The sequence below is a fragment of the Gymnoscopelus braueri genome, assembly GCF_963280865.1.
Source record: "Gymnoscopelus braueri genome assembly, chromosome: 6".
Classification (NCBI taxonomy): Eukaryota; Metazoa; Chordata; class Actinopteri; order Myctophiformes; family Myctophidae; genus Gymnoscopelus; species Gymnoscopelus braueri.
In genome coordinates, this window is record NC_137607.1 from 24,434,056 (window position 1) to 24,506,144 (window position 72,089).

Sequence of the window (72,089 nt, forward strand, 5' to 3'; positions counted from 1 at the left end):
GGTACCACCCACCCATAAAACAAACATGGGCAAATTCTCCTTCTATAGCACAGCCACCAAGGAATGGAATAGTCTAACCCCATCCCTCAAAAAATGCAGTTAGCTGGGCTCATTCAAAACAGCCCTAAAAACCCATCTTTCTGGAGGCCGAAAGAGGAGCTAGTACCAGTTTCCCTGTAGACAGACGACCCCCCCCCCCCTCCTTTTTTTTGTATATAATTTTTATTTTTCCATGCTTCCCCCCCCCCCTTTTTGTACATATATTTTTTAAATGCTTTTTTTTTGTACATAGTGGTATTTTTTCTGTATTATCTGTATTTTCATGTTGATTTTTGAACTGTTTGGTTGCTACTATATATGTCTATGAAATTAACTCAAGGACCCCAACGGAAACAAGTCCGCAAGGACTTTTTTGGCCGGACCTTTTAGACAAAAGCATTATAAATGTAACTGTGTTGTTTTACATTCTTTTGCCTAATACAAATCAAATCAAATTCAATCAATCAATAAATCAATCAATCAATCAATCAAAAAAACACTGTTGAATAGCATTATAACTGCTCATGCTGGTAGCTTCTAACGTCATAAACAACAGTTCTGCGTGCGAGCCCATGCGGTCTGTGTTGCCAGGTTTAGCGACACCTACGGCAGTGGCACGTAGGTGTCGAACTCTAGAGGTTCATTTTGATACCAATACTTTTGTACTTGTACTCAAGTAAATTTTTAATTCCGGACTTTTATTTGTAACAAGAGTACTTTTACTTTTACATTTGAGTACTTTTTCCACCGATGCTGCTTACATGTACTTTTGATAGTCCTGCAAATCTAACACATGTTAGCATCAAAAAGATAGTTAGATCCACACTTACCCGGGACAAACCAAGTTTATGAACTGCAGCAGCGGATCTTGCACTCACAGAAGGTTGTCCAGGCGACTGTATAGAAGGTACAGAACCTTCCACAAGTCTCACCCGGTCCAAAGTCCTGAATCCCATTCTGTGGGAGATGAGATCCCCTTGAATGTAATCCTCCTCTTTGAAATGGGCTCCACATATTACGGAGTGTCGGAGTTTCACCGACGACGCAGTAAAATCACCCCTTTTGACCCGGACAAATCTCACCCACGATCTAAAGGCTGGCGTGCCTTTCTTTGGAAAGGCGTGCGTTTTATGTCCAGAAAGGGTGGAATTGGTACACCCACCACACGCACAAATATTCACCATTCTTGCAACTAAAGTCAGGCTAGAGAAAATCTACAAGCTCGCTACCCACAACGTGTTGCCTTGTTTAGAAGTCAACAAGTGCAACTGCAACCCGGATGTATTAGTAACAAGAGGGCTCTTTGCTTTCGCCACTACCTGCGTGTGATTCTCAGCGCCCCCTGAGGCCCTGATACCGGGTGTGACGTCACCATTACGCTGACACACGCACGCTATGAAACGTAGACTACAATATGCGCATGTCGTAGTTGGGCGGACAAAATGTTCGATAAAAACGCTAAAACTGGGTCAATTTCGCTAAAATGTTTTCCTCTTCATGAAAGTCACCTTTGTCCTAGTCCACATTGTGTATTGAACAAAAATACAACCTGCAAGTTGGCCTTTAAATCGCCTTTTTAGTCAGCCTGTGCCATGTTTTCCCAATGCAACCTTAACAGGAGCGGCACCGCGCATGCGGACAGGGGTTGACTGGCCACAGGCTGACTAAATAAGCGATTTAAACTCTTGTTTCAAACGGTCGGTTACATTTTCTTGACCGCTAAAATGTAAAACATCTGACAGCAGGGGTTAATACCTCTATATTTTGGATACAATGTACGGAAAATGCTAAGAATAAATAATATTGGTCACCGTACGCAGTGGAACCTCATCTCGGAGCTAGCAGTAGACCCGTTTCGTCGGTACACATTGTGGGTTGCACCACATTGATCACATCACTTCCTCGTTCCTCCCCACGTGAAACACCAGTGCATGCGTGTGTGAAGCTAGAAGTAATACATGATCGCACATTCTGCTTGCTTTGATTCATCCTGGTTGTACGTTTAGATCGTATGATCGTCCATAACAACATGATGGAGGCCGTGGGAGAGGATGATCCTTTAGACATGGAGTCAGAGGAGGAGGAGGAGGAGGATGAAGAAAGTGAACTATCAGATAATGAGGTGAGTGGTGCTAATGTTGACTAGTGTTAGCAACGTTAGCCTGCTGGCTGCGTGAGAGGACTTTTGGAGTAAAACCATCAATCAAGTGGTGGAAAAAAGTACTCGCATGTTTTATTTAAGTAAAAGTATCAATACTGCAATGTAGAAATACTAGAAAGTATAAGTCGGGAATTCGAAATGGTCTTGAGTGAAAGTACAAAAGCATTGCATCAAAATGTACCTAAAGTGGAAACTAAAGTGCTCATTATGCAGAAAGTCCCATTTCATATTTCTAAATGTATTATAAATCTTTTGAAAATAGCAGATCTACAATGTGAGCTTGTAGATCCACTATTTTCAAATGGCCGAAACGTGTGTATATATAGGGCTGAAGTGGGTAATGTATGTTTTGTAATAATAATCAAAATCTATAAAGTAACTTAAAGTTTTCAAATAATTGTAGTGGAGTAAAAGTATAATATTTGCTCTATCATAGCCATGGTTCACATGACGCTTGTATACAAGCGTCATGGTGCCGAGTCCCCCTGGTCTAAAGATGTGTTCGATTTTTTCACATTGCCATCTCTCACATAAACATAAACGTTCAGATTTCAAATATAAAGTGCTTACCACGAGCCACGGATGTTACAAGGCGATGCGGACCGCGATGAGTACCCGTATCTCCCGTATTGTTCAATAAAAAGCATTTTAATCCCAATCGCCGGCCATTTTCTCCAAATTGTCTCCGATACTTTCAACCATGCGACACTAATGGTTGGGAGGTGTATTGCACTCTGATACATTACCAAAAAAAAAAGAAAATGGCCGGCGATGGGATTAAAATGCTTTTTATTGAACAATACGGGAGATACGGGTACTCATCGCGGTCCGCATCGCCTTGTAACATTCGTGGCTCGGTGGTAAGCACTTTATATTTGAAATCTGAACGTTTATGTTTATGTGAGAGATGGCAATGTGAAAAAATCGAACACAACTTTAGACCAGGGGGACTCGGCACCATGACTGTCATGGTATGACAGTCATGTTTCAGGGCTACCTCTATCAGTGATATGTTGTGGAGTAGAAGTAAAAGTACTGAAAATTGGAAATACTCAAGTAAAAATACCTCAACATTGTACTTAAGTACAGTACTTGAGTAAATGTACTGTAGTTACTTACACCACTGGTCTAATGGTCTTTGGTAAATACCAACCCCGACAATCCTCCTCTGCAGTTAAAATAAAAAATATATAAAGTATAGCTAACACTTACTTTTTTACTTTTCTTCACTTTAGCTTCAAGATGCGTTCTCAAAAGGATTACTTCAACCTGGACTTAATTATGTGGCATATGAGCCTAAAAAGTTTGCCAACAATGTGGTAAGTATAATCCATGACGAAAACAAAACATTTTATCAACCATTAATGTTTAGTTTACATGCATGCCCATGCTGGTACTCTTTGTACCTGAAAGGTTATGCTCCATAGACATCAACACCGTTAGTCAATCTTAGATACCATTTAACCCAGACCTGAGGCTGATTCTAAAAATGTCTTCTAAATCCTAACAGTTTTCTGAAAAACATATGTTTTTATGTCACTGGTTCTCAAACTTTTTCATGTCAACATGTGTATGTATTTGGCCACGGACCCCATCTCAAAATATTTTGTTCCAGGGACCCCCAGAAGCAATGATTTGAGTTAAAAATGTTTGCTTTAAAAATATATATATTTTCAAAGATTTTCACACATTTTCACGATTTAAAAAAAAAACAACAGATCTACAAGCTCATAGCGCGGCACAAAGTGACGTGCTATGAGCTTGTATATCTGCCATTTTTGAATAGCCAAAGTATAAAATAATGGTTAAAATCTGATATGACACAGCTGCTTTCCAGGTTTGAATGGGTTAATGATGCACTATTTGTTGAAATGCAGGAGGGTTTGAAACAGTGCCTTGCAGACTTAAAAAGTAAAAGTAAAAGCCTCCCATGGGTGGAGAGGCTGGACCTGACGAACGAACCTGCTGAAGACATCATTGCCAAGGCAGAGGGGAAGCTCCCCAATGCTGCAAATGCTGCAAGCGGGGCAGAAGCGGTTAATGCAGAGGATGATTTTCAGAGGGAGATGTTCTTGTGAGTAACCGTAAGCTGGTGTATAATGTGATTAAATTCTGTTTCAATCAGACACGGGTGAATCCTGCAACTTGTCATCTATAAGATGTGAATTTATGTCATTGGCATTATAAGGATACTTATTTGACTATTGCCCTCAAATATCCCATTTAATTAACCACAATAACCACGTAAATCCTATATACTTATTTGGCCGGAGTCCCCCAGGGGTCTATACTAGGCCCCCTCCTTTTCCCCCCTCTACACTAAATATCTACGCCAAAAATAGCTGATCTACAAGTTCACATTGTGAGCTTGTAGATCAGCTATTTTCATATGATGTTTTCGAGGGACTCTGAGATTCATGTCTTTGATATTCCATAGCTACCGCCAGGCCCAGGCTTCCGTTCTACAGGCATTGCCCCTTCTAAATAAGCTGAACATTGCCACCAAGAGGCCAGAGGATTACTTTGCAGAGATGGCAAAGTCAGACCAGCACATGCAGAAGGTAGGCACATCACGCTTGCCTCTGTATTTTTCAAATCACTAGTCATGGTTAAACTGAATTTATTAGTTTGTCTGTAGGATGATTTTGTGTTGCAATTTATTTTTTTGTATATACATTTGTAATACATAACTCTTCATTACTGTTCTAGGATCTATAATCCATTCTACACATAGAGGACACATGCCACTGAATATAATGTATTTTGTTCGTCTGTCCAGATCAGGAAAAAGCTGATCGCAAAACAGGCAATATTGGAGAAGTCTGAGAAGGCCAAGAAGCTACGAGAGCAAAGAAAGTACGGCAAGAAGGTTAGTCCCTTGTTTGTTTCTGTCTTTTTTTTTTACTGTATACACTGTACAGAAATGTCGATAGTGAATACAGGGTGATATATAGATCATTAGCCAAATTCTAACTGGCAGAACAGCCAGTACAGGACACCATCTACAGTAGGTATCCTCTTTAATACCTTGGGTTTTACCACAGGGACCAAGTTGCTCCATGACTGCAGACTAGTACCTGGGGTTCAAGCCCCCCTTGGTGGCGCGACGGCGCGTTAACCCATTAAAACTGGGAAAGCATCGGTCATTTTAGATTTTTGTGTTGGCTATTCAAAAATAGCAGATATACAAGCTCACAGCGCGTTGCGAGCTTGCACATCTGCTATTTTCTCACATTTTTTACAAATCTTGAAAGTGTGAGAAGTGAGAACTATATTGATTTTAGAAGGCATTTGTAGAATCGGATCACAGGGACGCCTGAGGCCATGTCTTTTTGGAGATGGTCCGGAATTGTAAACATGTTGCACAAAATCATTATATTGACACAAATAGTCGAAGATATAAAAAACAATTTGAATAAAATCCCCAAAATTTAAGTGAAATATAAATTATAAAAATAGCCGATCTACAGCTGAGCTTGTAGATTGGCTATTATCACTATTGATCTTATGAGAAGTTTAGTGTGTATGTGTGCACGTGTGGAGGGTCTCAGATTTTGTCAGATGTAAGAAGGGGGCTCACAAGAAAAATGGTTTTGAACCACTGAACTAGAATAAAAAACCAAGCCAGGGCTTGCATCTGTAAGCAGTTGCCACCCTTATAGATAAAAAAAGAAAGTACTTGCCTCCCTGGAGATGTGCCATGTGATTTCTCTTCTTACGGTATGCATAACCAGATTAATCAAGGGTGTATATATATAGTAGGATTTCCTTGAGCTTGCAGGTGCAGAATTCAGTGGGAGGAAGAGTGACGTCTGAGTAGCCCGGACTACTCTTCCCCAATTCCTCTGGCTATTTTTTAAAGATTATTTTTGTTTTTTTGTGGCTTTTATGCCTTTATTGATAGGACAGGAACTGGTGAGTGACATGTAGCAAAGTCTGTCGGGATTGGGATTCGAACCCGCGACGCGCTGTCAGGCTACTTTGGAGCCTAGGTGCCTGGTCCAGGCCTTCCTCTGGCTATTAAATAGGAATTCATGCAAGACAGTTGTACAGTAAAGTTGTCTTTGTTGCATGTGAGTAAATGGTATGATGTTTACTTTACAATAGGTACAAGTGGAAGTGATCCAGAGGAGACAGAAGGAGAAGAAGGCAATGATGAATTCTGTAAAGAAGTACCAGAAAGGTGGGTTGTTGCACTTTACTTATGTCTTCACTATGTCCAATAATCAGCATAGGCAGCTGTAATAGTGCCACAAACGTCCAAAGTCCAGGCATCTGATTTTTAGATGGAGAGCATCAGATTTTTGTCATGTTATGAGTGCAGATCTGGAATTGCATTATTATTAACCATTATTTTGTCCTTGTTTGGCACATGCAACAACTTATGAATGGCCGACTCATTCAGTATGTCGAAAGTTCTTGCATGTGCATTGTCTCATACTATGTTGACTTAACGACTTGAACCCTTGCGTCACTATTCTGGGGCTAACATTTGGTGAAAATAGCAGATCTACAAGCTCACGTTTGTAGCTATTTTGACAAAGATATTTTATGTAGAGCAAAAATAGGAGGGCCTAATATAGAGCCCTTGGGAATCCGGTCAACTAAGTGTAGGGGTTAACTGAAAAAGACAGATAGTACAACGGCTGTTTTCTAGAAATACCTTACAGCATTGTTTACTTTATACCATTTGTTAATGGTAATTGGAATATGGAAATGTACATTTATGATTTTGTTACTCCTAGGAATGACTGATAAACTAGATTTCTTGGATGGAGATGGGAAGGCAGATGGGAAAACAGGATCCAAACAGGACCCCAAGAAAGGGGGGGTGAACAAGAAGGGGTATGTTATTGCACTGTAGCTGTGCACCATCCTCAACATTAAACTGTGTATTTTTCACCGTATTATCTATGCTTAATTAAAATAATAAACCCAAGCTAAATCAACAGACCCAACCCTAAAAACAACTCTAAGAGAAAATTCAAGGATCAGAAGTTTGGCTTCGGTGGCAAGAAGAGTGGGAAGAAGTGGAACACCAAGGAAAGCTATAATGATGTGTCTACGTTCCGTGCCAAGGTGGCTCATGGGAAGGGAGCGCCGAAAGGCGGTAACAAGTACGGCAACAAGAATGTAAGTTTCAAACACGAATGGACACTGCATTGTATCATCTGATGAACAATGAAAACATTTCAAGTTAACTGTCATACATTGACTTGAGAAAAAAAGGAAACTGACATAGCTTGACTAAAAAAAATAAGACATATTTTTTTCTGTTTTGATGACTTGTGTATTTTCTATTTCCAGAAGCGACCGGGCAAGTCTGTGCGCACTAAGGCGAAGAATCGCAAATAAAACTGGATTTAATGCTGCCAGTTATTGAGGACTGGTCAATAGGCTGGATATGGATCTTGCTCTATGGCCAAATAATGCATACCTGCACACCCCTTCATTAAAACTCAGTAGACATTGGAGGGATTGGGACGTTACAGTATGTCTTCTATTTGGGTCTTTGTGGAGTGATCAGGATGACTTAATATGCCCCTAAATGTGGTCTTGTCATGGAGCTCTTTCTCCATGGCTGTGCAGGTACATTGCCAGGGAAATTCATCCATGGACTAAGAGTATAAAACCTATTATTTAGGATATTAAATCTTTCTTTTCTTTTTTTTTTAATTCAAAATATGAATCTTGAGTCCATATATATTGTTTATTGTTGAAATAGCTCTATGACGAGGTTGGTTTTAAAATCACTTTGTGATTTCATTATGGAGCAAACACATTTGTGTAAACTTAGTTTGTCTGATTCTTTCGAATGTGATTTTCTCCTAAGTCAGCTCCTTGACCAATTCTTTCTAGTGTGATTTGTAAAATTTAACAGCTGCCAATTTAGCCCTTTCATGATTAATTTGTTATGGTCAAGTGTCAGTCTTATAAACATAAGAAAATGTCTCCTCTCAAATATTTAAAAGTTGAAGGTAACTTTTGTTGATACTACATACTGTATCTTGTTTTGATAAATAAATATGAAAATATATGTTGTGTCTATTCAGATCAACATCCAAAGTTTAATTGCTGTAATTTTCTGTAGGTCTACATCAAAGAAGGAATATAGCACTCTTATTACAATACATGAAATTACATTGGAAAGGAAATATGCCTAAATTAGAACGGACTGATTAAGCTGTTTTGTGAGGTATCACACTTTCATCATTCCTTTTCATATGCTCTGTCAAAAATACTCAATGGTTCTACAACTTTTGTTATTAGTGGGTTCAGCTGAGGTTCTGGGTCTGTTCTTTGAGGCGCCAGGCTGCGTCCATGTATTTGGTGACCTCTGAGTTGTGTCTGGGGAAGTTCAGTCTCCTGTCACTGCGATCTGTCACAATCTGCATGGGGGGAAATGGACAATCAACATCGGAGAATGATAATGGTACAGATATTGTATCGCTTGTTTACAAGAGACACCAGGTCACTATTGTGATTTCACTCAAAGTAATTTCTGTATGTTGTTCAACGTTGCTTTAGCAATATTTATATCCACATGGATGAAGTACTGAAACAAGGCCAAGACCTTTAATCTAGTGGCATCATCATTCATAGCCCTAGAATGGTTGATAATACATTGTTGCCTAGTCCAATAACTGGGGGGGATAACTGGGCACTAGGGACGTGGGCACTAGGACGAGTGGGCAGCAGGAAGGCTGGGCACCTGAATTAGGATTCTTGTCCACAAGTGTTTTTTAACTTCACATAGCATGCTGCTTTGTTGTTGGTAAGTGATATTTAACCCAGTACAATAAAGTAAAGTACAATATTAGTTTATTTGCCAAAATAGTACTGAGGTCAAAAGTACATAACAGAGTTTCAAAGTGCAAAAAATAAGTAAGAGTATTTGCCAAAATAGTAGTACTTTAAAAAATAGAACAAATTGGGAAATGATACCAAAAGATGGACAAATGATCAATTTTAGGATGATAGAGAAAACAGACCTGGTCCAGAGCATTCTCTTAGAGAGAACTCACTAACGCTCTGGACCAGGACTAGAGAAAACATAGATAGTACACTATAAAATGATAGAAAACAAATTGAGAGATTGTAGCCAACTGTTAAAAAATATATAAAAATGAGTGGCCTACTGTTAAGAAATAGAGAAAAACAAATAAACTGAACAAAAAAAAGACTTAACTGAATGCTAGGATAGAGAAACCATAGCTAAACAGTAGGCTACACAATAAATAGAAGAAAAAAAAACAGACATAAAAAAAATCCAGGTGCCCACTCGTCCTAGTGCCTAGTTATCCCGGTGACTCTCCAGATGCCCCGATATCCGCGCATACCTGTCAATTTGTCTAGCCGTGTGTGCCCCAGTATGTGTTCGAAGTTTGTGTTTTAGTCAGTGGTGGAAAAAGTACATTTTTTATTTTAGTAAAAGTACGTCCATGACTGTCATATAATATGACAGTCATGTGTCAGGGGTCAGGGCCCAGGCTAGCCATGGTTCACATGACAGTCATGTTTCAAGGCTAGTATCAGGGCTAGTCTTGATTGATTGATTGATTGAAAATGTTATTAGGCAAAAGAATGTAAAACAACACAGTTACATTTATAATGCTTTTGTCTAAAAGGTCCGGCCAAAAAAGTCCTTGCGGACTTGTTTCCGTTGGGGTCCTTGAATTAATGTCTTGGCCTATTCCAAAGACAGTCTCATACTGAATCCGTTGATATTCGTTTTCAATAACTTAACGTCCTGCTGCCTCCTGCATGATGTGCTATTTAGAAACAGCTGGTGGGACGCAGGACCGTTGAGTGATTTCCAACGAGCGCTTCCTAAGTAAACACAAATAATCACCTGCACACATAATGTATTGACTAAGTTGCTCGTCATAACAACGGTGGATTTTTATGAAACAAAAACTTGACAGATAGAAAGAGGATAATCCAAGCTTTCTATACAGCTGCATGCATGTTGGTGAGTTTAACGTCGTTTAATACAATCAGACGACTAGCCTTGGAAGACTATCATAGATGTATTTTATCGAGTCTGACTTTTACTTTCATATCTACGATAGTCTTGGCTAGCACCCCCCAGTGCGTCCTGCAGACCTGCACTTTCACCAGTAAAGCCCGTTCTTCTCCGTACATGTACAAATAATATATATAAGGTGCTTACCCGGTTGCACCAAATGTTATAACTAGCGTTGTGCAGTCTTTGTGCAATGTATTAGTCCACATTTTTCAATAAACATGTGTTTTAATCCCGTTTGTGGCCGAACGCCATTTCCCCCTTCGTTTACTTCCTGTTTACATTGAGTGTAATTCCGGCTTTCACAGGATGCGCCCCGTTACTACCGCCCATTGAGGGATACAGGGAACTTCCGACATAATCCGACACAGACGGAATTAAAACACACATCTATTGAAAAATATGGACTAATACATTGCACAAAGACTCCGAAGGGTGAGTTAACATTTGGTGCAACCGGGTAAGCACCTTATATGTATTTTTTGTACATGTACGGAGTAATACGGGCTTTACTGGTGAAAATGCAGGACGCACTGGGGGGTGCAGGCCAAAATGTCAAAATACATCTGTGATAGTCTTGATCCAAGGCTACAATCAGACAGGACTTTTCTGTTTGGATGAATGGGCTGCCAGATAGCATTAGCATCCGCACAGGACTTTACATGCTGTGGAATTTGTTTTATTTAGGCCTATGTATTGTCTTTAACGATGATGTGGTTGAACATTAGCTTCAAATTGCCATGCACTCACTGCATTTAAGTAAAACAAAGAGATGTATAAGAAGAATAAAGTAGAGAGATTTTATTTGATGTCCATCCATTGGAGATGTTGGCAGTAGGCTATGTAGGCTATTTATGTTGTTTTTTATTTTATGTTGTTTTTTATCATGCTGTACAGCACTTTGGTCAACCTGGTTGTTTTCAAACGTGCTTTATTTTTTATTTTTACTTGACTTGTATATCATTTTGATGCTGCCTATTCTAATTTCATACTTCTTGTGCTTTCATGGCAGAGGTATGATGAGGAGAGAAGAGGCACAGAGAAAGGCTGCAGAATTGCAAATGTAAAGGTAAGATCAGGAGGTTAATTTTCACCCAACTGTTTGATTCATAGTAGCTGTAGTATACAACCCTCGTAGACGTATTTATGATTCTGACGTCTTCAGAATCATAAATATGTCTACGAGGGTTGTATACTACAGCTAATTCATAGTGATGGTTTCATGCGACAGAGAGAAGGGCAGGACATTGTTTCAGTTGCCAATTGTTTCTGGTGGAGAAAAAAAACAGGCCCCCTACTTAAATCTTGATCTGGGCTACAGCAGGCTAGTACAGCCAAATGCATATTAACGCCTGTGTGTGTGTGTGTGTGTGTGTGTGTGTGTGTGTGTGTGTGTGTGTGTGTGTGTGTGTCCAAAATGTATGCTTTGATGAGAAAGTGTTGTGGTGTGTCGCTTGGATATGTATTTTTGTTGCTTTTCATCGCTGAAGCATAAATCCAAGTTTGTGTTCTGTTCCCCTTCAACAGCTCATATAGCTACTCCAAATCCAGTTATAATGTAGCTGATTTGCAAACACACACAACTAGACCTGTTAAAACTTTATCACATTGAAAATGTGTTATTAGCACTCAGACCCTGTTAGTCCTTGTATGCAGATATTGTTCACTGAATTAATGTTTTGTTATGCTACCGGCTTTCTTACCAGTGGTGTAGATATCCATCCTATCTCCTGACTCGCTGTCTGTGGGTGGGTGTATTTCTTAGTAGGCTCCAGGTAAGCTCTATGGATGGCTTCAATGAAGGCAGCTGGAAAACAGAGGGGGACATTTTTATAATCAGTATACTCAAGTGGCTTTCCCAGAGCACGAGAGCAGGAATGTTATTTGGGTTACTGATAACATTTAGTAGGATTTTACATTTGTAACGAAACCTTGACTATTACATTTAAAAATGTCATCATCAACAGAATGTGATGATAGAATCTTTCATTATCTAACTTTCCCTGACCTGGAGGAAAATATAGCATGAATGATAACTTACGGTCCTCCTCGGTGAGTTCTTGTGTTTTTCTTGACATGGGCTTGTCTGTAATGGCATGTACTGAGACACAGACATACACTCAGAGTGAGAATCTCCATGAAAACAATGTTCATTCCTGATATAGATGTAGTAGAAAATTAGATGGCATAGCTCCCACACAGAAATGATTGTACAAAATGATTAGGCTATTATTGAAGTAATCTGAATAATTATTTGACATTTCTGGAGGGAAGAAAGGAACAGAGTACAATCACTTACATTTCTTGTATGGATTGATGCTAAACTGTGTGTAGAGCTTCTGACATCTTTGCTCTTTCCGGATAGTTTCGGCACGAATTGCATCTTGGTGGACAATATCCAACGCAGCTTTTCCTGCTTTTCCTGCCATTCTAGTATAGGCCTACTTTAAAAAAAACGTAAGACAACCTGTAGCGAGGTATTATGATAAAAGCAAAGTGGCAATTTTGAAGGCAACTCTTCCTCACTGACCTGTTACTTAGCAACAGTAAACATTGCCAAGCCTTGCAATTATATGAGTCATCCACAAGATGGCGGAGTACCCTCACCTTTGGTCATGCAGTTCTGATTGCAGATTGTTTAACAAAGGCAAGACCACTGGCACTCATTGTACTGCAAAGCGGATTGATTGAATACTTTATTAGCAGTTTGCAAAAAAAAGCACAGGAAAGTACAGTTTAATACAATGCAATAGAATTTAGTAATACACGCTTAAATAAGGTTTGATCTGTTTTAAGTTATTATGATTTTGTATCATAAGTTAATTGATCGGATTCAGCATGATGGCAACAGCTTGGAATGTTTTTTTAATTTTATAAACCTAATAAAAATGTATACCAGCGCATGCAATTTACATTCAGAGTCCAAAGTTGCCTGCAGCTGAATGGCCTTTGCCAGCAAAGACTGCAAATTATAAAATATCTATAACCTTTAACCTCAGTATTTGCTAACTCTGCAAATTACATAGCCGGATACTTTCTTCAAAACTGTACATAATTAACGTCTCTCCGGCCAAGGGCATAGCCTACTGAACCATATGAGAATACTTGGAACAGTGTTCTTGGGCAGTGGGCCAGAACCCAAGAATTATTCATGCTTCTTTCTGGCAGTTTGTCCTCATAAGTGTACTAAGAGCCCTATATTTTAAATAATAATGACCCAGCAAGGGCTCACTGACATTGCTTTATTTTTCTTAGTGCCAGTTGTTTTTAATTCTATTAAATGATTTTCGTATATATTATGCCAATGTTTAACCAGACGGGTCAGTTAAGAGAACTTAATCTCAGCATGACTTATTTGTTGAACCCATTTGTTCATATACCGGACCAGTACACTGTAACACCATTTGTTTCCCTGTGCCTAAATTGTTGATAATATTTGCCAGGAACAAACAAACTCATCAGAATCCACTGGAAAAAAGCTGACAAAAATGTGCCCCAACTGCATAAAAGTGCTGATCCTCAGAACATAGTGTTGATTTTTATTGTTGGTAGCATTATGTTTGTTCAAGCTGTTTTTCTCTCCCCACTTAGCATAAGTGTCGTTTCTATTGCCTGAGTTTATGTAGCAAAACAAAAATGTCTCACCCTCTTTTTGTCACTGTTTGCAAACTTATTATGTGTGTGCGTTAAGTAAAGCCTACATACGTTGTACGATGGTGTGTTTCTTGCTGAAAATGATTGGCTTTCATGTGAATAATGGTTTTCAAGTATAAATTAGCTTGATTTACGTAAGTTAATGGCTATGAACATTTGACAGTAATGGGAGAGACATAGTGAGTGGTGACAGACAGCCCAGGGTGTGGATGGAAACAGTTTGTTCATGTTGTTCCACAACTTCCACGGTGTGCTTGAATAGCCCTGCTATCTGTGGCGTCGAGAACCTCTGACCTGTGCTTTGTCTGCCTCTCAGCCACTCAGACAGACACAGATAGCACTCATAGACTCAGGCATGTGCCAAAGTGTGAGCCCACTGCGCACTCACACACAGACGCGTTGGACATAGACACAACAGTATGCACACACACACACACACACACACACACACTCTACATACAGTGCTTTCACATCTTGTAAATAGCAGGTTCGGCTGGGTGACTCCTGTGGGAGTGGTGCTGATATATTTTCAAGGCTGCGATGACAATCTTGACCGGCCTGCTGACTCCCAGCCATTTGTCTCCTCACATCAGATTCTCTTATTCCATTTGCCTTTCATGGGGTCCCCTGCGGGCCCTCCTTCTACATGCTCTCCCATCTGGTCTTTCTGGAAGTAATCATCTTGTTTCCACTTTTCTCTCTGAATTGTGTGTGTGTGTGTGTGTGTGTGTGTGTGTGTGTGTGTGTGTGAGTGTCCGAAGTAGACGGCTTAATAAAGGTTGAGATGTTTGGCTCTTAAGCTGCTGCCTCATAACATGATTCAAGCTTTATTGGCCCAGTTTGAAAGATTTAATGGAAACAAATGATAACATAAAGATAAATGTACTGGGGCTGTTCTCTTCTGCTAGAGGGTGACTGACACGCGTGTGTGTGTGTGAGAAAGGAAGTGGACTGTGTGTGCAGGATGGATGCAGGGCTTGTCTCACTGCTCTCTGGCTCATGTCACAGTGTCTAACCATGTTATCATCAGGAGGAAAGCCGTTATGTTCCTCTGGCTGTAAATCATCACAGGGCAGTTTGTGGGTTTGTACGAATGAAGCTGGCTTATCCACATGTCACAGAAAGTGTTGTAAGCAGTGGCCAATTTGATCAAGCACAACGCAGGGGGAATAACCTTTGCTTTCTTTGCTTTCTCCTACAAATATATAACTAACTAGGAAAGGGGATTATTCTTATCCTATATTAAAATTGTCTAGAGGGTCAACCGACGGCGGGCGGGTGATGGGTGGACGGACGTCACAAGCGTAACATGCAGACCTGCGAGGCGCACCGTCGCTCCGATCCGCACCAAACTTGGCACAAACACTGTTCAGGGGTCTGCCATCAGAATAGCCACACTAGGGGCCCCATGTGGCCCCCGGCCCCTGGGAGCCACAGGCGCACCGTCGCTCTGATCCGCAGCAAACTTGCCACAAACACTGTTCAGGGGTCTGCCATCACAATAGCCACGCACATGTTGGGCAAATGAGGCACCCCCAGGGGCCACGTTAGCTAGACTAGGTTTGAAGGCCGTGTAACGGCCTGAAAATAATATACTCTAACTCTGAAAATTACAAGATTCACCCATAAAGGGTTAATTTTCACTTTCAGTGTTCAATTAACAATCAGGATTCTTCTGTGTATTTAACTGCAAAAATATGGGATACTTGCACGATCACAAGGGAGTCTTTATCATAGTTTGAATGTGTTGCCTTTGTAAGCGTTATTATCAATAGGTCAAAGGTCTAATTATGTGACACCAGAAGATGACTTTAAGCAAGATGTCCTTTTATTGTTCAATAAATCTTTGCACAGCAACAGCTTTTTGTGGAAATTAGAAAGGATTTGATATGAATATAAAATGTGCACATCTTCTCCTTTGTGTTAAATGGAGTGGGACTTAAACACCCACGCTGACATTCAAGTTGCTGCTGCACGGTTTATCAAAGTTTGCTGCTTGTGTGGAGAATTCCAACTCGTCATTCCTCTTAAAGTCACTCTTTTCTTCTCATTGGAGTGTGCAGGCCAACTGCATGTCACAGCAATGGCCACCTTTTAATTAACGAGTTCCCTTCAAAGCCTGCTAATTAAAGCGCCATGTTATGAATAATTCAGCAATTTTCTTACCCATTGCTCCACATTAAACAAACAAGAGGTGCACATTTTTTCCGCATGTTCACCTAATTCACTAACGTATGTATAATGGGTAATGAATGCTATTTAAATAGAAGGAGGCGTAACACACATTGTCATATAAACCTTAAAAGCCTTCAATGCTTTGCTTAAAATGTTAAGTGAAGGATAGATGGAGTCGTATGGCATTCGGTTATGCAAGTCATGAATGTTTATACTACTTACTATATTTAGAGTAAAGCTGAGCCTATCTACGGCTTGTCACTATCTTCCAACTCATCAAATCTAACCAAATTACCTAATTAAATAATGTTATATTATATTGATGTGGTATTGAGTGAGTGTAAAACTATATTTCAATTATTACTTGAAATATTAGTTCAGTCTATAAAGCTCAGTCTAAAGTACTCGGAGGATATTGTCATCTCAAGACATCTCACCGTGAGAAAGTGGTTTAGTGGTTTGGCATTGGAGCCCCCCGTGTCTGTTCTGTCTGAGATTAGCAGTCAACCAGAACACCAATCTGGAGGCAGATAGTACATGAGTCTGCCCTCTCAGCCCTTTGTCTCCACACATGCTGTGATAATACTTTATCTCACAACCCCCGCCCCCCCCAAAAAAAACTTAGAGGGGACTGTGAGTGTTCACCAATCTGATTAGGATTTTTCATTCTTCTCACTGTACAGCCCAATGTTTAGAGAAGCAAGACACATTAAGACAGATATACACAAATAAGCATGTGCATGGGTCACTCACTCACTCACTCTCCTCTGCATGGTGGTATACTTTTTTAGATATTCACATAGCACTGAAGACACCAGGTGTTAGTACACACACACACACACACACACACACACACACACACACACACACACACACACACACACACACACACACACACACACACACACACACACACACACACACACACACACACACTGTGTACATCAACTTACACTGTCCCCCCCACACACCTTAGTTTGTTTTGATGGTGCCATACATGTCTGGGAGCCAATGGAGACGTCCCAGTCATGGGAAAGCTGTTTTCCCATCAGATGGTTGCATCGTGTCACCATCGCTCTTCTACCTAATCTCCCTGTTTTGTCTCAGTGAAGGAGACTTTCTTACTGTGTGTAGAGCACTGTGCAGATTATAGGACAGACATAGCTGTAGACGGTTATGCCACCATGTGAAGCACTAAAACATTATCTAAACAGAAAACTCTACATTGTGTCCAGGGTTGGCATAGCATTTGAGCTGTCATGCATGCACAAAAACCAGCGAAGGACTCTCCTACACTGGGCATGATAGAAGAAACAGGTGCATCAACAAATTGAAAGCTTTGTTCAGGCTGGAGGCAGATTTGTTTCTCAAATCTGATGTTTTGGACTGACTGTTCACACTATTATTTGCAAGTGGTCAAATCAGATTTGTCGAACTATCTGCGGTGGTTGCTGTGTAATGACTAGTTGTATCATACGACGCCGACGGTGTCACTTGCCGAAAATAGCCTACAAGCTCATAGGTTGGCTTTTCTTATTTTTTTTTACATCATCGTACAATGAAGTATAAATCAGGCTTCAGTGTTTGAGTGACCAGATTTGAATCGGATTTCAAACCACCTAGGTATGTGGTTCAAATCTTATTAGAAAAAGTATGTGTCCTTGTGTTTGGGATGTGGCCTGCCAGTCTGAACAGAGCCTATAGGTAGGTATTGTCTAGTTTTGAGCTAGAAGACTATTGGATGGACCGCTGACTGTGAGAGCCCAAAGTGTAATTGATTTCAAATGGATTGTTCACTTGATGGCTGTGTGACACAATGTCGCCATCTATCGTTACTGTTAACCCATTAAGACCTGAGGCGATTCTTAATTTTTTTTCTAAATCCTAACAGTTTAAAAAAAAAAAATAAAAAAAAAAATAGCAGATATACAAGCTCATAGCGCGGCACTCAGTGCCGCGCTATGAGCTTGTATATCTGCTATTTTTGAATAGCCTAAAGAAATCTAAAAGTGACACAGATGCGTTCCAGTTCCAGGTATTAATCGGTGCTGTGTCCATGAAAGTTCTCCTATTACAGTTAAGATTTATTCTTCTCTTTCTATTTTCACGAGAAAAGGAAATGCATGTTGACAACACTGGGAGCGAAACATGATTTTAGCACAATTTGAAGCTAATGAGAAAGAACGAAAATGCGAATAATGAAGAGAGCAATGATGATGAGTGAAGAAAACTGATCTTTAAAAGCTAAAGACTACTGCCTCCATGAAGTCAGTGGTTGGCGTTCTCTGAATTCTGGGCACCAGCCCAGATCACCCTATTAGCCCACATCCATATTTCCCTATATCTCTGAAAGGATCTTGACACCGAGCTGCCATGGAGTTTGGATAATCTCGTCAAACCAGGATGCAGCCGTCATGCACCGGTCCAGTGAAAACTCTTGTTTCCTAATGCTGTATGCAGGGATAGCATTTTTCTTTAGGTCTCTTAATCTAACTTGTCCTCCGCTAGCCTGCCGTCATTTGCATTTGTAGCCTAGAGTGAGCCTGTCTCGCTCAAGAGCTTTTCTCCGCTTCATGCTGCTAGCATGAGCAAATTATTAGCTCAACTTCAGCCAAGTAAAGCTGGCGAGACAGGACACCCCCAGGTGTGCGTGCGTGCATGCGTGCGTGCATGCTTGCGTGTGTGCATAATATTGTGCAAAGCATAATGTGTGTGAAACTGTATGTGTAAGCATGTGTGTGTGTCTGCATATTGATGATAAACACTTCAAACATTTGCAGAATAAATAATGTTGGCGCTCTCTTCGTGTGTGTGTGTGTGTGTGCGTGTGTGTGTGTGTGTGTGTGTGTGTATACTTAACAGTTTGCAAAGAGCGCAGGGAAGTACAGTTCAATAAAAGGTCTGTTAAGAGGATTTTAAACCCAAGAAAGCACTATGGCTTGTTTCCATTGGGGTCCTTTGTACTCAATTCATCGAAACATTTAATGACAGACAAATATACACTACTATGCAAAAACATCATATAAACCGGTAGAAATCGAAAATAAAAACATGTACAGTAAACAGTTTGGGGAGGGGGCACTTAAGCAGTAGCGTGAAGGTTATGCAGATAGAGAGGTTGAATAGAAGAAGAAAGGAGGGGGACAAGTCATGGAGCTTAACATTTTGCTTAACATTTTGAGCCCTGTTTAAGTCTCATATCAGTGAGTGAAAATTAGTTTGCGGATGTATGCATAATATCTGTCCTTTAATGTGTTTGGAAAACCCTACCTGAGTTAATTCAGAGAGAAAACTGTATTTGTCTGTGGAAAATTAACAATTATTTATCATTTTTTACAATGCCCTTTTGGTTTGTGTAAAACCGCAGCATCCAGCCGCTCATTAAAGGCTGGGTGCAGCATGATCCAATGATTCTTTCTTATGATTGTGCATAATCTTTTTGTGTGTCAGTTTTTCCCAACACTGTGAAATGAAACACAATAAATCTTTAAAACATTTCCCCCCTCCTCTTTAAAAATGATGCAAAAAAAGAATGACTGTCTGGGAGATTCATTTAGGAAACACTGCTAAATGTAGCCTGAAAACTGACATTAATCTGGAGTCCTTGTCCACTTGTGTATACAATCTTTATTTTTTAATACAGTTTCATGCAATAATAATGTACAATTATGCCAGGGGTTGGAATTGACACCAGGGACAACATTTATGGGAATAACAAGGTACTTGTATGCATCATGAAAAACTACTGCCTGTCTTTACCGTTTGTAAAATGACCAGTTTAAACAGCCTGCTTGCCTATAATGACCTTAGGCAATACAGCTGGGTAAATTTAGCAGAAATTGATATCCAGTTGACCAGAACCGCTGATCCAACCGATTTGCCCATGTATGGGTATGCCAATATATGAGCATATACTGATGACATCAGGGATCTCCATATGCTTAAAAGGGACAAGGACTGACAGATACAGAGATCTCCATATATGGGTACAAAAGGGACACAGACAGACCGGTTCAACAGGTACTCTTGACAAAGCGACACAATGACTCAGACATATCAGTCGGAGGTGGTATGACGTAGGTTGTGAGCTTGTAGATCTGCTATTTACTGAGCACGACACTGGCGCGCAACTAAGCATAAATCATGCTTAACCGGGTGGGGCAAGCATTCACAACTTGCAAGTTTCACTCATCTACACATAAGTGTCTTGCTTCCTCTTGATAAAATAGAGGAGAATCTTATTAATCATTTACTCGTCCCATATTTTCCCACCAGGTGCAGGGATTCAAACTCGCAACCTTGCGGTCACAAGTACAACTCTGTTTAGGTTGCTGCTATTCTCCCCCAGTGAGCTTCATAAGTCACTGGTTAGCATCATTAACCCTTGCTGACTGTGGGTTAATGCCACTAACACAAGTGTCCATGGCTCATGTCTCCTGAATGGGAGATCATTGGTTGAGAGAGACAGGGTTATCGCTCATGTCAAATTCCTGGCCAAAGTGGCCACTTTGTTTGGAAAAGGGATCTGGCTTTTTCATGGCTTGACATTCAGTCATTCCTCCCTCAGATGAGTGGAGGTCATGACAGTGGAACAAGACGGAGAAGATAGCTTTAGTATCATTTTATAAACATTTGTAACTTCAAATTGAAGCATTTTCTGTTTAGTTTTACTTGGCACTTCGTTCTAAGTGAGTTACATGGAAGTTTTATATTAGACATTAATAATTAATTACACAATTTAACCAGATTTGAATCTGAAAATTTGACTTTCATGCTTCTATTCCTGAAAATGTCTGTCTGGAGATAAGAGGTTTTCATCTGACAGCAGTGTGATATGTGACACAGAAAGTGAAGAGGGCCACTTCATCAATCCTGCCATGGACTCGGTGAAAGACGCTTGACCAGCCATGACAAGCAGACATGATATATCTCTGTCTGTGTGTCAACCCATCATTTAGGAAATTTAAAACGAGTACTGCAGAGTTTGGCAAGTGTTTGTTAAGCCCTTGGGTCAGTTGATCTTCAATTAATGCTTGTCAGTGCATATATTAGTCTACTGACATACGTACACTCATATAATTCATAACCATTACATATAATAACTAGAATAATTTGCTCCTCAGACTTGGCCTAGTGGGAATGTACGTACAAGTTTTCACGGCAATCGGACGCTGCGTTCATGATTTGAGACATTTTGTTCAAAACGAGCCAGTTTTAGCCAATCGGGATGGAATATGATTTGATCACATGAAACATGAAATTAACTACAAATTGCATTGAATCTATATTCTGGAATTTACTTGAAAAGTCATCCATATCAGAATATAATGAATGTTGTGCTTCTGTGGCAAACTAATGTTGCCTTGCAGCATACAGTATACTGTATTTCAAGTAAACAGAGTTTTATATAATATAGGAATCGGAGGAGATATGGAAAGTGTGCAGGAAGGAGAGGACGAATAGAAGAGTAGACAATAAGAAGCACAGTACCGTGGAGTCCAGTGTGTACACAGTAAAAATACGGGTTCATTTGATTACATTTGTACACTCTCTGAGTTAAATATACAATGATGATTAGTATTGATGTTGCTACAGTCAGTGTAGATTCAACAGCACTCCATCCACTCTATATTTATGACTTGTGTATAAAATGTCCCATAATTGTTTGGAGAAAGAGGATCTTGCATTGTTAAACAGTTCTACTTGGCAGAGTTGTGGGCCTTAAATTGCCGGGTCTCTTAAAATGATGTCTTCCCATTGAGTAATCAGTTCACTAATCTTCTGCACTTCCTCAGGTTATCTGGAAGACAGAAGTCCTCTCTCTCTCTCTCTTTCTCTGTCTGTCTCTCCCGTTGACGAGCCAGCTATATGTCAAATCTGTCAACAGCTACCACTTTACCCCAAAGCGACAAAAGAGGGATCAGGTTTCCACCGTGGTGCTGTGTTGACTAGCAGTCAGTAGATGCCTGTGACCTGAAGGGGGTGAGGGAGTGGAGAGTGGAGAGTGGGGAACAGTCATTTTAAATTATGTTTTACTTTTGGTACAACATGTTTGTCAACTTGATATTAAGGCTAACAACAAAACACTGATACTCAAAAATAGTACATTCTTTTTCTTCTTTAAAAAAAAAGTACATTGCCACTTTAGAAAATAAATTGGCATATACTTAATAGAAAAAGCTTGTGAAATTCTTGCCTATCATGCAGTTATATTTGTCATTTGGTGTATGGCCAACCAGGCTCTGTCATAAAGGGATATAGTGTCATGGCCATTTCATGCATGATTCTTCTTATTTTCTTTGTTCTCCATCTGTCTAACTCTTAGAATTAGCCACTACCTCCACATAGTTTTCCCATAATACAGAGCTTCTTGACAATCATCCTGCTTTCTAGCAGAAACCTTTGAGGGTTTCATTTAGGCTTGTCGCAATTCTTTAAAATAATCACAATTACCTTGCATAATTGCCTATTTTTGTTTCTATGTTGAAACATTTTCATACATTTTCAAACATCTTTATATAGCGAAAATGGCAGATCTACAAGCTCACAACATGTGAGCTTGTAGATCTTGTAGATCTCTGTAAAATGATTAAATATGACCTATTATTTATTTTGATTATTGGCATCAGTCAGTCAGTCATTTCTGTGTCACATCTGCCTTGTGTAAAGCCTAAAATGCAAACGAATGCAATTTCTATTCATATGTTCCAATGTTCAATGCCAAAAACACAATTAAATCATTAATCACAGTTATTTGTTTGACAATTAATCATCAAATATTATTGTGAAAATGGCAAAAGCAAATAAGAGAAGAAAATAGTTTGTGGATTTCAATCAGACTGTTTATTGATAAAAGTGTCTGGTTGTTAAGTGAAGGATGGGAACCACATGACGTCTTTGATTTTGTTGTGTCTGGGGTAGATCAAATAGAGATCGATGTTCTTATTAAGTCCAAAAAGACAGACAGACAGAGAGAGAAGTCATTAAAACTTCAGCATTCTGAGCCCTTTGACTTTCAGGCCAAGGGTATATAGCCTAATGGTCGTAAGGAATCTGTAGAATCATTCAAACTTGGAGTTATCACACAGTAAATAGAAGGATTTATCAAAGGTTTTATTCTTTGAGGACATTGCTATTTTTAAACAACCACAAATGTATTGATTTGTGAATATAATTAGGTTTTGGGTCCAACACAACGGCAGGTAAAGTAATTAATTAAAAATGGAGAAATCCCCTTGTGTGGGAGTCAAAAGTTGAATACCTTGAATACCATGGCCATACCATAAAATGAAATTACTCTTTTCAACAAGCTTTGGGAGGTGAAGTAATTCAGACGTAACGGAAAATAAACCGATTGGAATGCTCAGCAAGGGTAACAAAGTAACCTGATTGTCGTGCTGAGCTTTTAGTCCAATTCTGTTCCCAGTTTTAAGAAGCCAATCAATACACGTAAACGGATTACATTTTTAACGTGGCCTTGCCAAACCTTAGTCTGAGTGTGGTCATGTCTTCCGTCTCTTTAGAGGAAGAGAAGATTCATTGAAAGAAAGTCTTGCTTGCCTTGCGCTCGCCATGTGGGTCAAACATCCCTCTCCTCCTGTCATCTTCACACGCCCTGGCGGCCAGATTGATGTGATCTCTCATAGTGACACTCGCAGGCACTGTGCACCTCAAGATGTCAGAACAGCCAAGGAAACGCAAACAACACTCACATCTACGTTCTAATCATCCCCTAAAGACAAAGTTTGAAAGTGTTGTCTGACACAGAAGTAATTAGGCTCATGTTTGTTGTTCATGCTTCACAATATGTGTGTGTGTGTGTGTGTGTGTGTGGGGGGAGGGGGGTGTGTGAAACAAGGAGAGAAGAGTGGCATTATGTTTGTTAAGCTTTCCTAACGCTCTCCCACAGCGGGCGAAAAGCTGACTGGCTTTTCCAGCGCAGCATGGGAAAGCATGCACAGAGTATACAGCCACACACCTGGGGGCCTTCATGGGCTTTACAGCCAACAGTTGTTGCCAACAACCCATCATCACACCTTTTACCTGGCTCGACAGTCCATCCTTTTACAGCATTACCATTTGTGTGTGTGTGTGTGTGTGTGTGTGTGTGTGTGTGTGTGCGCGCACGCCCATGTACTTGTACTTGTTTGTTGGTGTTTCTTTGTTAATGTGTCATAAAATGACGAGGTGGCGGAGTACTGGGTATAGTGGGCCATGTATGTAGCCAGCACATATAACACACACACACACACACACACACACACACACACACACACACACACACACACACACACACACACACACACACACACAGTGATGGAAAGAGTAAGATCAAGGCAACAAGCCATAGAACACGAGTGGCAGCAGTTTATGAAGCTCCATAAAGTGCTGTTATATGCTTGTCATTTGTCCCCCTGATCAACAGGTGTACTTTACGATGTCTCAGTGAGTGGAGGATAGGGAGAAAAACAACAGGAAAAAGAGACAGAGTATATGTTGAAAATTGAACACGATTGAGAGAGAGAGAGGGAGACATAGAGGGAAATAAAAGAAAATGATGACTGACAGTTTGGATTAAAGCTAGGTGACGAATGACGAATAGAAAGCTGAATGCATGTTCCCTCTCTCCTTCTCTGTCACTCCACACCAGCCATTTGGCGATCTTGTTACTTCTCCACACACACACACACACACACACACACACACACACACACACACACACACAGCTGGAGTGGCCTCTTTTGTCCAGGTATGTGTTCTGCTATCATTGGCCTCTTAAGACAGATAAGCGTGCAAAACAAGTTGACAGTGTGCGTAAGTGTTGAGATCAAATTTGTGTGTGTGTGTGGTATGTCAGAGACAGCATTTGTCAGAATGCAATCACTGTGGGGTCTGGCCGAGGATTGTGTTCAGACTGGCTCTCTAAATCTTGATTTAAACTTAGTTGCGCGCTGGTGTTGTGCACCAGATATGGCATACACGGTTTTGTGCGACACGCCGCGCAACTATAGTATAAATCAAGCTGGATCTAGAATTACAGCTGGGAAGCTCAGTCAGATAACACAGAACCATCATGAGCTTTGTTCTATTCTGTACAACCAGATTGTCTATATTTCACACATACTTGTACACCTCTCTCTCACTCACCCACTGTGTTACCCTTGATTTATACTTGGTTGCGTGCTGAGTTTGTGCACCAAAAATAGCAGATCAAAAAGCTCACAACATGTCAGAAGCGCACCGTATTGTGAGCATGTAGAGTCACGCTATTTTCCGTATGCGACACCGACACACAACTGAGTATAAATCAGGCTTCATATGCACCATATAAGTACTTCCATCCATCCATTCCCATTCCAGGTCTCAGCAATACATCTATATTAAAATGGTTTCAAAAACGTATTCAAGTTACAGGCAAGAGAAATGAAGGGCTGCTTGAATTCTTTTCTCCAATTCAAAATGTATTCAGCTACGTTTGAGGAGATCTTATTATTCCAAAACAATATGTATCCATTTAAGGGGAGAGAAACTGGCTGAAGTTTAGTTTACCAAATGCAAGTACATGTGTCAGGTTTTTCAGTTGGTGGGTGTCTCATTTTGGAACAACGCCCTTTTTTCTATTTTCCACCTCGTATTCCCACAGGTTGAATGAACTATTCTAGTTTGTAGACAAATTGTTGAGCTCTCCTGCAGTTTACAGAGTCCCCAAAGACAGCAGAGACTTAAAAATACATTTTACCCCAGCAGCTGTAGAACCCTGTGTATTGCTAACCCACTGCAACAGAAACATCACAGTAAATAAACTGTGTCACTGCAGCAAAGACAAACGCACCCACCCACAGCACGTTGACGGCACAGTGAAACTGAAGTCAGTGTTTGACTTATTAATAAGTGTTTATTTTTTTTTCAATTCCACTGATTATGGCAGAGCTGAAAGACTGGATATCTGGTTAAGGGGTGACATGGAATGGGAAGTAAACATTTGACTGAAAAGCCATCGTGTGCTGAAAATAGACGGTCTACCAGTATAAATGAAGCAAAACTTGTGTCTGCCCAGTAACAGCTCTGCGGACAGCGAGTTCAGCTATGTGACAGCTTGCCTTGCTGGGCTTATGTCCCTAGACAAACTGTTCCTGTCGAAATCTCTTTGGAGAGAGTTGCATGTTCATCTCAACCGTGTGTGTGTGTGTGTGTGTGTGTGTGTCATATTAGACATGAACAAGGAATGTGTTAATTGATAATAAGTAGGTCCTTTGCCTGTGCATACAGTAAGCATCAACAAACTTTATTAAAAATGTGTTAAAATAAGAGTTAGATAGCTCTATATTCCCATAGCAATCATTGCTATAGAATGTTTGTTCAAGAACATGGGTCTCCCTGTCTCTCCAGCACTTTAGTAAATACATTTTCAGGTCAGGATACCAATTTCATGCAATCTGGAGAGAGAACTCATGCAGGATACAGGTCAGGATAAACAAGCGAAATTTGAAGTGATGGAGAAAAAAGAGCAGATACAATTGGACAACACATACAATTTAAGCTGCTGAATGATCTCTCTCATGATTGGATGAAATTGGTGTCCCACCTGAACATTTACAGGTATTTATAAGTAGTTAATAGAGCATTCATAAACTGATAGTTAACTAGTTATTGATGACTTGTTAAGTATTTGTTAATGGCTAGTTAAGGATAAATAACGATGACTTATAATTAGTTAATAGATCATTCACAAATGAGTTATTAATGATATATTAATGGTTAGTTAAGGATGAATAACAATGACTTTATAACTAGTTAATGGATCATTCCTAAACTGTTAGTTAATGAGTTATTAGTGACTTATTTAATAACTCATTAGTTTATGAATGATCTATTAACCAGTTATAACGAATAGCTATTATGAAATGCTACCCACTTTTAAATCTCGGGGAGACGCATTGAGGGTCAAGGTACAATAAAGCATAAAATGGGTAAAGAATGATGGAAATAAAAACCTTATTGTGCTATATAATACACATCCAAGAAAAAACATAAAACTGAGTTTATCTTCATTTGCTAAAGCTATTCACCTGTTTCCTAGGCTGTGTGTTTTCCACTTCCTGTCGATTTCATTGGATATCATTGGTCATCTGACCAGTTTCATTGGATTTCATTGGATCAAATCGACAGGAAGTGGAAAACACACAGCCTAGGAAACAGGTGAATAGTGCAGCAGATTAATGACATAATCGTTCACTTTGTGATGCAAGCATGACGATTTGCTCAAATACTCTCTAAGGGACACTTTTATGGAAAAAGGCGCTGGCCACTCAAAAATCCAACATTGTGACCATTTTTTTCAAGATGGCCGCCACCTTAGCGGAGCAGATAGTGATATATTCTTTCAGATTGTGATACAAGGATGAAATTTGGCACAAATACTCTGTAAGGGCCACTCTTATGGAAAAGAGCAGATGGCGACCATGTTTTCCAAGATGGCCGCCACCTTAGCGGAGCAGATAGTGATACAAGGATGAAATTTGGCACAAATACTCTGTAAGGGCCATGAAAAAGAAAATCACAATCAGTTTAATCCAAATTATTACATTGTTTTCATCTGGACTTTAACAACCAAGTGTAGCCTAGTTCTTTCCGACAGCTCAAACTAAAAAATATAAAATACCAGAGTGGGTTGTGTAAAAGTTCTTGGCTTTGATGGAATCTTAGATTAGGTGTAGTTCTATTTGATGCAGAAGCACAACATAATTGCTTTGATGCAAGTAATATTAACGCGTGTCAACGAGCGTCAACTGGACAGTGACACACACCTCAGCTGTGCTGAACTGAAAGTGACTGGTTATTTTAAAAAAAGCTGTTGAATATGACTGAAGACATGATGTTTACTGTGATTATGGTAAGCTTACATTTCATATCACAAACACCATGGAGTAAAAACTCCATAACTTTAACCAGCAAAATAAAGAAATCAGAAAAAAAAATATTTTGGAAATTGTGAATCGATTTTGAATCGTTGATAATAAGAATTGCGATTCTTACATGAATATATATTTTTTCAACACCCCTAGTCAATGCCCGTGTGCAAGTTCAGATCCATTGCTCAACCCACTGAGGAGAAAAATGCAGAACAGACAGACTGACTGACTGCGTGATTGACTGATGGACAGAGGTTTCCTTAATATATAATGGGGTATAAAAGGATAATTCTCTTTCTCCCTCTCTCTCTTTGCCACAATCTCCTCCCTCTTTATCGCTCTTTAATAAGTAATTCTTATTGTTCTTTGGGTATTGTGCGGTCCAACAGAAATACAAACGCATATCTACTTTATTTGTTGTGAATACAGTCTTGTCATGGCTTGTTCCTCATGGGCAAGTAGGCTAATAAAGCAGTCTTCTCTGGGGTGTCTGTGAGCGGGTTTTGACAAACGAGGTTCCCCCTGGAGATCAAATCCCCTGTAATGAGTGTAGCCCAGGAGCATTACACATCTCCCCAAAACTACATCTCACAAGACAAGGGAGCAACGTTTGTGTCCACGGTGCACAGGAAAATTGTATTATCGCATATTATAAATCTCTTGACAATAATAAGAGCAGTAAAAACAAAACCCATAGTTCCAATTTACAGTTATAGATGGTCACAATTTAAATGTTGTGTACTACTGAGGGTGCTTGTGCCCAAAGCAAAAAAGAAAAAAAAAAGAATTAAATCATTAATCTTTCATTCAGTTGTAGACAACTAGAAATAAAGAAGAAATAAACTATATTAGCATGCCTTATTGCCATAAATACAGACAGAAATGCTGTCACCAGGGAACCATTTCTCCTGCTCCCCCTCTCTGTGTCCTAATTTGTCCCAGATGGATCACCATTCATTCCCTGCCGAAAAGTGTGATCCACTCCAACTTGACAGCTGTTGGACACAGGAGACACTCTTCAGCAGCCACACACACATATATGCGCACGTGCACACACACACACACACACACACACACACACACACACACACACACACACACACACACACACACACACACACACACACACTTTATATATATATATACTGTACACAGTATAGGGAGTGATTGAATGAGCGGGTGTGTGAGTGATGGAGAGTGATTGAGAGAGCTGTTGCTACTCTTTATAGAGGGTGTCTATCTGTTTGTGTTCATACGCTTGGCCGTATGTATGTATACCGGCGTGTGTGTGTATATTTATATACACACACACACACACACACACACACACACACACACACACACACACACACACACACACACACACACACACACACATACATGCAGGTATAGCCAAATGTATGAATAATCGCGCACATACATTTCACATTCCACAAAAAATCACACACAAACAGACACCCTTTATAAAGAGTGGCAAGAGCTCTCTCAATCACCCTCCATCACTCCCTCACTCGCTCACACATCCATACACATACACAAACATACAGTACACAGATACACACACGCCACACTGTGCTCTGATGTGTTTCCTTTCCCCGTGCAGTGTGATTAGTTGTTTGGGTTATATTTGGACTAAATGGCAGTAGGTGGTGAAACAACATGACGCATCGTTAATGTACCAGTTTCATTAATTACAGTCATTATACCAGCACCCCCACCAGTCAGACAGACACACACACACACACATGCGCGTGCCTCGTGTACACACAATCATTACTGTATGTGTAGCCTCCCTCCTGCCTGACACTAATGTTTCAGCACAACTAAATGAATGCACCTGTTGACACAGCTGGACGCAGAGGTGCAGGTGTGTGTGTGTGTGTGTGTGTGTGTGTGTGTGTGTGTGTGGGTGTGAAGGAACACGTTAACTTTGTAGGATATAGTCCCAGATACGCAACCAACAACTGTGCCCTCATGAATCATCGCCACTGACACATGGTACTATGGACTTTCTTCAGACATTTTTCTTTTCAGTAGCGTCCAAAACATTCACTTCCCCACGGTGTTTGGCTCATGTTCAGCAGAGCGATATATGTACCAGGTGTCATGGTGTGAATAAGGATTGTTCTGCAGAAAGATGATCCTTGTTAAATGACAAATATAAGGGAAGACGACTGGTTCTCCGTTGCTAACTCATCCCACAATCTGTGCATCTGGACAGAGATCTATAGCTTTGCCTACAGGGGAGGGATAACATCTGACTCATCCACTACACGCAAAAGAAGGGGACGCAGATAGGCACCGTGAAACAAACATGTATTTTATTGTTTGTTTTTGCCAACAGATAGACATACACTTTGTGCAGCGATCCGGGATTGTATAATCTAATCTTGTGTATGTCTCAGTCAGCAGATGCCAATCATTCTTTTCCCATGTCTCGCCTGCCAACCTAATCCTAACACTGATGTTGAGTCAAGCTGTTCATCCATCAAGCTACAGCCACACACTGTATAGTTTACTGTAAGTCTGAGAACTCTTGAGAAAGTATAGATTCTGCTGTGCAGACAGACATGCTGTAGATGCTGAACAGTTCTAATTTATTACAGTTTTTCCATTAACGTTAAAAGTCACCAGTAGTTCCGGTGCGCCCTCATAAAAAGTGTCAGATTGTGGCCTTTATTGCTTAACGATAATATTTCTGTTCCATCAGCCAACAACTGAATCACTGGTGGTTTTAACAAAGAAAGCAGCAGAGGGAATCATTTATCATAAATCTTTCCAGATACTGACTTAATACTGCTAATACCGACTTAAATAAAGTGAGCAAAGGGCCACTCAGTGGACAATTGAATTGAAACATGAAACACATGGTGCTGAATTATATTAAAACTGCATGAATTTGGTAGACATGACAGATGACAGATGCTTTACAACAAGGTATTTGCCAAGCCAGAAGGCCTGGTCCTTGCTTCACAACACAATCATTTTCTGTTACAAAATGTTTTTACAGCTGTATGTGTCACTCTGGCGTGTGACCGTATGCTAACCCATGTGTGGTGTAGATCAGTCTCACCGTTGGTTTCCATATACAGCATAGGGATAGCATCTGACTGCTTTAAAGTGAGTGAGAGAGGACCATTGGCACCAGGCAGTGATGATGTGTCTGAGAGACAGAGATGAGGAGGAGTGATGGCGATGGTGGGGCGAAGATGGGAGAGGTGTGGGGGCGGGAGGGACAAAGGCGTCAGACCGGACACGCAGTCTGACAATCGGCAGCCTTGCTGTCTCCATTCCACTCTCCCTGTCTCTCTTTATCTCTCTATCCTCTGCTTCCCTTAAGGCACATTACCTGTACTTGTCCACTCTTGGCCTGTCTCTCTCAGGCATGCGAACGAGCGCACGCACACGCACACGCACACGCACACGCACACGCACACACACAGAGAAGTGAAAAGGTTGCCATCTGTCTTTCAGAATATGATAGTGGAGTGGTAGACACTTGGCCAAATAGTTACTGAAAACATGTCAAACTCCTGTAAAAGAAAAAAATGCATGGGTTTCCCTTGATTGTCTGCTATGTCTCACTTGATCACTCTCTGAAGAAACATGTAATTTTTTTTATTTTTCCCTGTGCAAATGATATCTGATATAATACAGCATGCAGTTCTCACCCAGATCTGACTGGACCGTTATGACCCACAACAGAAACCAGGTAATTGTCGTTAAAAAAAAACAAAAAAAACATTTGCGTTCTCAAGGATCCTTTTTGACAGTGTAAGTAAGTAGTTATTGTGCGACATTATGCCTTCTTCTTATTCACATCCTCTTTTCATAAAGGTATGTGTAATTTTCTTCTCTTGAAAGCATGCAGCATTTACTCTCCCTGCGGCTACCAGGCAGAACATCCACTTACTGTAGGTGCAACATGAAATAAAACATAACCCCCCCCCCCCCCCCCCACCCCCTTTACACACTCAGAAACAGGACTTGAACAGGACGTGTTAATGTCAAGCCTGTGTTTGTCACTCATCCATCCACAGGCTGGTAACGCTCCCTCATTTGCTCCGAGAGACCATGTCTCGTTTGTCAGCACCACCGCCTCAGTGTTTTCTCATACATCTGTCTATGATTCGGCCCGGGTGAGTTAACAGCTAGCCTAATTCCTGCCGTTCATCCATTCATCCTTGCCGTCGTTCCTTCCCTCCGTTTGCCGGAGTCGTGCAGTGATTGAGTGCTGGAGAAACATAACTACGCTGAGTGGAAACTCGCACCGGGAAGGAAGGGTTTTCCCTTCTGATGTGATGATTGATAAATGATTGTCTGAAGGCCTCCAGGCCTCATCCCCCTCCCCACTGTAATGACTGGTTACATAGCAAGAGGAGAGCTTGGAGACACGAGTAAATCCTTCCACTGCTCTCTCCATGAGCCCTCTCTCTCTCTCTCTCTCTCTCTCTCTCTCTCTCTCTCTCTCTCTCTCTCTCTCTCTCTCTCTCTCTCTCTCTCTCTCTCTCTCTCTCTCTCTCTCTCTCTGTGTGTGTTTCTTTCCCTCTCTCTCCAACAGTATAGCCACTGTGCGTATGGGGTTCTAATCTGTGACGACTGAAGGCTCACAGTTTAAATGTGGGTCTTTTTTCTGCCCAACACATTAGTTTGATGGATCGTTAGAAAACACTGGTGACCACACAAGGAAATTTCAGCCCAATTTAGGCCACCTTAAATTCACATCAGTTTTGATCGCTTATGGACCCGTTCCATTCTGCACTACACTCCTGGTTTAAAGTGATATTTCACTTCAATGGATCATTGGTAGTTTCTGGGATGCACATCGTAAATGGGTTCTTAAGGCTTAAGCAACTCACCAATATCGATAGGGATGTTCTTTTGAGATAATTGTTAATGCATTGTTAATTGTTTTGTCTGTTTATAATCAATAAGGAGAGTTGTGGGGAGGGGGTCCAATTAACAAGTGGTGAGCAACCATTCCAGGACCACCTAATGATTTTAGTTTTGAAGTAGCTGGTGAGCGTCATGACAAAGGGTGCTGTGATAAAGAATAAATAAACACTTCAATCACCTAAATCCCCCTCTTGGCCCATCCTGTTTTCCCTCTACACCAAATCTCCTCACCACAAATAACAGATCTTCAAGTTCCCAATGCGTTGCAATGCTACTTGTTGTGACCTTGTAGATCTGGTATTTTCACAGAACGTTCACCTATTTTGCAGAATGTCCGTCTATTATGACATGCCCAGAATAGGGATATGGGATATGGCTAGAGACAATTGAGATGCAAAGTCACAGTTACATGTATGAATATGGTCAATTCCCATGTACAGGACCGCAAATGTCCTACAGCAGTTGGGGTTAAGTGCTACAATGGCACTTGCAACTTCCTTGTTGAGGAAAGAGATTGTGCTTCTCATTTATTTATTTCCCCTGTGTGCTTCCCTAAGGATCCATGCCAGCAGCAATATCCCCCTCCAACACACACACACACACACACACACACACACACACACACACGGACACGGACACGGACACGGACACGCACACAACAGCAACAACAACAACAACAAAGGCATTGTGGAGATCTTGGGGGATATAAACTGAATCTAGTTTCAATTGACCTTAGCGTTAACGAGCGCCCATGGGAGCTTGAAGTGTGGATGTAGGGTCTCACTCCCCTGCCCTGGTTCAAAGATAGCCTACTGTTAGGGCCATGAACTATGGCTAAATCCCCACAACACATGTCTAACCATTAGGACCACATCATTAAACCACAGAGAGGTTCATCCTGAGAGGTTTCTCTTTTGGAGGGAAAATAGATTTTTTTTCAAAAAAACTATTCTATTCATTATACGCAATAAACAATATTGAAAATATCACGGTGCAGTGCGACGAGTTGTGGTTGCTTGTACATCTGCTATTCACTGTTTTTGCACGGTTGTACAACAAAGTATAGAATGTGTTGTGGGTCAGTTTGTTGACTCACTCAATTGAATTGAAAAAGTAATCGATAGAATAATCGCTTAGAAAATAATCAATAGGTGCAGCTCTAGTTGAATATCCAAGCCGGCTGGGATATCAAACAGAAGTATTTATATAATTAGATTCTTGTAAATGTCGTGATTATTGTATAGGTTGTAGTATAGAGTGACATTCTCTGATGTTCTTCCCACTGTAAGACCGGCTTTATGTTCAATACAAGATTCCAGTAGTGATGACTAAACCTCTTTGTAAACTCCCACTGGATCCATACCAACGTTAATCTGGAGGCCTGTTCAGATCTTTCAATGCTCACGCATTGGCTGATATGGATGAAGCCATCTGTCACCACAGCCTTTCTACTAGGCTTGTTGCCATAACAAAACCCTTGGATGGGTTGGACTACGGTGTCAAGCACTTTCTCAAGAGTCAATCAGGAGAATCAAGAGGGATTTATTTGTCTCTCACGTATATAGTCGGGTACAAGCAGAGAACTGTTCCACTAAACTGTGCCAATAGCAGCAATAAATATACAACAATATAATAATAAAGATAATACGGGACTGTAATGAAATGAAATAAAATGAAGATTTAACACGTCTTAGCAACAATGGGGAATGTGCGATGTGGAATCTGCTATGCATAATTAGGAGTATAATAGAATGCACGGTGAGGTAAAGTATATGCATATATTAATCAAGTACACTTATCTATGCATTACTGCAAGTAACAGTTTGAGCAAAACAAGCATGGTTATTTACAGATGAATTCTCACACAGATATTCCGTTATTACATTTTTTTAAATGTACTACGTAAACTGGCTGTTATAACAAAAGGGTTTACAACTCTGATGTTGGAAAGTTGTTCTATTTGCTGGATGTATTCATCTTCAAAGCAGAGCAGAGCCATAACTTATATAAAAAAAATAAATATATATATATAGGCTGGTAGCCAGTGTTGGTCCTATTCTCTACTGAGCTCCACGATATCACAATGCTCCACTTGAGCTGAGAGCCCAGCGATTCAAACATTGTGGTTGGTTGCATTGGGAAGTCCCCAGGTCTAAAAATACGAGCATGTTCACAGGCAAACGTGCATGTTAGATGAGGATTAAAAAAGCATGAGCGAGCCACTAAAGTAAGGCCATGTATTTGAATCGGACTTGCGACCTGTCATCTCCTTTTGCCGTCTGACCTTTTACAGTCTCTCTCTCAAGTGTCTGGGGGAAATAGAAGAACCGACTTACAAGATCTAAGGGATCTAAATATATGCGTTTGTGATATATACACACACACACACACACACACACACACACACACACACACACACACACACACACACACACACACACACACACACACACACACACACACACACACACACACATATATATATTTAGATCTTGTAAGTCAGTTCTTCTATATATATATATATATATACAAAAGTTATTATTTCAATGATTTGTAGAAAGAAATATGATCTCAATTAAGTAATTAATGTTGAAATAGCATGTGATAGTTATCGGGTGACATTGTTGTTCATTTAGCCTGATATTCCCAACTTGACACTGATTGCCTACAGTGTCAGTTTTAAAAACATTGATTAGATGCCTTTATTGATCCCGCGGGGGGAAATCAGTCGCCCAGAGGCAGCAGTTAAAAGTTACAGAGTTACAGGTAAAGAGGTAAAATGAGGTAATTTTACCATCACTGAAATGGTATAATAAGACACCTATTCTTTTTTGTTTTAAGTTTCAGGAAATACCACTTGTCACCCAGTAGTGTGGTCCTACCCGACCATGGGATGTACATTTCTTAATGGAAGACCACCTCCAACCACTGCTTTGTGTAAAAAAAAAGTTTTGGATTGCAGCTTTAAGCAAACACGGTATCCTCTGCCCCTGTTTAAACTTTTCCATGGCTGTAACAGGAGAGTGCCCCCAGTACAGACGTGTTCAAAGCAAAGCATACTTTAATCTTGGATATCAAACATTTGGCAATGCTGCCTTGTGAGTAACCCAATCTACGGTTGTAACGCCGCTAAACTACATGGTTGTTTGCACATTCTTTGTTGGTCAAATTGGTGAACCATTTGACTTTTCCCATTTCGAAGCGAAGAATCTTTAGTGTGGCCTTGAAACTTATAGTTGTTTCATGTCGAGCAAAACAGTTACTAATTGGTTCTCTGGTTCATGTGTTTGTTCTACTATATTCCCTTTACACTGAAATTTCCTGAGTGCTCTTTGCTGCATGTCTCACTGGTCCTGGTCCAGCGATCCCCTGCTCCCTGAATAGAGGTAATAGACATTAAAACCCCCAAACCGAGACGCATGGCCTCCCACACGTGCATCCCCACCCACCCCTTCTTCAACACATGCACACGCACAGCTTTTGGCGCACACGCACAGCTTCGGGCGCACACCATTATGTTGCAAGCTTCCCTGGTTTCCATTGGCCTCCCTGTGGCTGTTTCCTCTGTTTCCCTGTGGCTAATGTTTTGTCATCCGGGTCCGTGATATTATGTGAATTATCCTGCGGCGGAGATTGCCTTGCGGTGGTGATTTATCACCTGTTTGGCGGAGGCGGCCCGCACGAGCGACTGAGCCAACGGCTACAGGCATGACGTGCGGAGCAAGCATCTGGTGAGGGAGGGGGTTAATTGAGGGCGATTAAGGTGATTAATAGGTTTGTTTGAAGTGAAAACATAAGACAGAATGGCTTGTGTTACAGAGCAAATAGTACAGGGAAAAAAAGCCATCAGTGGTTTTTTGGGTGCAGAAGTGTGTGTGTGTGTGTGTGTGTGTGTGTGTGTGTGTGTGTGTGTGTGTGTGTGTGTGTGTGTGTGTGTGTGTGTGTGTGTGTGTGTGTGTGTGTGTGTGTGTGTGTGTGTGTGTGTGTGTGTGTGTGTGTGTGTGTGTGTGTGTGTGTGTGTGTGTGTGTGTGTGTGTGTGTGACAGTGACAGAGCAGGTTATACAGGTGTGTGGTGTGGTTCTTGTGTAGAGAGAAATAGAGGAACAGAGTTGTGCATGAACACTGAAGGGGAAAGAGTTCTTTCATGCACAGTAAATCCTCAGTGTTAATTTAACTCTGAGGGTAACTCAGATTTAGAAATCGATAAATGGATGCTGTTGATTTTACTGTGTGTTGTGCTGTCTTTATAATATAGCTATACAGCTCTACATCCGATCCACGTCTTTAAATCAATGGCATGTCAGCACAAAACCTTCAGATGTATTGCACCTCTTTTCTTGTTTAAATTGCTTTGCCCTACATTGAACTCTGTTTAGAAACTGTTGGTGTTTATGCAACATCACTGCAGCCAGCTATAAGACTGGCTTGATGAATTATAGTGTCATGTGATTGAATGTGAGCAGTTAACTGAAGCACATGGGACAAGATCAGGTTGTCGTAGACCGCTGTCAAAAGAACATGGACTATTCCACAGCTCAACTCTATACTATGATGGAGTGTGTGTTCAAAATATAGATTTCATGACTTATCGTGCCATGTCAATTTCATGTGGTGAGTCACCTGGAGCATGGAATAGTACAATAAACCTTTGATTGTAGTCGTGCAGGTAGTTTGCTTTTGTGTGAGAGGATTTCTGAACCGAACCATATTCATGCATGAGCAAGAGAGAGATCTGTCAGAGTCATCTATCAAAGCAGGACTCATCCCTGAATTTGAGGAAGTGTTCTATTTCAAAGAGAAAACACTTAATAACTGGCAGGGAGGGAGGTGATTTGGAAAAGAGACACAGTGGCAGTCCTCACCTCATCTCCCAACACTTCCACTGCCAGTCAAAACAGCAGCCTGTAATAGAAAAGCCCCTTTGATCCCTGTCAATGGCTATAACATGTGCAGTTCCACCAAAACTTAAGATGGATAATAGCAGCATATATTATCCATATAGCCTATATATATTTTTTTTTCCATTCTCTTAAGATTCTCAGCAGAGTGGCTGCTGCGGGGTCTGTCTGTTAGCATAATACTGTCTAGCACAAAGTAAGTACCGGTAAGAGTAAATAGCTGCTGGTTACATACAGTGGTGGGAAAAGTACTCAAATTTTTTACTTCGTTAAAGTATCAATACTGCCATGTAGAAATACTCTGTAAGTACAAGTCCGGAATAAAAAATTCACTTGAGTACAAAAGTATTGGCATCACTTAAAGTACCAAAAGTAGAACGTACTCATTATGCAGAATGTCCCATTTCACAAGTTTTCAAATATAGCAGATACAAGCAGATCTACAAGCTCACAATGCGTCGCATCGCAACGCATTGTGAGCTTGATCGGCTATTTTGAAATGGTCGAAATAGCTGAAGTGGTTAATGTATGTTTTGTAATAATAATCAAAATCTACAGTAACTAAAGTTTTCAAATAATTGTAATAGAGTAAAATTATAATGTTTGCCTCTGATATGTAGTGGAGTAGAAGTGAACGTACTGAAAATTGGAAATACTCCAGTAAAGTAAAAATACGACGAAGTGTCCTTGAGCAAGACACTGAACACCTAACTGCATCCGATGAGCAGGTTGGTACCTTGCATGGTTATTTCCTCCACAATCGGTATGTGTGAATGAAAGCGCTTTGGAGAAAAGTGCTATATAAATGGACCATTTACCATTTTATTTTTTACTTTGCCCCTGCTGGCTGTTATTCTTGAAAGTGTCCCATCTTAACAGAACAGCAAAGCGCAGTTTGATATGTCAATAACCCCACCATCCCCTCCCTTTACGAGCTATAGGCCTCAGAGATAATCAATCACTCTTAAGAGGGTGCCAATAAGTGAGCACACAGGGTTTATAGATGAGGGCACGAATAACACTGGGGCAGATTGGATTACCAGAAGTGGGAATGTGGTTAGTGGGGTCGTTGGTTTAGGTTTCTAAAACATTCTGCAGAACAGAATCAGAACCAAGCTGGGTAAATATTGCACTAATGGTTCAGAGGATAGAGGCTCTGGGCTATTTTTTTCATTGGTGTTATTGCTGCCACCCTTGGTGTATAAAGTTCTTGGACATGCCTGGCATGTGCTGGTGTAAGCTTATGAAGTGAAAGGGCTGAGGGCTGAGCTGGTGTACAAAGCTGTGAAGGTTATGCTAAGGTTATGTGTAGCTGACCACAAAAGGGATCATTCTATGTTTGGAGAGACACAATCATTACAGACCTGTTGATTATGTCTTGTCACACCTATGTTAATTAATCTAACTAGCCATTTATAATGTCAGTTTGTCTTAATGCTTTGTGTCTTAATTTTTCAATGCTTAAAGTTTTGTGTAAAGCACTTTGATTTGCCTTGTTGTTGATATGGGCTATACAGATAAACTTGCCTTGCCTTGCCTAATGAAAAGATCCTACCTTCTGTACTCTATCTCCTCTTCCTTACATCATCTTCCACGTCATCACATGTGTTTTTTAAAACAATTAAGAAACTGATGAGAAAAGGACAGATACTTTATTTCTGGTTGCAAAGACAGCAAACGCTGGAAAAGAAAGTTTAAGTGAGAGGAGAATGCGTGAGAGAGGTAGCAAGAGACGGGGGAGAGAGAGTGAAAGAGAGAGGTGAGAAAAAGAGTTGACTTGTGGTCTGCTTTGCTTTCTAATATTGCAAAGGTGGTTCTCCAGCAGCCAAGTGGCACCATGTGACGGTAACTGGATCGCTACACAGCTGCAGCCACGGGCGTGAGGGCTGTTCGCTCGGTCGGTCCCAAGGCTACTGGAATACAGGCAGGGGAGCTCCACAGACACACACACACATACATACAACACACACTCTCTAGCGCATGGAAAAACCCAAACAGTACTACAGGCCAGGGTGGTTGGGTTGGAGGGGCACAAGCAGCAGGGGGGAAGAGAACTCTACCCTGCCTGTTTCAAAGATGTTTTTAAAGCTGTGAAATTTCTACTCCAACCACGGCAGACTTGGTTACACACAGGGCTGTCTTTGAAACCGAGGGCTTGTGTGTTTGGGCTTCTGTTAAGTGAAGGGTGGCTTGTGGTGAGACTGAAACCCAAATACAGTCAATTAGGAATGTCTCTGTCAGAGGGCAGCCCAGATGCTTGTTCTCTATTAGGCCCCGGTTCCATTCGTTCTGATGGCCTGACTGTGTGAATGTAGTGAAGAGAGAGAGTTGGTGATTGGACAACCAGAGCAGATACCTTAAAATAGTTGTAGCTTCCTGAAAGAGACAGGATTCAGCAGTCTGCTCGTTAAAAACATTACCAGTTGTCAGGTGATTGAAAATAGTACGTTCTAATCAACCGAGTCCTATTGTGTTGCTAGACTAAGGCTTTGCACATTAAGCAAGCACAATTTTAAAGCTTAAAATCATTTGAACTTTGGCCCAGCGTGACGCTGACCTGTCAAAGCTATTTCAATGAGATTTCGTTTTATATGAGACGGGCAGATGTGACAGATGTAAAGATGGAAGAGCAACTCATTATTAGATGAGTGTTGTTCATCTCATGTTGCTGCATGCAACCAATTTGGCTTGCACCTGTCTTTAACCACATGAACCCTTAGCGTTCCTATTGTGGGGCAAATGTTTGGCGAAATCTTCGGTGAAGAGATTTGGTATATAGAGGGAAATAGTAGTGGACCAAGTATAGATCCCTGGGGGACCCCGGTCAACTAAGTGTATAGGGTTTGAGTGGTTAAAGTAGCTCATGCTGCACACTCAATTCTTCTCATTTGATACTTGCTTGAGGGCGCTCAAGCCTTTTATCTTCTAACTTCTTATGTTTGAGCATGCACACACTCACACACACAATACATTGTGTGGCGTTGGAGTGATCGTGTGTTAAGTGCGGCAGGTGACACGCTGCTTTCTTACTGGGATCAAACGGGTCAAGTGAAGTAGCCAGGGCAGACCACCCATAATGTTATCACACTCATGGACACGTACTCACGCATGCACGCTTGCGCACACACGCACGCACGCACGCACGCACACACGCGCAGGTTGGCTGTAGTGTAACCAGAGACCGGGCCCTTTAGGTCAGGCCTGGCTGCCAAACACCAAAGAGCAGGCAGGGCAGTTGCAGGGCAGGGCAGAGTGAGGAAAGCTGGCACACAGATCAAAGCCTGAACCCTGATGCTAAATGTTGCTGATACTCTGTCAGGGTGAAGTGTCATTAGAATGAAAGGGGATCAGATGGGCTACGGCCCTGAGGGTCGCGATAATATGCATTACACGTAAGATAGCTGCCATCAAAAAAGACAATTGATATTGTCATGGAGATAATTATTTGGACAATGCATGAGACCCTGAGAGGTGGAAAATTCGACCCCATGTGCCCCTGCATTATGTTGTGAAGTGATATCTTTGCTTTAGTAGCCATGATAAGTTCCATAGCATCACCATAGCCTCAGAATGAGTGGCGAGTTGGAAGGCACCCCAACTATTCACAAACTGAACTGTCCAGTATAAAATAGCAGCCGTGTTATTGGCTGATTCCTACGCGAGAGACCATGCTACACATGGAAGCACCCAGTACAGTATATATACCATTCTTATTCTGTGAGGGGAAACTGGCACGATGATCAAAGGCTTTCCCCTGAACCATGTTACTCAGTGTCACTGATGACCTGTCAAGGAAGAGATCACAGATTGACTGATATCTAGATTACACACTGCACCGGTCAGCATGATCTGGGTGATGAGAATAAGCCAGCGGTGGCTCAGGAGGTAGAGTGGCTGTTTGGGAATCGGACGATTCTCGGTTCGATCCCCGGCTCCCCCTGGGCTAGTGTCGAAATGTACTTGAGCAAGACACTGAACCCCTAGCTGCTCCCGATGTGCAGGTTGTCGTGTGAATGTAAAGCACTTTGGATAAAAGCGCTATATTAATGCACTATTTACCATTTTGCCTCCCTGGTACATCTGTACTTGTGTAGAGCTACCATCAATAGTATAAGGTGGTCGGAGGTTTATCGCAAATTCGCGATAGGTAAACAAAGTCATGTTTTAGTATAGGCTAAACTTAGTACTTTAGTTTACATAATGCAATCATAGCATTTAGGGGTTTGTGCTCATGGTCTTTATCACTTCATACCCCTCCCCACACACACACACACACACACACACACACACACACACTTTCCTATTATTCTTTGACGTGTAAAATGGTCCCAAGTGGAACCACAAGGTTTGTTAAATTAACACTGAGGACTTTAATGAGCACAGTAGTTGTAATCCCATCCGCCCCAGCCATGATTTGTTTAATTTGAAATGAATAATTCGGAGTCATAGCCGGGGCCAAAGCAAAGCTTCTCTACTCCGAGCAGAGTGAAATCAATACTGCTGAAATGGAAATGGGGAAAGCACGAAAGAAGGAACAAAGGTAGGTGACAAAGGGCAGTGGGTGAGTAAAAGAGGGTTTAGGAGGTTGAGAACGCACAGACAAATACAAAAAGGAAAAAATGTGTTTCAACTTGCCTAACTGCCTTGTCAGCATACAGGGTATATTGGCCTCAGTCCAACATACCCCTCCAGCTGTCCCTTCCTACACTCTCTTGGCCCTCAAAGAGAAATGTCAATATATAGTAGCTATAGCATGCTGATTCAGATCTTTTTAAAGAATACATAACAATATAGTTCATCTGTTGAGAAAAAAACACAGAGGCCAACCGGGTGCTCACAGGAGATAAAAATGTCTTAAAAGAGTATTGAAGGTGCTTCTAGGATCAGCGGGAATCTAGACTTAAAAAGGAAGAGGAGAACCGAGCACTCAAAAATGAGAGGAAGTAAAGTTAAAACAAATTTTTCTCCTCCACATGTTTTGAGTGCTCGGATCTCCTCTTCCTTTTATAGTTCATCTGTTGCTGGTGCAGTCCTAATAAGAAAATGGTAGAGCATGAGTGGCATTTTCAGTGTGAAGTCTCAATCTCTTAACCGCTTAAACCCTACTTAGTTCAAATCCATGAACGACGACTATGTGAATGCCCCCCCCCCCCCCCCCAAGAATAGGGATGCTAGGGTTCAAGTGGTTAAATGACCTTCATTCCAGAATGAAACATGAGTGAAACTGAGAAATGGAACAACGCCCTGGATTGTGGGGGATAAAACAGATCCCCAGTGTTCACGTGAGTCATGATCACCACCACTTTGTGATTGACGCTTGTCGTTTTGTCACTTAATACTGCATAATGCATAATGTTGTACTGTAAAAGGCGACCGGCACACATTCTGTGCTTTCAGGCTTAACGACGTTATTCTTCTTTTTGTTCCAATCCCTCAGTCTGTCTGTGAAAGAGACACGGGGAGATAGACGGGCATTTGGAGATGCCAGTAGATAGCGGCAAACAAAAGACACAGAGCAGTGTGCTATCGCCTCTGCGTTGACGCCACATGGGCCAGAGTTGTCTAAACTATCTGATCGCCACATCTCACAGATTACAGTGCACAACAAGCACGGTAGAGGGAATGAAGAAAAAACAAACCCATTGTGGATATAGATCAAATGCGGGTTCAAACAAAGCTTGGTATACAATAAAGAACAATGTTGCCTAGGCAACCCTGGCACCCACCCATCCGTCCCGCTAATACCCATCATCTCTCAGCCTGTTGGTGTGATGAGGTGATAATGCATAGAATTCTGAATAGAATGTCATTCCTCGGAGTGGGGTGTAAATTTATACAGTAATAATGATACAGTCTGACTGAATGCCTGTCATGTGCTGAGCTCAAACACACTAAATAACGAACCTTGTTTGCAGTTGACATAAAGGAACAAACATGAGCAGAGGTGTCAGATATTGAGGGTTTGCTGTCATCCCTTGTTAAAAGAGTACGGTCACAAGAATTGCATGGCTTGTGTTTTGGGGGTTTTTGCTTGTTTTTTTGGTGGGGGTGGGGGGGGTCTGGCTCTCTTAGCGAGCCACCTGCCTCCTTGTGTGCTCTATTTCATTGTTAGTTTTCGTTTTAGTTAAGAGGGATTCTGAGCAGCACCAAGTTTGTTTTGACAGTGTGATGCCAGAGAACAGAAACGGAGGCCAACCAACCACATCCACACTTTGATTTGAAATGTAAAAAAAGAGAACTGGGCAGGACTTCAGTCAGCACTTGACTTTTTCATCAACCGTGTTTTATGAAAGTATTTCTGCTTTGGGGAAAAGAGAATAAAATATATTTGATGTACGAGAGATCTAAGCAGCATGTTGCAAGAGTTTTTTTTTTTGCCTACTTTTGATACACAACTATAAAGAAGGATCATAAGGAATACATTTTAGATGAAATGTTCAAAGGAAATTATGACATTATAGGCATATAAACTGGTAATGTGTCAGGCAAGCAAATTACATAATACATCTTTTTGCTGTTATAATTTTACAAATTCTGAAAATAATTAACAAAATACATTTTTTTCATATTTTTTATGAAATAGGCCTATATTGTATACATAGTTATTTCTCTATGGTACCTCTTCAAGTGCAATTGTACAGCAACCAGCCTTTGTCAAAGGAAGACTGTATTTTGCAATGGCAAAATGACAAGCAGTTCAGCCAGTTTTTCATTTTTACACCCTCAATGTTGGTGGCATCTTAGTCCACACAGTAACAAAGCTGCACCACGCTGCTTTCCATTTGTCTCTCAGGCCCTCAGCAATGCCTCCACGGAGAAAGGTAATGGCCTCACAGCAGGAGATTTTACTGAGTTGGCGCGAGGGCTTTTGACAGAGATGATGTGAGGGCTGACCACGGTGGCAGGACTGGCTCCCGACCAAGCCTTGCCTGGCACCAGGTTTGAAGTCCTGCTGGGTGTGCTGGCCTGTGGCTCGCCCTGGATCCCCTGATCCAAACCCACAATGGACTGCATGTCGCCTTTAAAGTCAGCTAATTCTCGCCTGGGTAATGTTTGCCTTGACAAGGCATTGTCACAGTCCTGATCGGCTGAAGTGATACGCCGGTAACTTTCAAGACGCTGGTTTAATAATAGCGGTATGTCGAAAAACTCTGGGCGGGCTCCGTCTCTCTTCTTACAGCCCCTCCAGCTGTCCTGCTCGCCATCCTCCCGGTCGGACGTGACCCTGGCGAGCTCCTTGTTTCCGCCTGACTTGGGTGTGAAATGAGGGTACCCGACCTCCGCGGAAGACCTGGCTTTCAGGCCGAAGAGCTCCTCGCGACAGAATTTGAGATCACACTCGTACACAGGCTTGTACTTAAACACAGAGGCGTAAGTGTATGCCCCTATACCCATGGGGTCCTCACTGAGAGGGTGCCAGTGTTGGCCGGAACTAGGGGCAACGGGCAGCGTTTGACAGTGAAGGATGGGGAAGAGGGCAGAGGACGATAAGGACAGGTCTCTCTCCAGGTCTCTCTGTCTCAACTCGCGCGCCAGCATCACACTGTCCAGCTCCTTGTCCGCAAAGGCTCTCCTCTTCCTCATCCGGGCGCTGACCGAGGGACAGGAGAGGTGGGCGTCATCACGGAGTGTCTGCTTCGACCAGCAGGGGGTGTCCTCCTGTGGTGGTACGGCTGATTTGAGTCCTGCATGGGGAGAAAAGACCATTTACAATTAGAAATTTAGGCTTTTAGCAGACGCTCTTAATCCAGAGCAACTTACAGTAAGCAAGGCCAACACAAGATAATACATCAAATGCATAGAAATAGTAATTTAATAATAAACTAATACATAAGTAAACCATCGTCAGCCTGTACATTTAAACCATGCACTATACACACTGGCATCTGTCTACATAACATGCTATCTAAGTTACATTTTAGGCTTTACATAAGCCTGCAAGGTCGTCAAGGCATCAAGGCTATAGTCACCCGTTGTTGTTATAAATTGATTTCTTTATTCATTATTATTATTCTAAGGTAGCCTATTAACCACTTAAACCCCAGCATCTGTATTGTGGGGAAAGCTTTTGCTGAAAATAGTAGATCGACAAGCTCACCGTGAGCAGAAAAGACACTAGTATTGAGCCCTGAGGGACTCCGGTTACCCAAATGGGGTTTAAGTGGTTAATATTATTGCTTGTTATTTTTGTTATTTATTTATTTATTATTTTATCTAGATGTCTAGATGCAACAAAGAGAGAAGAGACAAAGGAGAGAAGCCTGGCTTTCTGTGATCCAGGAGAGTATATTAATATATTCACACACTCTGTTTTGCAATAATAGAACAGAATGGCCAGGTTTTATGAAAAAGATCAATGATGATACCCTGCCATTCAGCTATTTGTTTTGATAAATTGGATGCCTCTGTTGCAGACAATGACGCTTGAACGGGTCCTCTAAACACTGCTTTCATTAAATTGTGAAATATTCTTTACTAAAAGGAAAATATACCTTCAAAACATTGCCTACAAATCACCAGTTAATGCAAATGGTGATTCCGTTCTTTTCATTTCTATTCAACTTTAAGAAATGAAATGCAAATTGGTACGAACTTTGTATTCTATTCATCTTGTCGGAAACTAGTAATGTGAAATTCATGATTAAAAAAAAATCTGTGAATCAGTCAAAACAGCTTTATAGTTGTTGTGAACTCTGCCATCCACTTGACTTAGACATTTTTAAAACTATATTTTTATAGTTATAGTGCTCAGTGTGAATGGCCCTTAAGAATTGGAAATAATATGGATGTCACTAAAGAATTGTATGTGAATGAATGTTAGTTCTGAGGTCAGAACATGGTGAGTATTGTCTTTAACTTGCATGCATACTCTCCTTCAAAAAAATGCTTTGATTCTTAATCCTGTTCCATAGTCAGTCTCCCATGACCCATAAGGCAACAAAGCAAAATGTATTAATTTCAGGTTTGCATTTCAATTCACTGGAAAAAATTAAATAATCAAAGGGCTGACTCCTATAAAAGAGCAGTTACATTTTCCATTACTGTTTGATAGAGGCAATGAGCTAATAGAGAATAGAGGTGTTAATTACACCTTACCCTGCAGGATGCTTTTAGCCAGGATGCTTGGCTCTGGTGCTCTGGTGTAGCGCTGATACGCCGTTCTTCGCATCGGAGCCGCACACCTGACCCCTCTCTTTCCCTGGGAGCAAAATGGAAGCGAGTGTTAGACATTTTACATAATTATATTACATCGTGTCTGTCTCTAGGGTCATTAGATAAATAAGAACAGAACTGTGCTCATAAGCTTTAATCCTCACATTAAAAAAATATATCTGTAAGTGTGAGACATTGAGGTTTATAGGTTTTGCTGTATGTTCTGATACACTTACTGCGGTCCAATAACACAAGCAAAAATGCATTAGTAATTACTGTGGCATATTGGTGAATATTTCCTATGCCCTGTAGGCCTATAAACCGTTTAAATTAGAGGCAAGAAAAGATTTAATTGACAAGCCAAGACAAGTAATTATAACAAGTCATATTTAAGTAATCTAGTAGCCTAATGTAGTTACAGTAGAAAAGTCTATGAACTATGTACATATGCTAAGCTTTCGTTTTTATTGACAAATCACATTGTTGCTGCTGCTAGAAAATATATTATATAGCCTATAATAGCATATAAACATGTCTTGTTATATAATAGCCTATTAAAGATATTGAATTAATTATAATAGCCTACATTGTAGGCTATTATAATTAATTCAAAATCTTTTTTCGACATATAGGATACTTATTACAACATTAATATTATTAGTAATAATATCATTGCCAGCTATTTATGTTTTACTTTTAATTACAAAGGAAAAATAACCAATATAATGTCATTTCTCTCTTGTTACCATCTATGACACAAATCTGATTCAGGGGACAGGGGTGTCTAAACGGTTTGCACAGCACTGCTGTGAGAAGATCAGACCTGCTGTGACTGACACAGACACACATCAGCCTCCATAAATCCATCCTCACCTCAGAATGACTAGAATAAATAGGCCTACGTTATTATAACCTATATGGAATTATCCTCACTGTCAAACATGAACAACATTTCACGTGCTATCTATTTCTCCAAGATAACGCGTTACAGTCTTGCTTGAGAAAATGTCAATGCAGTTTCTGCACGTATCTTTCGCACTCATTATTCTGTTTTTTATCTTTGTGAGCATAAATAAAATGTGGGAGAAACACGGAGGGCATAACAAGCCAAAAGGACAACTCAGTCAGGATGACCGGAGTGCATGTTCTCTCCTCACCTCTGCCGCTTGCTGTCGCCGCAGGGCGACCTGTGCCGCCATGACGCGCTGCCGCTCCACCACCAGCAGACAGCTGGCGCAGCGGCAGTCCCTCCAGCGACAGAAGCGTTTGTGGCCTTTGAGACACGACACGACGCCGTGGTTCCGACAGCGAGCACATTTGGGGCTCCGGGTCATCTTTCGCTGCAGTGGCTGCGGTTGCAGCCGCGTTGTTGTTTCTTCCAGGCATGTTGACGCTTTTCCCTCTCCTCCTCGGTCTCCGACGTGGTGCTGCTGGTGGCCGCCGTGTCGCCCGTCGTCGGGCGACAGGCATCCGTCAAGACTGGTCACGTCAACCTCCTCTTCATCATCCACTTCGGATTTCAGGCAGTGAAGCTGCGTGTCTGTCTCTAGCTGTAGGCCTCTTTCCAACTGAGTGGACATGTGTGGTCGTGTTCCAGGCTCACGTTGCAACCGCGCGCCTCCTTTAGAAGTTGCGTGTCACCACACAACACACGACACGCAAACTAAATGTGATTAAACCAGGGCTTGACCGGCCCTACTGCTGCACTTCACCCTGATTTTTGTATGGGGTTTTAGCCCCGCACCGGACAGCCTACTGTCCCTGTGTGTGGAAATGTTGCTTTCTGCCGCCCAGAGTTTTGAAATGTTAAGCCGCTCAGCTGCTCGCTGACGTTCAAGACGAGGTGGTCCAAGACGAAAGAGCAGGGAGACAGGCGGGGAGCAGGGACCCATGCACACCCATAGAGGTTTGGGAATGAAAGCCCAAGTGTTGCACTTGCACATACAACTTCCCTCCTACTAGCCCCTATACCTGCTTGCCCGACCCACCTTTAAAAGTTCTCATCTTACAAGTGGAAACCCTAACTACCAAGCCTGTCAAATGTGTGCGTCATTTTCATTCTCAGAATGCTACTGTTGAAATGCAGCAGCATTTCGCACACATGCCAACCAAACGTGAAATGTTTGTCCTCCCGCATAAGCTTTTCGTGCGTATGCAATAATAATTGTTAATAAATGATAATAAATTATAAGGTAATATAAATCGCATTACAAATAGGCTTACTGCCATCACTATAATCAGGTTAAAAAAAAAACGTGTGGGTCAGAGAGAAATGCAAAGCGTGTAATTGTATTGTTTATAGGGTAGGCTATAAGGCACTTATGCAAATGTGTTTTTCTCTAAACTCAATATGGGCCAATTAAGCAAACCTTGGGGGGCATAGTCGGCCACGGAGAGCACACTGAGAGTTCTAGAAAATGGAATTACATTTTCATATTTAGTCAACAGTTATTCATATTGCATCTGCTGAATAATTCATTCTCTTAATGGATTTTCCAGTAGGCCTATCTCTAGTTCTGGAACTAAAAGGAATAATTAAGACATTAAAAACCCACACAAATGTTTACTCTTGGTAAAGGGTCTTTAGAGATGCTAAGGGTTTATGAAGACATCATTCTCTTCGACCTGCAATTTATTCAGCTCTAGCAGTCAATCGACACCTGCTACTATACTGGTGGTAGGCCTACTACTACTTCTACTACAATACCTAATTGTTACAATAAGTATTAGGCCTATTGTCATTATGCCACATGCACAAACATTCCCTAGAATGTTATGTAGTAATTACATCAATCACACCACTTTCAAATAAACAAATAAAAGCAATATAGGCCTACTGACTAAAATTAAATGGCACTTTAAAAGACTGCCCATTTTGTGTGTTGGCCTGCACATTGTGACTTGACCAAATCACAGAATAATTACATTGGGTGATAGTAAACTCAACACGACAACACCCCACCCACCCACCACAACCACCCTCCCCAGCAGAAGCTGTTGCAATGCTGCACCAGATGAGTTGAGTTAATAGAGATGGATGGTAAGAGAAGTGTGCTCCCTGCTGGTTACATTTAGTAATTGCGTGGATGATAATACTTCAAATGGCCTCAGGGGGCCACAATAAGAGGGGTAGAGACTACAAATCTACAAGTTAGTTGCTTGTGCGAATAAATCAGCTGTAGACCCTGTCTTGCTTCCGCAGAGATTCAAGTCTACCCAGGGCTAATTCATTAGTCTCACTCTCCACTATAGAGCCCTATAGACCTAGCCAGGGAGAGAAAACCTACTATAGGCTATAGTACTTAACATTACAAAAACAACTGTGTGTGTGTGTGTGTGTGTGTGTGTGTGTGTGTGTGTGTGTGTGTGTGTGTGTGTGCGTGTGTGTGCGCGTGTGTGTGTGTGAATGAATATACTGTACACATGTCCATATATTTCCAGTGGTATTAATATGGTGAGCTGGAGTGAAGCAAAGCTCACCCAACACTGACAAAAATAGCATAAAATGTATCAATTGAAAACTGTCCTTAATGAGTAATTTGTTACTGATGATTCCTTGCTTGTGTGGGCTATGTTGTGTGTAAATTGTCCCTCGCTTTGCAATAATTTGCTGGCTGAAGAATTTTGTGTCTGCCAACTTTCCTGGTTAAAGTCTTTGACAAGTTCAACATGCATATTTGATGGACAATGAGTCTCACTTATAGTGCTTCAAATCTTCTTACATTTTGCCAAATATTTGACATGTAAGAATAAGTTTTGGATTTAGTAGGGCCCCAGTGGAGTATTTTATCATAACTGCTCCAAACATGCAGAGACTTTGATAAATGAGGGCCCATTGTTTCTGTCTGTGCCGGGGCTTTTCAGTTAATTTCTTGTGTCTGAGTAATGAGAGACAGAATGAATGAATGAAAGAAAGAGTGTACGAGAATGGAATAGAGCAATAAATAGATCCTTTCCATTTGGTGGTCTCCATTTTGGTCTTGGTGCCTAACCGTGCCTGTGGGACAGACTGCAACACTTAGGCCACCCTATTATTACTGATCTCTCAGCTTAAGCAAAGTGGCTTCGTCAAGGCCATATAACTGTCCCACTGCCATCTTTTGCTCCCACAATCTCCCTTCCTCTGTCTCTGTAGCTGCAGTTTATGCCACCCTCTGTCCACCTCTAATGCTACAGACACACTGAATGATGCATCCATGCACCGGACCCCCTTTTTTCCCCGCCAGAGGATGTTGCTGTATACAGTTATGCATGTGTCTTTGGGAACATTTGAATAATAGGCAATACAATAACATAATTTTGATTCATACTGTAATTGATCAGCACTGCTTAGTTTGATAGATTGCCCGGAGTTTCTCAAGCTGGCCATGTTGCGGTGGACGTACGTCATTTGCATAATGTTGAATTCAAACAACTTAACGCAAATTTCACATACTAGACGTCAGAGGTGGACAGAGTACACGACCCCAGTACTTGAGTAAGAGTACAGATACTCCCTGGTTAAATTTACTCCACTACAAGTAAAAGTAGCTCAGTCAAAATGTTACTCAAGTAAGTATTTGCTTTTAAATATACTTAAGTAATTAAGAGTACATGCTTTTAAAAATACTTAAGTACAAGTAAAAGTAAATGTATATTTCTTATTTTTCACATCAATTAAAGGTAGGGTAAGTGATATTTTTTGGTTAAAACTAAAAGTATTTTGTTAAAAGGTTAAAGCACTATATTCTGATAGTAATCATTGCTATAGAGTGTTTGTTCAGTAACAGGAGTCTCCCCGTCTCTCCAGCTCTTTAATAAACAGATAATACATTTTCCGGTAGGTGTCAAAATCTCAGCCAATCAGGAGAAAGTACCCATTTATAAGCTTCATTTTATAGTGTTCCAGTTCCAATTTTGCCTGCTCATTTCTTAGTGTCATCACTTCCAATTTCACTTGTTTAATCTATATCCTGATTGAGTTCTCTATCCTGATTGGATAAAATTGGAAATGAAACTGAAACTGAAACGAAAATGTATTTTCTCTTTTATAAAGAGCTGGAGAGACAAGGAGACTCCTTTTACTGAACAAACACTCTATAGCAATGAGTACTATCAGAATATAGAGCTATTTAACACTTATTTTAACCAAAGAAAATCACTTACCCTACCTTTTAATTGCTGTAATTTTCTATATGACAAAGTCAAATTAGTGCAGCATTGGTTCAAAACGAGTAAACTAAATTAATATCTTTATAGCCTAGCGGAGCAGCACAAAATAACCAAATAACCACAAAATATTACATTTAAATATACTGTCTAAAATACAAAAAATACTAAAATATGTCTAAAACCTCAGCAATTCCAATGCAACAAAAATCATTCCCCATCTAAGCAGTAGCAGTGATGTTAGGTTTTCAATGTACTTATAGTGGGTGCCAGGACCCAGGAGTGGTCATTTGAATGGGTCCCAGGGACATTTTGTGATTGTATGAGTCCTAATAAAATAAAAACGTTTCCCCATTCAGACATATGCCATACTGTCTGAATGGGGAAACGTGAATGAAAGGCATACAATTTTGGCATACTGAGTATAGCAACATTGTGTGCCTTTCTTTGTTTTAAAGGCGAAAAACAAACCATGTCACTCTGCCTTTCATGAATATTCAAGGCAAACAAGTACCATATGTCACTGCTATGTGCTAACTGCTAGCACCAAACTCCGCCGGAATTGATAGTTTTGAACTCTAAAAAGGGATCTAAAGTGTTATGCTTGCATCGACAACAAGTGCTGTCCCTATCTACTTCAATGGATTATTTTTTTTGCGAGGAGTCTACAACGTGAACTAGTGTGTTGATACCCATTATTCTGGCAAAAAACAAATTGAGTTTTGCTGAACATATTGCTTTGTGCTAATAAAATACACACCAACAGCATCTGGGGCAAAAGCCACCTCAGGGTTAGGGTCAGGAACAGCGGGAGGAACAGTCTTCTGACGGGAAACGGGGTCAGCCTTCCAACTCGGACCAGCCGTTGACAGAAAAAATAAAATAACTACCTGGCGGAGACCTGTGCTCCTCGGAGCACAGGTCTCCGCCAGGTCATGTAGGCTATTGTGGCCTCCTGGTGGCGCTATAATAGGCCAACGTGAAAAGGGTGCCATTTCTTCTTAGGCCTTGAACGACAATCGGACACTGACTGCATTCATGATTTGAGGCATTTTGTTAAAAACATTTGTTTCGCTAAATTAGACCTGCTGGTGGCGCTATAACAGGGCAATGTTAAAAGGGTGGCATTTGTTCCTCAACAAACAAAATGTGCGTCCAAAGTTTGACCGCAATCGGACAGTGCGTTCATGATTTGCGGAATTTTGTTCAAAACAAGCCAATAATGCAAACTTTAGATGTCAATCTTAGCCAATCAGTATAGAATATGAAAAATAAAACACATCTGTCGTGATCACATGACTATAGAGATCATGTGTACCGATTCGCGTGAAATTTGGATAACATTGGAAGGAGTAGTATAAAAACATGTGTTTTACATAAGTCGGCCTCCTGGTGGCGCTATAAAAGGCAAATGTGAAAAATGCAGGGCAAAGGTTTTTCCTTGACCTCTAGGTAGTGTGCATACAAAGTTTTACACAGATCGGTGCAGTTATAGGTAAAAACACGAATCGGCCTGTTATAGCGCCACCATGAGGCTGATTTGAAAATGTTCAAATGGTAGTTCTTCCTCGGCCTAATGGGAATGTGTGTGCAAAATTTCACAGAAATTGCATGCTGTGTTCATGATTTGAGGCATTTTGTTCAAAACGGAGCACTCCTGCAAACTTTGGAAGACATTTTTAGCCAATCAGGATGGAATATGAGAAATCTGAAAGACTTGTTTCGTTCAATGACTATAGAGATACTGTGTACCGATTTGCGTGATTTTTGGAGAAAATCTGTAGGAGTACTGTCAAAAAATATGTTTCGCACAAATCGGCCTCCTGGTGGCGCTATAACAAGCCCATGTGAAAATTTTGGGGCAGAGGTTCTGAATTGGCATCCAGGGAGTGTGTGTGCACAGTTTGGCTGCGATCAAGCCAACAGTGCCAGAGATTAGCTGTCCACGGACGGACGGACGGACGGACGGACGGACGGACGGGGTGCAAAACATACTCTCTCGCCATGCCTTTCGGCCTGGCGGAGACAATAATGCTGGGAAGTCACATTGTGACCGGAAGGGGCAGAGGTTCTGAATTGGCATCCAGGGAGTGTGTGTGCACAGTTTGGCTGCGATCAAGCCAACAGTGCCAGAGATTAGCTGTCCACAGACAGACGGACGGACAGACAGACGGACGGACGGACGGACGGACGGACGGACGGACGGACGGATGGACGGACGGACGGACGGACGGACGGACGGACGGACGGACGGACGGACGGGGTGCAAAACATACTCTCTCGCCATGCCTTTCGGCCTGGCGGAGACAATAATGCTGGGAAGTCACATTGTGACCGGAAGGGGTTCTGCACAAAAGTCAACATGTGACTTCGAGGTAGTGAGACTGTGTTGTCCAGTCTGATCTCTCATCACGCATGCATAGAGCCAAGTGTACTTTGTATGTTTGTGTCCAGGGGATCTGTTTGGGGCCCACTTCCCAGCATTATTATTTTCTTTTTTCTGTTAACAGCTGGTCCGAGTTGGAAGGCTGACAAGGCTGATAATGCTGGGAAGTCACATTGTGACATGATGACACATTGAGGTTAGACAACCCACTCCATAATTCTACGTAGCTGCATTGGGAACTCCTTATGTGGTTATGGCTGAGTCATGGTGACATGAGCGTGACGACGTGCCCCTCCAGCTGGTCCTCCCTTAAGCCAATTTTAATGCTAGAAAAATGTGCTCCTCGGAGCACAGGTCTCCGCCAGGCCAGGTAGTAGAAGTCCATCTTAGCCAATGAGGATGGAATATGAAAAATCGGTCAGATCCGTCTTGATCACATGACTATAGAGATGCTGTGTACTGAATTGCGTGATGTTTGGACAAAAAAAGTAATATAAATACATTTGGTTCTGCAAAAATAACAGGCCGATGTGAATAATGCACCGTGTTGCATTGGATGATCTTCATAGACTTAACATCCAGTGTGTCTTTATCTCTGTAACTTGTTCTTGTCTGTCTCTCTCTGTGTTGATTTCAGTGCTGTAAAACCTTTCAATGCTAAAGGTGTGCACACACTGAATACGTCAGCCAACACATCCAATTCGTTTTCAATGGAGGGCATGCAATGCAGCCGCGCTGTACGACACAGAGATGTTTCCAACCAGTTGCCATATCATTGGACTTACTAGCTTTGCATTAAGTTGGATTCAGACCACTTTATGTGGTCTGTCCAACAGATCTATCCATCCAGCAGCACTCCTGTGCCGTATCTGTGTGGCTACATCATTATGTTAGGTTGAAAGGTTCGAAATGAGAATCAAACCAAAATGATGATAACAGCAGTGTCCGGTTACCAGTAGGCCTACCTATATCCTATATACAATTGAGAGATCGTCTCTCTTCCGGTGGTGCGACTGAAGGCACTTCATTTTTAATCATTTGTTTCGGCGAAATAACGACAATAACATCTCACATGTCACTACAACACCAGTCATAACGTGCGCAATTCATTCACGCAGTTATTCGTCCACTTTTCATTGCTCAACACACATTTGCCCCCTCACACCATAATTAAATCCGTCCAACACAAAATTCCCCACACATTACCGACACACCGGAAGGTGAGACCTTTTAGGTGCCTCAAAGACGTTGCCAGGTTGCGCGAGAGTAATACGCAATCCGCTCCGTGAATTTTCCTCCGGACGACAAAAGGCCAGCAACAAGCCACCAGGTTGATGCCAAAAACACCACAGATGGGGACAGACACGCTGGATCTATATAATAACATACCTATGCCTTATGGACCTTTCAATATATTCTACATATACATGTTATATATTATTAAACGCACTTTCTCTAACCAATTTACACCCACTTCACGCTTACAACTCCTGGACATGGCAACGTCGCTCATCGTTCTGTGATTGACAGCAAAAGTTGGCCAATCAGGTGGCGAGTTCGCAGCCTAAAAAAAACGAACGGCAGCCATTGTTGGTTGTGCGAGTGCCTTCACTTCTTATTTTCGCTTATTAAACGCTCTCAAACTTCTTCTTTGAGGCAAGGAATTCACTTATAACATATCGTTTGGATCCGAATAAGTCAACCTATTTTGCCAATAGCCATCTCAAAAGTCCCGCTGCGTCATGGCTGTCCCCCCCGCAGAGAGAGAGAGAGAGAGAGAGAGAGAGAGAGAGAGAGAGAGAGAGAGAGAGAGAGAGAGAGAGAGAGAGAGAGAGAGAGAGAGAGAGAGAGAGAGAGAGAGAGAGAGAGAGAGAGAGAGAGAGAGAGAGAGAGAGAGAGAGGAGAGAGAGAGAGAGAGAGAGAGAGAGAGAGAGAGGAGAGAGAGAGAGAGAGAGAGAGAGAGAGAGAGAGAGAGATGAGAGAGAGAGAGAGAGAGAGAGGCTGATGTTTGTTGTGTGAAGCATAATGTCGGCTGCTGAGTTCATGTGCAACATCTTGCATGCGTGGCTGTGTTCACAGTTTTTCCTTCGCTGTGTCTGTAGGTCACGGCCTGGAGACCCCAGGGTCTCCAGGGACCCCTAAGGGGGGGGGGGGGGGGAGGGGCGATCCTCTGGCTTTTTTTTTTTTTCTTTTTTTTTTTTTATCCCATGATTTTGTACCCCCAAACGACATTTTCTTTGGCGGGGTTAGGGGGGGGACTAGAATTCTGCCCGCGTAGCGGGCAGAACTTCTAGTGATTCTACAATGCAAGAACACAGAAACAAGGATTTGTGTAACCAAAGCAATTGCAGGGAATTGTTGGAGCTAATGGTTGGTTTCATTTAAGTTTCATAAAGGTTTAATAACTTCGCTTGAGGCACGTGTTTCACTCTTTTAAAACATGCTGTAATTATAACTTTGTCCTGCCAGATAATAATAATTATAACGTATTGCACATGCACTGTGATGCAAAATATTTTTTTTAGCCTACTCTCAAGAACAGTTTTATAATGTTACTTGTGTTTTTATTTTATGAAAGTTTTCATAATAGGTATCTGTAATCTCAAATAAAATAACATTGTATATAAATCAACTAAAAGACATGTCATGACATGACTGCATATAGCACAGCCCCAGAAACGCCTACGTGCCAGAGCAATGACGGATCGCAAGGGCATCCGATGCGTCTAGATGGCATCGTCAACGCACTTACTGTTGTTTTTTTATACCTATCACATCCCAGGGGGGGAACTTCAGTATTCAGCTTCACCCAGCTGAGTCCTGCCCACAGAGGAGCGCAAATGGGGGAGCAGTTAGGGGTTAAGTGTTAAGCTGGAATTGTACCTGGGACCTCTGCGGCGTCCGGAGTCCTAGGCGGGCTCACTAACCATTCAGCTATGGCCGCCCTGTGCTGTGCGCACCGCTTAAAACGGAATATGCTGGTGGACATATGCCATCACTATAGACCAGTTATTTGTATACAAACATTGAGACTGCATGCGTGCACGCAGATTGTATGTACGCAATTCCAAAAACAGTTGTTTAGAAAAGCACTCAAAACAACAGTTTTGAGCACTCCTCAATCATATTTTGTATATTCATAGCAGAGATAACTATACAGTAGAGTAGAGATACATTAATCCTTTGTAGCCAGTGTAATACAGTAGTCCCAGTGCAATGTAAATGCTTGCTGCGGTATAGTCTGTAATTCTACCCCTGAAAGGTATTGTTTGGAAAATCCTGTAAGGATAGCATTGATGGTGGCTGACTGGTGGTGCTAATCTAAGATTGACTCAAGGCAGGGGAAAAGCTGCCAGTGGATTATTGGCCAATAGGTCAATACTCTGGTGGTATGCCAATGGATTGTAAATCAGCATACCTTCCTAATCAGTATTTACGATCAACTACCTTACTGCTTTGAAGTGAAATGGTGTAGTGCACCCTTTGAAACCCTTTAACTCTTGGGCAAATTGATTATCATCAACACTGACATGGTGTTTTGGCGTTCCCATTATACAGCCTCTGAGCCTCCTCTTCTGTGGCCCTATTCTGCGTAAGTTCTGCGCTTGTACGGAGTGTTGTGCACATCTGCTTCGCTTTGGCTTACAGAGATGGAGTTTGACAGATTTCCCGGGCCTCCCTTCATTCAGCCTGCCAGCGTGTCCTCCCCTATCTGCCTCTCTTTGTATGACTGCAGCTCCTCAATCAACCAGTGGAGGGTCTCAAACAAAACGCCACAGGCAGACAACCTGGAAGTTAAACTCAAGGACAAGAGGACAGCTTCTGCTTTGTTTGAAAGTTCTAAAGGAAGAGGAAAAAAGGAGTTGGCCAGGTTTATGGTTAAAGCCAATTGCTGACCTGAATGTCAATCCACTTTAAAAAGAGAGAGGGGTGAAAGGGACGCTGGACTTTGATTCACAACGCCTTTTCACACAAGAGTTTAGCACATTTATCGACCTACTCCAGAGAAGTGGTATTTACTGTATCAGAACATAAACCTTTATTGATCCCCCTTGGGGAAATTCAGGTGTCTTAGCAGCAACAGCAGTATAAGTGAAACAGGTTTGTTACAGGTAAGAGTAAAGAAATAAGACTTGTACTCAAGATATCTCAAAATCAAATGGCCATATTGCATAGGTATAGGTTTTTCCTTGGCCTCGAGGGAGTGTGTGCAAAGATTCACGCAGATAAGTGCAGTTATTGGTAAAAACACAATATTATTGTTTAATCAATCGTTGTGTAGCCCTGGCCCTACCACCTTTCATTTAAAATGCTCAGTAATGCCACTAGTTCTTGTATTCACTGGTGAGAGTGCGGGGCTCTAAGTATTGCAAGTGGAAGTGGAGGTGAGCAGTTTGCTGTGTGATGTACTTAATCCTGAACAAGACCATTTGACAGATACTTTACTGAAAATAAGAGAGGATGGTGGTGGGTGCCTTTTGTAAAAAACAACTGTAGGTCCTAGGAATAGGAACATATTGGTAGGTAAGCTGCCTTTTCATGCCTGCTGACAGGTAGTGACAGACCAAAATAGAGGGCAGGGAAGCAGAGAGAAGACACTGTGTTCACTGACAGGGGGTTAGTAGAGGAAAGCAGACATTGGGGAGATAGATGTTGAGTTTCTTATAAATACTGAAAAAAATCTCATCTTGCACTCGATGTGTCCACTTGATACTGCCCAAGTGTGTATTGAGTTACATAAAGTACACCTGAACCAGTCCACATTTCTTCAACTGAATTCAAACATATATTTTGACCAGGTGTGAGGGAGTGATATGTAAATTAAATCAGATTTTATAGTCACAAAGAGCTACAAAATCTGTTATTTTGTTTGTTGGGCACACATATGGTTGGAGAGAAGAGGAAAAATGGGAGAGGGGCAGGGAGGAAGAAAGGGAAAAAGGAGAATAATATTATAATAAATATTTAAGCATAAATCCAGCTTTAGAAGGCTATCCAGCTTTGAGGAGCCCATGTGTGCAAGAGATCACAGTGTGTGGCTGTGTCTCTATGTAGAGCTGTGTCTGCCTGATGAGGTGCTTGATGACCTGGAGAAAATCCTCCAGGAGCCACAACCCAGAAGTTTCCCCTCATGGTCCATTTGAGCTGTAGCTCTGCAACATCAAATCATACTTCTTTTCTCTGTATTTTCTTTCATTTCTCCATTGTTTTATTTTTCCGTTAATTTGTTCATTCATTCCTTCCTTCCTTCCCACTTTCTATTTCTCTCTCTTTTATTTTGCTCAATTCTACCATTCTCACAATTTCTCTCCTTTTTCTCTTCTCTGTCTCTTGTCTTTTCCTTGCAGTTGCAGACAAGTATAATTCCTAGCATTTTTTCTTTTTTACATTCTGCATAAATATATTATCATTAGAATATACCAGGATATAAGATTTAAACCTAGCTTTTAACTCTAGAGTGAGGACAGTGGTCTTCTACTGGCTCTTTCACCAACGTGTACTGTATGTGCGAAGAGATAAGTGTTCTGAGGCAAACTACAGAAAACACAAAACCACATTAGTAGTGAAAATATTGCACTTTGACTGTTGTGATCGTTTAGGATGGGCCCTGAATTGCCGACCCAGGGCTGTGTCAGTCGTGCGCTGCAGCCGTCAGCAGGGCTTAATTAATGCCGAAGCGGGCCGTTTGCCTACCCAGGGCTGTGTTAGTCGTGCGGTGCAGTCAACAGCAGGGCTTAGTCAATGGCGCAGCGGGCCAGAGCTCAGCTCCGGGACCTGCCCCCTGCACTCTGTTACATCTAAGGTCCGTTTTCCCTTCCATGTCCCGTCCCTTGACCTTTTAATGGTAAAAAGTACCATGGACAGCACTGATTTTTGATTGATTGATTTGTTTGAAAGCTATGTTAAAAAAGATAAATACAGGTAAAATACAATGCATTCACTGAAATAACACATCAAGGATAAGAAGATACAATAAAGGTCAGACTTATTTCCATTGTGGTCCTTGGTAGATTTCTGTGTGTAGTTAGGATATGTGAGTGAGATCAATAGTCAGATAGACTGATCTGATTCCAATGGCCAGTGCAAATTCCCCCCCATAGCAATCCTACACAAATAAAGAAAAGAGACCAGGGAAGTGGAGGTACAATCGACGAGAGCGAGCGAGAAAAAGAGCAAGAGAGCGAGAGAGAGAGCTGTTTACGCACCTCCCACTTTTAGACAGAATTGTTCATAAATAAATCAAAGATGACGCTAATATTTAGTGTTCTGCCATTGCTACATTTTTATGAGAGTGCTCTGATTAATGCATTCTTTGATGTGCAAACAATAGCCCTTGCGTTGTTATTTGGCCTTTCAGAGGTGGTTGGCCTATGGTTAAATAAATTCATTTTACAGAAAAAGTTAAATATTTTCTGCCTCTAAATGACTTGATTTCATTCTTGAGGGTTATGTTTAAAACAGCATAGCTCAATCAGACCAATGTATCCATTGAAATACCAATAAAAAGAGCCAATATATGCCAGAAAATGATATTTCTGAGCTGCCCAAAAGAGATCGAAGCTCCTCCCTGGTGACTGGAAAGTATTTTCTGAATCAAAATGGCTTGGTTTCATTCTTGAGGGTTATATTTCAAACATTTTAGCCCAATCAGAATAACAGTCCAACAGAGGACATCTCTTTTTTTGTCAGGAGTAATAATGCATATTATGGCTTATATTACCTTTTAGACTGAGGTATATCCACTGTCCTTAATGTCTGATAAAAATCACACCCAGTGTGAAGTGGGCGGTGTGGTCATCACAGTGGTCATCACAGTGATGGAAGCTCACTTCCAAAGAAAATGATTTTTGGAAGTGCATAGTCCTATTTATAGGTTATTAATGTCATCATGTGTCTCGCTAGCCAATCACAGTGCTGAATAGAGTCAGCCAATAGTCAGCCAATCACAGTACAGCTAGGGGTGTACTAATGAGCCAATCATGGGGGCGGCAGTGGGGCGGCAGTGGCTCAGGGGTAGAGTGGCCCGGTAGAGTGAACTGGAAAACCGCAAGGTTCCCAGTTTGATCCTGGGCTGGGGCGCTCCCCTAGAGTTAGTGTCGAAGTGTCCTTGAGCAAGACGCTGAACCCCTAATTGCTCCCGATGAGCAGGTTGGTGCCTTGCATGGTTTCCTCCGCCATCGGTGTATGAATGTGTGTGTGAATGGGTTAATGGCACAATCAATGTAAAGCGCTTCGGATAGAAGCGCTATATAAATGCACCATTTACCATTTACAATCACAGTACAGAGAATGAGGTGTCCCAACCCCACTTATAGGGGCGGCTACACCGCCCAAAAATGTGGGTACATTTTGTGCAAAGCGGGCCCCTCCCACAAATTTGGAAGCCAATCGTAGCCAATCAGAAGGGGAAATGAAAACTCTGATATAGCCATCTTGATCACACAATCCCAAAATTAATGCATACCGATTTGTGTGAGTTTTGTACAAAGTCTGTAGGAGTAGTTGAATGTGAATATCGTCTCTGTTGGGTGGAAACCTTGTACTGTATGACCAAAAACGCTACTTTTCAGGAAATACAAAATAAAAAAATAATAATTAAAAAAAGAACTGTGTTCCAATGGATTAATGGATCCATTAGTTATGAAATTTAGGCACAAGCTCTTTGTAATACTTTTTGTAATTTGTAAAATCCATAGACAGACTTAAATGGTGTCCAGTATTGAATCATGAAAAAAAAGATACAAGTTTCTGCCACAGTTTATAACAGAGACAGTGTCATGCATGTATTTGAAGTACTAAATAAATAACCCCACATACAGTAACTTAATTTAACTAATTGCTAAATGTAATCATTGCTAATTCCCCCCATGTGCGTACATTCACTCCTGTCACTACCAACCCCTACTGTTGGTCTAGGGTGTAGACAACCACACATCTTCTCCGATACGCATGGAATTGCTATCCGTGTTTTTTTCACCTGACATTTTAGAGTTTAACCGCGCGGGGGTAACACATGGGAGGAACACATGGGAGGAACACACTATCCCAGTTCTGCTCCCTGCTGAACAGGCATAGGAGTCACTAGTGCAGCAACAAGAACACCCTCCCCTGCCGGCTTTGCACCTTGAAGGGACCGTGCAGGAATCAAAGCCCAGTCTCCACAGTGGTGGTTAAGCACTTTACCCCTGTGCCACCGTACGCCACCCCCCCAGTCTACTTTCCAACCCATCTATTCAGTCGAGCAGACTAAAAGTTTAATTCTACTGAAAGGTGATTTACTGTGCATGTGTTATGCCTTTAGTGCACCCGTTCACAGAGGTTAAACATAAACCCCACAGATCTAGAAAAGTGCTCTATTTAAACGTGACTAGCTTTGGGCTAAATCAATGCAAAAGAGGGATCCCTGGCCCGGGACAACCGGTTTATCTCTCGCGAATGCATTTTCTAATTTGTCTGGTGGTCACTGTACAGGGGGAACTGAGCCAAAGCAGTCTGGAATGCTTTGTGTCTCAGCACTGCCTATCGATTGAGCCTGTTTCAGGCTCAGGTTAATGAGAACTGTTAAATTATGCAGACGCAGCACCGCTATGTGCACACAAGCTCTCTCCCCCTCCATTCCCTCTCTCTTTTTAATCTTTCTCTTTTTCTTTCTAGTTATTTTTTACCTCTGTCCATCTCACCCTCTCTCCCTCTTTCTCGCCCACTCCTGTCCATTGTCTTCCTCTCCTCTCCCCTTTTAATCCCCTTTCCATCATCTGCCTTTCATGCACCCCCCCCTCCCCTTTCTCCCCCCCCCCCCCGCTCCACCTACTCACCAAATTTCAGATGCCATTGTGTCGCTGACTGGCATGAAATTCAAAGGCACCCTTTACTCCCAGAGTTGAGAGATGCACTTTAGGAGATGCAGGAACAGCAGTGAGAGGAGCAGGTCATTTTTCAAACGGACTTTTTTCCACAAGCTTATTGTCTCCTTTGTCTTTCAGACGGTCTTGAACTGGCTCAGTGAAGGTGCTCAGTGAAGGTGTGGAGTTAATAAATGGAAAGCAATAACCCTTCCGATCCCAAGGGAAAGCATCTGGTTCTTACTCTTGGCTTACATTAAAACTTTGTTACTTTGAACCTATAAATCCCATCGTTTTGATGTGAGAAGATCATATAGTGTGGGAAAGAAATACCCTATGTTTTATGTCTTTTCACCTAGACATTCCCACACACTATATGATCTCACATCAAAACAATGGGATTTAGGTTCAAAATCGGCAAAGTTTCCCTTTTAAAGAGAATCTGGATGATGAGTAGGCCTAAGTCACACTGTCCCTGACTGACACTATCGTGTCAGAAAAAAAGTACATTTCAACCTGGCAGTGAGTGGGCGTGTGCATGCATGAGCACAAACATGACAGTTTCGCAGGATTGCGCCCACTTGTTGCTATGCTTGTCAGATTGCGCGCGCCTCCCTACCTGCCAGCTCGCCTCATCGAAAATGAATTACTAGATGCATCAGTCGCTCCCTGTGTGAAAAGACCATAAAGGCTCCAGACAGGCTTGCCAGATCTGCTTATTATAATTTCCCCGCAAGATTTTATTTGAAAATAGCCGATCTACAAGCTCACGATGCGACGCGTTGTGAGCTTGTAGATCGGCTATTTTCAAATAGCTGATGTACATGTTAAAGTACTCATGTGGCCCATAGTCGCTTCTTTTGGGCTGGTTTTCCTAGACCTGGATGCTTGTTTCTCTCGCAGAATCTGGCAACACTGGCTCCAGATGAACTGGAGTTCAAATACCACAGTTCTGTCGGAGGGAGCGAAGAGCAAAATAATGATTCAATACTTAGAAGATTTGAGTATTTCAAAAGTCTTAAATTCTCATTCTCATTCTATAAAGGGTGTGATCCCAAAGAGGTCCTATACCCATTCAAATGAACTGGTTTGGGAGCTAAAACTGCAAAGGCTCAGTCACCCTTAGTATTCAGGACCGCCAGAAGGCTTTGGTCAGAAGACCCTGAGAGCAAACATTGCCAGAATCTCCAATGTTCTGTCTTCTTGGAGATAGCACACTCTTGCCACAAGGAGTCAGCAAAGGTCAACATGCACTGATAACTGCAGGGCTCATTACTGCAGCTCGGTTGATACTAAGGAACTGGAAGAGCTCATGTACACCAGGGCTGGCAGATTGGACCCAACTCATGACAGAGACCGCATCCTATGAATATTTGATTGCCAGAAAAAACAATGTTAAAGGGAAGTTCCATCTAGTATGGGACTACTTCTTTCTATATATAAAGGGTTTGCCGCACTGATCAGTGACACAATTGACATATATTCACAAGTGATAAATAAAGGGGTGTGGGGTGTTGTCCGATTAGCTTAGGTATGCCTGCCTGCTTTAGTTAGTTATGTTTTGTTTTATTTTAAGTATTTTATGTTGTTGTTTTATCTGTTTGTTATGTTGTGTTGTTGGTTTTTGTCTGTTATGTTATGTCATGTTTATTTGTTGAAAAAGGAATAAAAACCTTAATTACAAAAAAAAAAAAAAAAAAAAAAGAAGACCCTGAGAGATCTCCCAGTGTCCAGGGGACACAATAATTCCGTATGTGGTCATTACAGCATCTGTTCATAGCTTGTTTTTTTGTTGCTGGCTTTGCTAGTAATACATTTTCAGAAAAAAATAAAATGTAAGAAAAAAACCAAAACCCTTCCTGTGAGTGCGTGTGCATTTGTGTTGGGCGCAGCCAGCTGGCACTCATGACTAAAATATTAATTTAGAGAAATGGCCAGGTAACACATTTACTGTATGTGGAAAGATTGTGAAAATTATACCAGTGAAATATGATGTCAAAAATCACTTTTTTAATTGAAAAGGTTACACAATGAGTGACTTTAATTGAAAGAAACAGCATTGTGTCACAAGTTCCTGTAAAGAAGATTCATATGTTTTTGGAGGCTTGCTTATCATTTAATGCTAAAGGACCAATAGACTGCTGTATTTTATCAGAAATGCTCTTGGAGCCTATTGAGGACATCTTTTTTGTCAGGGTTGAGCTGGAGGAAGTTCTATGACATCCAGTCCTTGACTATTAAACAGTCTTGCAAGGTAGAGAGCTTACTAAGGTCATTCGGTCTGAATGAGAAATACTGCTGTGCATCCACCCAACAATGGTAAGAAATATACTTGAGAAGCATGGACAAAAGAATAGAACCCTTGAACCCTGAGGCACACCTCATGTCAATGGAGGTGTGTGTGTGTGTGTGTGTGTGTGTGTGTGTGTGTGTGTGTGTGTGTGTGTGTGTGTGTGTGTGTGTGTGTGTGTGTGTGTGTGTGTGTGTGTGTGTGTGTGTGTGTGTGTGTGTGTGTGTGTGTGTGTGTGTGTGTGTGTGTGTGTGTGTGTGTGTGTGGTTTTATACCTTATGCACCCCCCACCCTTGCGTGGCAGGCCCACTCATAAAGACTTTATCATGTGCGCGCACACACGCACTTACTACACTTTACACATACACTCATCTCACTACATAACTTCATACACACCTCAAGCTGACTTTTTTGCGTTTATCCTTATGTTATTGTTGGACATATGCTTGAATTAATCAATAAAAAAAAGAGAGAGCTGGAGGAGACATAATCGTCAATATACACAGAAAAACTCCTACCTGACAAATGGGAGGCAAAGCAATTTGGTGCAGTCCCAGTTAAACCATTGTTGAAGATTACTAAATGCAATAAAGCAGGTATTTCATCCTCCAGCAGCAACAGAACTGAATGCTCCTCACCTCCTCCCAACACATTTTGATAGCCTGAAGTGGCTCAGAGTAGATGAGAGAGTAACCCAAATCAAGATGTGCATGGTACATAGGATTTTGAGTAATGTAGCTCCGAAGTACCTTAGAGTAATTACTTTTCATTCATACATACATATAATATGTATGAATAGGTTGTGTCTGTGTGTTCATAACTGTATGGTTGCTGAGAAGAGGTGTTGACCTTGTCTGTGCCTCGTACTGTACCTCGTGGGGCAGCAACGGTAACTTAACTATGTGGAAATCTTCATACAGATCCTCCATCTGATCTAAATATTTTGACAGAATTTTATGCCGGGCCTCACACATCCTGCACGGTTTATCTGCATCACGGAAAACCAGCTGGTTGACAATGATGTTGTATGTGTCAATACGGCACTTGGTCAGCTGCTCCTGGATCAGCCGCTCTGTCTCGTACAGTGACAGGAATTCAGCGATGTATACACAGATGAAGGTGGTCTGCTCAGGATCTTTAAACTGTTCACTGACTGAGCGGATGACAGGCAGGGTCTATTCCTAACTTAGAGGCGAGCTGGTCTGTGTTCATATACCCCAGACCCAGCATCTAACCTACAATCCGATTGTGTCGCTGTTCATGTGTTTGTGTGTTTGTCAAAAACTGCGCACTGCGCATGCGTATGCACCGCTGTTGCCAGATCGTGCGCGAGCAACAAGCAACCAGCTTCATGACAAAACACAAAGCTGCGCACTGCGCATGCGTCGACGCACTTTCTCTAACCAATTTACACCCACTTCACGCTTACAAAACCTGGACATGGCAACCTGGACATGCCAACCCAACCTCACTCTCCGAGCCTATCAGCGTCGTCGCTCATCGTTCTGTGATTGACAGCAAAAGCTGGCCAATCAGGTGGCGAGTTCGAGCCTGAAAAAAGACGAACGGCAGCCATTGTTGTTTGTGGGAGTCAGGGTGCGCGTGCCTTCACTTCTTATTTTCGCTTATAAAACGCTCTCAAACTTCTTCTTTGATGCACGGAATTTACTTATAACATATCGTTTGGATAGAATTTAGTTGTTTCACTTCATATGTGTGGTCAATTAATCATGACAGAGCCTATTTAAAAATAAAATTTCAGAGAACCGGCAGGGGCGGCCAGTCACACGCATGTATCCAAATAAGGGAACCTATTTTGGGCATGGCTATCTCAAAAGTCCCGTTGCATCACATTAGTCACGGAGGTGGTATGTTGGCGCACACACACAGGGGGTACTAGAATTCTGCCCGGGCAGAACTTCTAGTATTACACATCTGAGAGATCTGCATGAGTCGACCCAGACCTCACTCTACGATGGTGGGGAAGTTGAGCAGCCGCAGCGTGTGGCCAGTAGGGGCAGTGTCAAACACCACCACTGAGAAGTTCATGACTTTCACTAACCTCATGACCTCTGCATTGCTCAAGGCCTCATCAATGCCAGGGATTTCCCATGCTCAGCATCAGAATCAGAATTTTCAGCTTTATTGTCACATCACAGGTTTACAGACGTAAAGAAGTGGTTTAAATTCGTTTTAGTGCATAGTTCCCATCAAATCGTTATTTACATAGACGAAAAAAAGGGAAGAAGATGATGGGGGGGGGGGAGATCAACAAGAAAAAACAAACGGTCGGTATAACAAGTTTAACATCGGGTGCGTCTTCGAATTCGTCATTCAAACGATCTGCTATTTTCAATGAATGTTCCCCCCAGAATAGGGGACGCTAGGGTTCATGTGGTTAAAACTGATTCAATACACAAAGTATAGAACACTTTCAACAGACTTGTCAACATGCAACTCAGGTCAGGTTAACCGGGTTTATTGCAGATATAATTATGGTCCATGCACTACATGGCCACGTGGGAATCAGTCTTTACTTAATTTTAATTATTTGGCTATTTTTTCAAATAATATTTTTGCTCAAGCTGAAATCATGCCTCATGTTTGTGGTGGAGGCACTGGGGTGGGCCCCAAGCAGATTCAGCAGGGGGCTCAGAGATGATGCTTTGCATTGCAAAACTCATCATTATGAGTGTATAATTATTCTGGGATGTCTGTTGGCACCAGGGAGTTGGATTAAATGGCTTTTAATGGCATTTTATTATTGCGGGATTCGAATACTACACACACACACACACACACACACAGACACACAGACCCAACACAGACCCACACACACACACACACACACACACACACACACACACACACACACACACACACACACACACACACACAGACCCAACACATGCAAAATCTGTTAAAGATAATTGCTACCGTGTGTGCAAAATACACAATGAACACGTCGCAAAAAACTTTATTCATTTATTTATTTTTGAAAGTATTGACCGTAGGTAATTAGAGCATATTAACTGATCTTTCGTCTTCCAATTGCTTTTGGCAAGCAGTAGAGAGAAAACAGGCACACCGAGAGAGAGAGAGAGAGAGAGAGAGAGAGAGAGGGAGAGGCACTGAGCAGATGATTGGATTCTAATTGTGAACTTGCTCTTTCGATTCGTCTGTTTGATCATGAACCGCTGGCAGCTCTGTGTGTTGGAGGCAGGCAGAGGTCTGGGGCCTCCCCTCCTCAAAGCTCGCTAGCTATGGCGTTGCCTCGCTGCTTCTTTCAGCATGAAAGGTAACAGTATCTTCTCCGCTCCTGCTCTCCGCAGACTGCTCGTGACAGCTGGGGAGAACGTATATATGGAAGACAGTGGCTGGGGGTACACTATAGATGCCCTCACGCTTCAGCGTTCCTTCCATTAAATCTACTCATGAATCAAATTAACTTTCCTTCCCTCCCCTAGCTTTCACTTTTTCCCTGTGAGCTCACCGCACACCCTAGCCCTAGTTCCGTGGCTCTCGGTAAATGCCGGAGAGCTGTAACAGAACGAATAAACGGAGTCTCACATAAATGGACTAAACAATTAAAATATAAATCATCCTAATTAGCATGGCTGCTACTGTACTATAGCTGCTGGAAAGCTCAGTCATTAGCATAGCACAATGTGCTTTTCCACCTTATTGGGTCCTAATTGTGGATGGCTGTCGGGGTACCTCCTCCTAGATAATGATGCCATATATAGACAGAAAGAGAGTATAGTGGGAAACCAGTATATAGAGAATGTTCATTTGAACTACAGTACCATGTCTTTTTTTTTTCTTCTTTCTTTTTGGTGAAAGTGGAAAAACAACGTAAATGCATCCTGTTTCTAGTCTGTGAAAGAGAAGCAATGGTATAGACATAGAGGATTGGACATCACAGGTGTGACACCATGCAACTAGACGCCTACAGACTTCAAAAGACTTAGGGAGATAAATGTGAGAAAAGTTCAAACCAAAACAACATTGGATATTCCGCCGAGAAACGAAGAAGCTAACTATCTTTAATTCATTGCTGAAGCATCTCCACCAACAAAACTTTATAACAACCATGCTCATCATATCTTAAAGCCACAACTGCTGCAGGCATTTATGTCTGTGAATAAGCAACATTGTGAGATGTGTAAAAAAGTTCATGATGCTTTTATGATGCTCCTGTAATTATACCACAAGAGACCAGACTACTGCGTTTAATCTCCCCACACTCTCTGCCCCTCTCCTCCTTTCCTGGCTGCAGGGCAGGAGTACAGGATGGCCCCAGGGCTCCCAGCCAGGCTGTCAAACTCTGACCCCAGGGGACTTGGTCGGGATACCGAGGCAGCTGGCACCCTTTGATGGATTCTAGTTGAAAGACACCTAACTCTCCCGAGTCCAGACTGGCTGCGAGTGAGATAAGGTAGAATTATCCATATGTCTGTGAAAATGTAATTTCACCGTGGTTTCAAAACGTTTGAAGTAGCCGTGGTGTCAAGCGAGGCCCAGCCTAAAGGATCCTAGAAAAAACACATTGCTCAGCCCAAAGGAAGAATTCAAAAATATATTCACCTGTTAATTTGCTCTTGTGTTGAATGATCGTTAAGGCCCATGTAAGGCACAACACTAGGCCTTAATTAATTTAGGCGGGCTTTTATAATAATAACTAGAGGTTCGGGGCGCTACACGGCCCTCACGCCTACGTCGCACCGCCGATCCGACTCATGATGTTTGTTTTGTTTGTTTGTTTGTTTGTGTCTGATGTCATGCTGTCAGTCAGCATGACACATGCCATATTTGTGTGTAGCTGCAGTGGGAACTCTATATGGTTATGTCTGAGTCATAGTTAACTCTATATGTTATGTCTGAGTTATAGTGAACTCTATATATTAGAGGTGTAACGATATAGTAACTGCATTGAAAAATCGATTTTAATTTTCAACGATCTATATCGATATGCAAACAGCAAAATATCGTATCGTTTGACTTTGTATCGTATCGAATCGTATTGCAATGCAAATAATCAATAATACAATGTCCATATATTTGCCAGAGAATCACTGTTAGTGTTTACTTATTTATATCCATAATAATACATTTTTCTCTTAAAAAACCTACACTATCCTCATGTTTCAAACAGATTTTTTTTTGCTAAATAGATACTGTATCGATTTAAATCATTGAATCGTATCGTATCGCCATGAATGAACCAATATCGTCCATGTATTGTATCGTCAACCATGTATCGTGATGCGTATCGAATCGCTGTTAAAATGTATCGTTACACCCCTACTATATATGGTTATGTCTGAGTCATAGTGAACCTTTTATGGTTATGTCTGAGTTATAGTGAACTCTATATATGGTTATGTCTGAGTCATAGAGACGGGTGGTGGTCCGCCGGCAGGCATGCCCACCCCACCACCCATTAGCCAATTTTAATATATTAGAGGTTCGGGTGGCCCGAACACCTACGTTGCACCCCTGATCCGACTGATATGCCCATATGTGGAATTCTCTGTATCTGTCAGTCCTTGTTCCATGCCCAATTTTAATATAGGATTATAGTATCAACTAGAAATTGCGCTCTCTGAACGCCCTTTCCAGGCTGGGTTGCCTACCCAGGGCCTGTAAACTCTGGAAGTCAGTCATCATAGCCAATTCAGAATGGAATGTGAAAAATCTGACCGATACATCTTGATCACATGACTTCGGAGAGAATGTGTATACCGATTTGCGTGACGTTTGGACAAAATCTGTAGGAGTAGTAGCAAAAAGTGTGTTTTGCAAAAGAATGGCACAAATGGCTGGATCAGAAGTTGCGTCATGATCCAAGGGATCCAGGGAATAAAATCTTGTCTTTACAGTTGAAGAGTTATAGGCCAAGACATGAAGTGGCCTGTTATAGCTCCCCTATGATGCCAATTTGAAACATTTTGGGGCAGAGGTTCTTCCTTGGCCTACTGGGAGTGTCCATGCAAAGTTTTATGCTGATCGGAAACACAATGGAAACAAGGCCCCAGGACTTTTTTGTGTTATCCTTTTAGCTCAAATGTCTGACTGCACCCCGTGCTGTTTATATTTCTGTGTATTTGATTTCATTCGATTTGTTTAGCACAAAATGTAAAAACAATACAAAAAACATACACAAAATATGAAAAGAAAAGTGCCAGGAGAAGTAATCAATCAATCAATTGGTTCAGCACTGCGGAGAGCTGCTCACAGACACATGGATGAACAGACACATGGATCATACACAGAGTGGAAACATAGTCTCCGGCCTTTATACATTTTTACTAACATTATCTTTTATATATTTTTGTTCTTCATTGCACTCTATATTATATTGATTTTGTCTTGAGGATCAATGTGCATGCCTGCAGAAATATTGCCTTAAATAACCATGTGGCATCCAGGTCCACCCACATGCGGAATGCTATATTGTACCACAAATCATTTGTGTCCAATATTCTCTACATAATACGAGAAATT

The 72,089-nt window shown here is 41.5% G+C and overlaps 4 protein-coding genes and 1 pseudogene across 8 annotated transcripts in view; 1 reads left to right on the top strand and 4 right to left on the bottom strand.

Moving 5' to 3' along the window:
• Nucleotides 1–1,229, bottom strand: part of LOC308087071 (uncharacterized protein) — an 11,499-nt gene extending 10,270 nt beyond the window's left edge. For all 4 annotated transcript variants that reach the window (XM_080430727.1, XM_080430726.1, XM_080430728.1 and 1 more), the window contains exon 1: nt 870–1,229. In XM_080430727.1, coding sequence (XP_080286853.1) covers nt 870–1,223 — 354 coding nt within the window. In that variant the 5' untranslated portion in view covers nt 1,224–1,229. The remainder of the gene's footprint in view (nt 1–869) is intronic.
• A 731-nt stretch (nt 1,230–1,960) lies between these two features.
• On the top strand, nt 1,961–8,272 carry ebna1bp2 (EBNA1 binding protein 2). Its single transcript, XM_080430353.1, has 9 exons — nt 1,961–2,161; nt 3,436–3,519; nt 4,078–4,274; nt 4,638–4,761; nt 4,980–5,069; nt 6,308–6,383; nt 6,946–7,045; nt 7,153–7,333; nt 7,508–8,272. The coding sequence occupies exons 1-9, from the start codon at nt 2,051–2,053 to the stop codon at nt 7,553–7,555; spliced, it is 1,011 nt and encodes a 336-aa protein (XP_080286479.1). The 5' UTR covers nt 1,961–2,050; the 3' UTR covers nt 7,556–8,272.
• Nucleotides 8,273–8,475: 203 nt separating this feature from the next.
• cfap144 (cilia and flagella associated protein 144) lies at nt 8,476–12,655 on the bottom strand (the record flags this gene model as incomplete). The annotated part of the gene is made up of 4 exons (XM_080430497.1): nt 8,476–8,589; nt 11,930–12,033; nt 12,268–12,327; nt 12,526–12,655. The coding sequence occupies 4 exons, from the start codon at nt 12,653–12,655 to the stop codon at nt 8,476–8,478; spliced, it is 408 nt and encodes a 135-aa protein (XP_080286623.1).
• A 31,182-nt stretch (nt 12,656–43,837) lies between these two features.
• dmrt2b (doublesex and mab-3 related transcription factor 2b) lies at nt 43,838–48,848 on the bottom strand. The gene is made up of 3 exons (XM_080430256.1): nt 48,073–48,848; nt 46,859–46,961; nt 43,838–45,447 (listed from the first exon to the last, which is right to left on the bottom strand). The coding sequence occupies exons 1-3, from the start codon at nt 48,493–48,495 to the stop codon at nt 44,552–44,554; spliced, it is 1,422 nt and encodes a 473-aa protein (XP_080286382.1). The 5' UTR covers nt 48,496–48,848; the 3' UTR covers nt 43,838–44,551.
• Nucleotides 48,849–62,910: 14,062 nt separating this feature from the next.
• Nucleotides 62,911–72,089, bottom strand: part of LOC308086854 (ATPase GET3-like) — a 10,103-nt pseudogene continuing 924 nt past the window's right edge. The window contains exons 2-5 of the transcript in view: nt 69,792–70,004; nt 67,509–67,696; nt 66,404–66,812; nt 62,911–63,008 (exon numbers count right to left, since the gene is read on the bottom strand). The product of the transcript in view is annotated as an ATPase GET3-like (transcript). The remainder of the gene's footprint in view (nt 63,009–66,403; nt 66,813–67,508; nt 67,697–69,791; nt 70,005–72,089) is intronic.

Excerpts from the sequence above, each read along its gene's own strand:
- dmrt2b (XM_080430256.1), bottom strand. The coding sequence starts at position 48,495 with ATGTCCACTCAGTTGGAAAGAGGCCTACAGCTAGAGACAGACACGCAG. Across the intron at positions 46,962-48,072 it reads GGCGACAGCAAGCGGCAGAG|GGAAAGAGAGGGGTCAGGTG; the intron begins GTGAGGAGAGAA and ends TTTTGCTCCCAG. Across the intron at positions 45,448-46,858 it reads GGCTAAAAGCATCCTGCAGG|GACTCAAATCAGCCGTACCA; the intron begins GTAAGGTGTAAT and ends CTCCCCATGCAG.
- ebna1bp2 (XM_080430353.1), top strand. The coding sequence starts at position 2,051 with ATGATCGTCCATAACAACATGATGGAGGCCGTGGGAGAGGATGATCCT. Across the intron at positions 6,384-6,945 it reads TGTAAAGAAGTACCAGAAAG|GAATGACTGATAAACTAGAT; the intron begins GTGGGTTGTTGC and ends TGTTACTCCTAG. Across the intron at positions 7,334-7,507 it reads ACAAGTACGGCAACAAGAAT|AAGCGACCGGGCAAGTCTGT; the intron begins GTAAGTTTCAAA and ends TTCTATTTCCAG.